General features: G+C 42.9%; 2 protein-coding genes across 2 annotated transcripts; one reads left to right on the top strand and one right to left on the bottom strand.

Annotated features, from left to right (window-relative positions):
* Nucleotides 1-22,097: 22,097 nt before the first annotated feature.
* LOC134500557 (zinc finger protein ZIC 4-like) lies at nt 22,098-28,520 on the bottom strand. Its single transcript, XM_063307897.1, has 2 exons — nt 27,329-28,520; nt 22,098-22,543 (listed from the first exon to the last, which is right to left on the bottom strand). Exons 1-2 carry the CDS (start codon nt 28,518-28,520, stop codon nt 22,098-22,100), a joined length of 1,638 nt encoding a protein of 545 aa, XP_063163967.1.
* Nucleotides 28,521-42,170: 13,650 nt separating this feature from the next.
* LOC134500556 (zinc finger protein ZIC 1) lies at nt 42,171-45,698 on the top strand. Its single transcript, XM_063307896.1, has 3 exons — nt 42,171-43,290; nt 44,354-44,517; nt 45,467-45,698. Exons 1-3 carry the CDS (start codon nt 42,300-42,302, stop codon nt 45,662-45,664), a joined length of 1,353 nt encoding a protein of 450 aa, XP_063163966.1. The 5' UTR covers nt 42,171-42,299; the 3' UTR covers nt 45,665-45,698.
* Nucleotides 45,699-71,856: the final 26,158 nt, after the last annotated feature.

Raw genomic sequence — 71,856 nt, 5'->3', positions numbered from 1 at the left:
GAACAAGCTTTCAAGCTAGCGATCAAAATTCTGACTCTTTTAACCCGAACGAACATCACCCCGTGAAGTTGTGGAACAGGAGCCAGAAGCGGGTGCCACGGGCCTGCTACTGAAACGTCATGGAAGTAATCCAAGCTTCCTTCTTTCCTTTCTTCTCTTTTTTCTTTCGTTCCCCCCCTCCTCCCCAGCAAATGTCAGTAGTTCGGGATTTTAATACTCTGCAGTTCATATTTCTTTGCCCGAGGTCTATCAGTAGCATTAATTGTCCCAATAAATTGAGATATAGTGTGCATAATGCAATGTAACAATATGGTCCTATTCCACGTGTAGACTTAATTAAGCTATTTGCAGCCTGATGCTGCAAGCCAACGGGTGTGCAAGTGGATTAAGAATGTACTGTTCTCGTATCCTCAGGATGGTGCATAATTACTTTACTGGCGGTACGTATCAATTTTTGATGATTGCAGAACACATGCTCACTTTACCAACAAGCGCTTTAATAACTCTCTATTGTGTTTTTAAAAACCGTTGTTTGGAAATATTTGGAAGTCTCTGCAAACAGTTTTATAGCTTCTGAGCGTGTCCTTTAATAGCTCCAGCTTCATTTCCGATGTATATTTTATAAAGTGCAAAGGCTAATGCGCCGACCGCCTCCCAGACTGGAGATTTGGAGCTCTCTCCCGCCACTAACCCTTCCACCTTCGTCCTTTCCTCGGCCCCGCAGAGCCCTCCTTTCGGCACAGGCGAGCCGGGTGGAGGCATCTTTCTCTCCCTGGCCAGACAAGGCACGCTCCCCCCGCCCCACCCCTGCCGCCTTTCAGGAGGAATTACAAAGGCGAGGCGAAGAAGACAAAAGGCGCTGCTTCCGCGGAGTGGGGTCACCTTCTTCTCCAAAATAAGGGAAATAACGTCAAATCAAATAACCGGTCCGGCTTTGGCAAGTGCGCCAGGGAGCGCAAGGGATGATGGGCGTAGCAGCGCTGCGGGGCTCCCGCCTCTCAGACCTTGCCTAGGAAATGCCCCAATTCAATTACCAAATGACAAAACTCGATTACAACCCCGGCGACGGAGAAGGTCCGGCGGCCCCGAAGAGAGGTGGCCGCGGCTGGCTTGCAGAGCTCGGTTGCCCCCCGGAACCGCCGTCCGGCGTCTTCCCGAGTTGCGTGGGAATCCGCCGGGGAGTCAAAGAGCTGGCAGCCAGATGGTGCGAAGTAAGCGCCCGAGACAGCCTCTGCCAGACTTCCTTTCTGAGCCTGTCCGCTACAAAGCAGGTCGCCCGAAGTAGACCCGAAGCAGCGGCGCTTCGGTTGAGGGGGATCTCCGGGCGTGTGGGCTTCAAGGGCGAGACATCTCAGCACTGGCCAAGCTACCTGGCCAGTGGGCTCTGGGAGTTGCAGTCCTCACAAATGAAGGATGCCCAGGTCGGGGAAGGCCGAATTAGGGGCACAGCCTGCAGCCCAGGGCCATCCGCGGCCAAGAGCCTCGCCGAAGTTCAGAGAAACTGTCAGATTTAAGGGGAAATGGCACATACACAGAGCACACCTGTATTAACCTTGTTCAAGTGATTAAATCACATTTATCCTGGCCACGCCCACATCTTTGTCCTGGCTACTTTGGGCAGTAGGAGTCCCCTACTCTTCCAAAGGAAAGCGCAGCCCTTGGGTGCAGCGCTCAGGAGGCCACCTAGTGAGGCTGCAAGGCCCCTCGCGGTCGGCTGCCTAAGACCGTATTCAGGCCTCTGGGTCCTGCATTTTCCGCCTCTGCTCTCGCGCAGCGCAGCAGTTCTGCGCGAGTCCCCTTAGAAATAAGTCGAAAGGCATTTTTCCAGGGAAGAGCCGCAAACGGTAGGACAAAGGCAACACTCAGGTTTGGCTTGGTTTTATAAAGGTGAGATGTCCTCCCTCCGTAGTTGGTCGCCTTTTGGATGCGTCTGAAGACTACCATTCACCCTGTACAAGCCTGGCCCGCAGAGGCTGTAGCTCAAGCCGCTTGCGCCCTTCTCTTTGCCGGAATTGGCCCATTGCATTCAATGTGCTCTTCCCTTCCCTGAGTTATCATTCAAATCCCTGCTCAAGCACGAAGCTCCCCGTTTCTCTGCCTGAACTACCTCGTGTGATGGTGGGAGGACAAACAGAGAAGGAGGAGGAGGAGGTGAACCAGTCTGTTGCCTTCAGCTTCTTCTGGAAGGAAGGCCAGGTAGGTAGAAACGTAGTCTTCTAACACATCCATGAGGGGTTAATTCAAGGTTCGTGGCAGGGTTGGCTTATTCCCCAGTGGGAAAATGGGGCGCTGGCCTTCTTTAGGCCCCACGCGGGGAGTTAAGAGCAGCAACCTCTCCACGCCCCTTCCTCGTGTTACCCTTTCCTAGGCAAAAAAGGGGGCATTTCAGTTTCCCCTCTTTTTTTCCTTGAGGACTCCCTAACCCCACGGGATATTATTATTATTATTATTATTATTATTATTATTATTATTATGCAACAAAAAGAGTTGATTTGTTCTTGCACCTGAAGCAGGTGATGTTTATGTCGGGAGACATCTGAAACGACAGCAGGAGACGAGGCCAAATCTAATCAAGCCTAATAAACCGTGCGAGTCAAAATGTCATTAAACCTGATCAAGATGAGCCTCCGAATCGCCGGAAAGGTAAATGCCTTCATTAGGGTGATCTCTGAAGACTGTCGAACATTTCATTAATTTATAATTTATGATTGTTTGACAAATATTGAAAAGTATGTAAATATGAGCGGGATAATGTCTTTTCTGCGGGAGATGAGGAAATGACCCAAACGGTGGATGTCTGCAAGATTACACACGAGGACCCATCTATCTGCTCTCAAACTGTGCCTTCGCCTTTCCCCCGACATATTGTGCGACTGACAAGTGAAATAGTGCAGATAAACCAATGGTTTAAAACGTAATAAAGACAACAGCTATTTGCATTTGTTACATTTTATTACAAAGGTAATTTACTATGACACATCTTCTGGATGTCATCTTCGGAAAGCATTGGCAAGCAATTGCAGGGAATAGACACACTTGCACAAACAACGCTGAGAAACCAGCTGAAGGATAACATTATGGATGGGTGGGGGGGGGGAGTTGTATATCATGCACCATGGCTGCATGGTGTGTCAGTAGAATGGGACTGATGGGGAGAGTGATACTTTGATAGCAATAGCAGCTACATCTAACACGGTGGCAGCATAAAGCAACCTGATGTCACAAGAAAAGGTGTCCGATAACATTCCAGATTGCTCCCCCCCCCCCATGCTCAAGCCCACCAGGAGAGGAGAATGTAGAAAGATGGGTGTGCATGTTGGAAATCCTGAAACACATCTAGACACAGCATTTATAATGCAGAAAAAGTTTACCTGGATCTTGACTTTACACATTGGGGGTGCATTATTACAGGGGTTACCTTTATGACACAGAGCAGCACCCACATGTTGAGAGTATGACTCAGCAATATAGTCAGTTGAGAATAGGTCCAGAAGAGGATGAGAGCTTTTAAATAGTAGTATTTTTTGGCCTTTTTGAAATCAATAAAATGGGATCTCAATCTCTCCAACGGAAATGTTTCCTTTCCTTTGCATCTATATTATTGTCAACTTTATATTTGGATAAATAAAAGGTTCTTCACCCAGAATGAGATGCCTGCATTCTTTTGCACTACTGTGTTTATTCCAAAATAGGGCCCATTGTATTTATTAAGGTTTCCTCCATAGCTTCATAGTGTCAGACTGCTAAAGTCTGCAGCGTGAAAAAAAAAGTGTGAAAGGGTGAAGTCCAAGAGGTTTAGTTAAAAGCTATCAATACCCACTAGCTAAGAGTTTAGTATTCTCCATTCCCACCTCCATCCACTACTTCAGTCCATATAGAGAACTCCCAGTTTATAAAAAAAAAAAGTTCTGTTATGAATCTTGCAGCTTGGAAGGGAAGATCTGGTTACCTACACAGAGGGAGAAAGTGCCAGAACCCCCTTTTCACCACACTTGTTAACTGTCTTCTCTTCCATCAAAAAGCTTGTCACAATTGAGATACAATTTATGGTAGCAAGGACAGAAAGGAAAGATACAAGCTGTGTTGTCTGTTTTCAACCACAGCTTTGGCGTCAGGATGGAGAGTATCAAGTGCCTTCCTCCCCTGAGGCCTTATAAAAAAGGAATTCTGTTGAATTTCCTCCAAGTTTATAAGGGCTTCCTTCCAGAAAGGCATGTGTGGTTGTTAATACAGTGGATTTGCCACCCAAGTTTAAGTTTGCAGGGAAAGGCTGCGGGGGGGGGGGGGGGGGAGAGAGAGAGAGAGAAACCAGTGTTGAGCCTTTTCTCCTGAAATAGTTCCTTTGAATAATCTTGTCACCAGACATTTGATTTTAAGACCATCCTTCAGTAAAGTCCAGCCCTCAATATTTTTCCTCTTCCATATTCCAGTGACTGTTGCATCTACAGGGATCATGACTTTATTTATCTGAAGTCAAGACCAGTAGAAGTGGAATCTGGTTCTCAGCAATAGAATTTGGGTGTGACAGCCTCAGCTAGCTGGGTTTTCATGCAGTGCTTCTAAGGTCTACCTCAAACTGAAATAAGACTTTGTACACACCTGTTGTCACACAGATATCCTCCACATGTCACTAAGAACAGTTGGAGTTCCTTTTCAACTGTCCCCTTAAAAAGAAATGTGGCTTTTCTTTTAATGCTAAGTGTAAGGAAACTGGATTTCTGGAAAACTGAAACAATACACCTTCATGTGAAATATTAGAACTCTGGTAGCACCTTTTCCAACTAATGATTTTTATTAAAGGACATAAGCTTTCATGAGCTGCAGCTCACTTCATCAGGAGCATAATGTGGCAGCTAAAATCATGTCGAATTTAAATTGGGATGAGTGGTGGGGGTAAGGGGGGAAAGACAGGGTGGTTATACAAATGCAGACTGCATGTTAGACAGATTACATCTACCTTATCAATTAAGCATTGTAATGTGTTAAAAACCTACTGTGCTTGTTGAGATTAAAGCCAAAGAATATATGCTGGTATTTCACTAGCAAGGAATAAAAGATGTAATGCTCTTTTCAATACTCTGTATTATGTACAAAAATATTTGCAGGGTTGTGTTTGTTTCTGAGTTTATCTGTGAGATTGGGCATCACTGTTCCGAGTGGATTTTTTTTTTTTTTTTTGGTAATCCATTCTACCACTCAGAAACAGTCACATTCAGACACTAGGTATTCTAGGGGCTCAGGGTATGTAGTGTGCAAGATGGCCATTGAGGGTTTTTTTTTTTTTTAATTTATACTCTTTTGATCAGCATTTTGTCAATGAATTCTCCTGTCCTTTGCTTCCTTCTTTCATATCCCCATTCCTTCTTGTTCCCACAGCAACCTCACCCAAGCAGGTGCCCAACAGACTTGCTGAACTACAGCTCCCATCATCCCGAGACACCATGGCTTTCCATTCTAGCTGGGATGATGGGAGCTGTAGTCCAATTCCAAATGTATGAGGAGCTGGCCTACAGCATCAGCTTGTATGCTTTTAACATCGCTCAACATCAAGAGAAGGCCGCTCCGGATCCGCGTTCAGCTACTTCGCCCGCGGCAGCCTGGCAAGGCGGAGGCATGGATTGGAATCCCGCCTGGGAAGTGGAAGAAGGCTCCAGGGTGGTTGGCAGCCCAGGGGCATTTCCTTGCCTCTTGTCCCAAGGAGCTCTGCCCCTCGCCTCAAGCGCACCCTCCAGGACACTCTTCATTCCTCTGGCGCGGGTGCAAGATCATTTCCCATTGGATCTGGTCTCCTCCGCCCGCAGCGTCCAAGTTCTCCGCTTCTAAGGGTGGGAGGGCTCTGGACGCTGCGGCGTGTCAGCTCCGCCGGGCCGGCTAATCGCTTGGTAACCAATGGCCTGGTGCAAAGGCGGCATTGTATCCCGCGCGCAACTCTCCAGAAGCGCCCTCGCTTCTTTCTGACTGGCCGGTGTGTTGATGACTTATAGTGTATGCAAAAGCAAACTTTCCCGCGGTGACCTTTAAAACACACACACACACACCAACCCCAAAAACCGTCTTGCGTTCCTTTTCTAAACAGCGCGACGATTTTGAAAAGCCAGGGAGGCGGAGTGAGGGAGCACCCCGAAATGATAAATCGCGTGGCAGAGCTAATGGCTGGAGGGCGCGTTTACCAATTCATAATCATTTATTCTTGGTGATGTATGACCCTTACTCTTAAATCTCAAAAGCTTCTATTTGAAGGTGTAAATAGCTTTTCCCCCACCCTTGCAGTAAACCTTCCTGCATTAGCAGTGATTGATCTCCTGTACAATTCGTCCCAGAGTGCTATTTTAGAGGGGGAACACTGGCTTTTGGAGATTAACTGGGGAGTCTGTTACATATTAATGAATCTCGCAGATATTCTAACGTTTTGGTAATTTAGTTATTTGTGTCTACCGCTTTCGCCGTGATTTTTTCTTAGACCCCCGCGGTTGTTATACATCGAATTAAAAAGTGGCCATTTCACATCATTGTTTTTCTTCTACTGGCAACTAAACGCCATTTAATGGGAAAAACAAATGTTGACATGCCTCTTTGAAGGAAGTGTATTTCTTGGCAAGACATCAAAGTGCTTTAAACTGTATTGGTGGGGGCGGGGAAGACGGGTGGGCGAGAGCTTCCTTTTCTGTTAGACCAAGCCTTCGGTAATGTCAGAAAATAATCGTTTAGTGTTCAGAGACGAAATGGGGAGAGGGGGAGAGCTTTCAAAAAACCTGAATATTCGAGGCACGACAGGTCACCCAATGTACTAGTTGTCTAAGACTTTGAAGTACCTGAATTTCCCAAGTGATTAGTAGTGCCTAAATCTAATGCTAAAAATTGACTTAGTGCTTGCAATGCACCCATGTGCAGAAACGGCAATGAGATAAGAGAGTCCAGGTGGCTTCCTTTGTTAACAAAACAACAAAACACCGATCCAAACTAATAGGTTTGCCTCATTGATTCCAGCCTGGGACAATGTTCTTCCATTGCAATCAGTGAGGTTAAAAATGGTTTGTAAGAGTTAGACCAGCACTGGCTAATTTGATGCCCTCCTTATGTGAAGGTTCATACAGCAGCCAACATTTTAATGCTGTCTAGCAAGTATGGTAGTTGAACAACTTATCAAGACAAGACTGAAAATAGTTGGGTTACAAATGCCTGATGGTGCCATGAGTCAGGATCTCTTGTTCATCAGGCTTCCTGCAGGTGACCTGCCCAGCATAAAATTTGGTTACATTTGGTTGGTAATTTTAAGCATGATTTAAACAAGAACCAAAAACAAGGATGATATTTTAAAGTGTGATTTGGAAAAAAAAAATGTTGTGAGTCCTTTTGTGCCTAATAATAGCCAAGTACAGATGCATTTTTGAAGAATTCTCCCTCTATGAAATAATTCAGTTGTACTTGGAGTTGCCCAGAGTCCCTCTTCTCTGGGAAGATGGAGAGTGGCAACATTTGAAAAATAGATAGATAGATAGATAGATAGATAGATAGATAGATAGATAGATAGATAAATAAATAAATAAATGGCTTTTCTTCCCATATGATGCCCCTACAGAATATAAAGCACAGTATACTGCCGTAGCTGGAAGCAGATCCAGTTGCAATGATATCCACATCTTGTAATTGTTAGTTGCAAAGTGTGAATGTAGCCATTTTGTTTCATATAAGTAACTATGTCACACAAGTACACCTGTTAAGTGGTTACCTGGTTACCTGTTAAATATTAACTGGTTGCAGCTCCAGTGGAGGAAGCACTGGTGAAACACCTACCTTGAAAGGGGTTTTACCTGGGAAGGCAGCTTGTTCATTCAGAACCTGAAACATCTTGAAAGTTGCAGCTGCCTTCATTCCAGATGAAAGCAGCTGCAGATTAAAATGTAAGATTGTATTTCCCCAAGAGTGGTAAGATTTTCAAGGCTGTTCAAGATTTCCCCTTCAGCAGGGAAATACCAACAATCTGCTTCAGTGCAAAACTTCATCTTTTAAAAGAAGTAATCTATTTGATTTGGAGCAAATTTATTTTTTTAAGTTCCAATAACTGTTTCCACTACTGCCCAGGAATAAATCTTCAGCATGCTTGTTTGCTTGTTTAAAATTAGATATTGCACATTTCATTTCCTATTAGAGACATATCAAGGACCTCTCTTCAGATAGTCCTACAGATATCAACATTTAAGATGAAACAAATGCATATTCATTTGAATGTTAATTCCCTTGGGTTTAGTGCAGGTTACCCTGGAAAAACTATATTTTTGTCTCTTACTGTATTTAATATCTGCTATTGTTTCCTCCCTATTCCATTGTCCTGTACTGTTTGATTGCGTTATTGTTCTGTGAATCCTGTTCAATGTTAATTGTGAGCTGGTTGGGGGAATCAATATAATTGAAAGGCAATCTAATAATAGCTACAAGAAGTAAACAAAATAACCCTGGCTATGTAGGGTGAGTAATGTTGCCACTGTGTTATTGCTGCCAGCACAGCTACACAAATACACAAGGCAATGAACTTATCGGTTCTCACACATTTTATTTTTTCTTAGAAAGAAAATTTGTTCAGATGGCTACCATTGCATTGAATCAGCAGTGCAGTCAAACCCTCTGCTTGATTATAGAGAAATAGTGTCATTTGTATTCAAAATGGGAAGGTTTACTTTAAAATTAGTCCCATGGAATCCAGCCAGATTTACTCAGATGTATGTGCAAATAGGAAATTAGCTCTAATAAAAGTCCTTCTTTTCCATTTTTTCTTTTTCCTCCCACCCTTTCCTTTTATTGCAAGTTTTGCAGTGCAGTCCTAGAATACTGAGTGGATCAAGGTCAGTAGGGCTTACTCTTAAAAAGAATGTCTAGATTGGCAGTTTTAATGTTGCACAGAAGAATTTGCTGTAATTGATCAGATTTGTAGAATTAAGCAAAGCACATTTGTGCCTCAAATACTTTTCTATCACACACATTTTTTTTTTAAAAAGATGTATTTGCCTGCAAGTTTGCTATAAATATCCAGCTGTCTCAGCTGGTCTCTCACTAGCTTATTTTAATACAATGAATTTGGGTTGATGCCCAGAATTTGGTTTTTCTTCTGCTTGAAAATTGTGAAAATGGGTATTACTACTTTCCTCTGAAAAACAAGTTTAGAAAGGGAAAAACAGGTGGATACTTTGTAAAGATGTGAAACTTACAAATATCCACAATGGACTGCCACCCCTAAGTGGCAAGCCTGTTTCCTACATTAAGCAAGTTATGTTTGTATATTGTTTTTGTTGTCATTCAGCTGAAGGAGGTGAGATGCTCCATTTTTGCGTAAATATGTAGTTCCGAAACTTTTCCAGTTTAAAAAGAGAGCAGGCAAAGAGAAAGAGACTTCAAAATGATGTTACAATGAAAAAAGGGACAAATTAGGAGCTATTTTCCCTGATCAAAGGAGAGCAAGAGAAAGTGGGTCTGGGCATTCAAGGAGCTTGACTTATTCAGACAACTTCTCCGGGGAGCAGGGCCAACAAGCGTGTCTTCCATTGAAAAGGCCCCTCTATTCAGAGTGCAGGTGCGAAGTGGTGCGCCACATTATGTGAAGGTTGTTTTAGATTAGTGCTCAGCCTTAATAAGGAAAGGGCTTGATTTACATGGGAAGGAAAAAGAGGGGCAGGGGGTGATGGGGGAGAAGAGAAAAAGAAAAACTAGGACTCTTCATCCGTGAAAGTAAAATCATTGAACGCGTGATCATTTTGAGTGGGCCTGATATCCTCATACTTAGCATTGTTCTCTGGAGAAGTGGGGAGTCCCCCAGCAGTCCGAATTGATTCATTTACAGCTACTGAGCAATGCTGTGAAAGGAGGTGGAGGAGGAGGGGAGAAATGAAAGATACATGCATGAGAGAGAGAGAGAGTTTTGTATTTGAATAAAGAAAGTCAACTACAAAAGACCCCTCTTCCTTCAGCGACTCCTATATTTGCATACAGTGCTCCGAAGTCCAGCCCATCCTCAGCCAACCCTCCTGATCTCCCATTTGCAATCAAAAACAACAAACACCCCTTTCCTTCTTTATGCACAAATGCAATCAGTGTGTATACAAATGGGGAGAGATTATCTTGACCTGAAGAACTTAGACATGCACAGACATACGCATATGCGCAGGCACACCTAGCTGAAAGAAAATTGAATACAAATGATGAGATTACAAACTCACCTGTGAAACCCAATGATCATAAAAGTCAGGTTCAAAAGATATGGATGGATGGAGACATAAGCCAATTTGATCTCTGTACTTGGACCAGTTTGATGATTAAATAGGAAAGAGAGAAAAAAAATACTCTGTTACAGACAGCCCAGTTTGCAAACTGAAATGTGGAGGGTTCATTTAAACTGTTGACAACTCAGTCCTATAATAACTAGCCCTTGACGTCTGCAGAGCAAGGGATATGTCTGCTATTCTTATGAGGGGAGAGATCCTGCAATCCTATGGGCATTTATCTGGGAGAACATCCCACTGGATTTGATGGGACTTATTTCTGAATAGACCAGTACAAGACTGGGCTTTTAGCTAACCATCTTTGGAATAGCTATGAAGCAGCTTGAGCTGTGAATATGTTTAGGTTTTGCTGGAGTTGGGTGTTGTTGTTGTTGTTGTTGTTGTTGTTATTATGTTTGCCTAGAAATTAATAGTAAACCCCACAGAGTTCAAATGAACTTATTCCCAGGATTTTACAAAAATGCAAAGGGTTGTCAACTTGGTCACCTAATCTTAGAAGGGTTAGAAATCAGGCCTAGACATCACCTGAGACAGGAAGAACCAGCAAAAGGTCAGATCTACAGTTTATAATGCATAGATTAAATGATGCTCTCCAAGCTCAAAACTGGAATTAAGGGTGGGCCTTTGTAGTTAGAGGGCTGGGAAAGCACCTGACTCAGTGTCCTTCCTGGGTTTACTACATTTTCTTTCCTGTATTTGCTGCAAAAGACTGGAAGGGCTACTCATCTAGGAATTGCATCTGATTGAAGAGTGGTTGGGAAGCTTCTTTTTCCAAGCACTTATCAATCCAGAGGCTGAATAAGACAAAATGAGGCTTGTAGGAGGAGAAAAAAACTTCACTTGGCTGGCTAGTCCCTTCTTGTATAAATAGATCTAATCAAGTACTGCATTTTGCTGCAGCAGGCACAGCAAAAACATTTTTTGAAACCTGATTTTGGGCATAGTGACAATTTTCTCTGCACTCAGCCCTTATTAATGTCTCTTCAGGCAAGCGGGCAGTCCAGCTAGGAAACCACAAACCAATGCACTTCCAAGATCTTGGACAAGGGCTCCAAACTTACCATTTGAATAAACAGGCATAAGATTGAATTGGTTCAAAAATCAGATTCAGTCACTGCAAAAGCATTTACTTATGAGTAATGGTACTTGAGACAGCAGCCTAATAGACTTTAGTTCAAAATGTGCACAGATAGGCCTGTCTTAGAGTACAGTTCAGAGGTGATTACAAGCTGCAAAGCTTCTGCAGACTTACCTGAATTCAATCTCATTGCAAACAATGGACGTTACTTCCGTTCCATAATTTACAGTTATGGGATTTGCAAATCTGCTAAAAGCCTGCCTTGAACACTTTGTGGTATCCCGCCACAAATGCTAATGCCAGGGCACTCACCCACCCTTTCTCTCTCCCCCTCCCCACATGCCTTCTGACAGGGTTACCTAGAAAAACTCTAAAAAGACAAATAATGAACTATGTGGCCATCAACTTATACACACGCTGGCCACCCATTTGAGAACATCCAGAGAGGAAGTAATTTCTTATAAACTACTATCCTTTATCATGGAAATATCTACTGCTGCTATCCCCCACCCTCTAATTTCAGTAAGAATCTTACTGGCATTTCCATAAGTTCTCCAAGAATATAAAAGCCATATAATGGGAACAAGGTGAGAAAGCTGTTCAGCCTTGTTTCACCAAGAAAAGGTCGTAAGTCAGGCAATTGGTGTCTGACCTGTCAGGAGAAGGTATAAAAGCTTCATTCATGCAGTCGCTCACAATTTTCTCAGCTCTCACAAAAGTGTTTTTATTATTCTGTTTTCTTACCTCGTCCCTTAATTAAAAGCTGAATGATTAGAATAGCACCTGCATAATGTCTGGACTTCGGCTGCATACTAATTCAAGAGGCTTTACCTCTCGTAATTATAACATAAAATCAGAGATTGAATAAAACAGAAGGCCTAAAGCCTTGCTAATCCCCTTTAAAAGAGTCTGCTGAAATAATTCAGAATGCTTTCTGGAAGTTGGATTACCAACCCTCTTTTTAACTTTATACAATGAAATGATATTTCACACTAAAAGGGTGTCTGAAATTTTTAAACTGTTTTCCCCCCTTTTAGGTTGATCCATTTCCTGGACAAGAAAAAAAACAACTCTCTCTCTCTCTCTCTCTCTCTCTCTCTCTTTCTTATCAGTGTGACTGGTTTACCACCACCTTTCCCCAGAGCAGACTCAGGCATAGGAAAAAATATATTTATTTGCAGTTGAGATCAAATTTATCAGTGTGCTCCTACTAGGAAATGTAACAAGCTGTTCCTGTTTACAATAAAGAGTCTTCAAAGGAAGAAAATGCAATTGTTAAATGCTAAGCAGAAATACATTTTTACATTTCTAAAAAGGAATGGTATATAGAATTCTAAAATATCTTTTCAGTTGTCTTTACCTGGATTCATTCTAAGCCAACACAAGAACACAATTACTCCAGAGTAACCGATTTTATGTGATTTATTCAGAGGAAATGAAATAATTTGGGTTTCTCCATTTCAGTAAGGAACACTTTCAGTGAAGAACGGGTCTTAGCTTTGAATTTAATTTTCTAAGGAAGTTGGCCTGGAGGTAACCCGACTGATCTTTCCTGGAAATGAAGGCTTAAGTCCAGTGATATCCTTTGCTTAACTTGCTTATGGATGGAGTTCTTGGAGGGAGTTACAGAGAGAAATGCTACAGCTGTTATCATCCAATAGATGTCTTCAACTGCATAAATCTCCTGCAGGCTCACTCCAAAATAAATGCCACTATGGCCAACAGGGATTTCTCCCTAGTAAGTGTATTTAGGACTGCAGCTTTATATATTTATAAGAAAGGTCAACTTCTTTCCCAGTTTGAGTCTGGGGTGAAAATGTTGTATTCAGATGATGTGTCTTGACCCGCATCCCTTTTCAAACAAAACATCACTTAATGTAACTTGAGACACATTTTTTAAGATCTTTCCTGAGAAATTCCCACAAAGATCTTGAAGGGGTTACTTCTTGTTTCACTAAATAAAAGTTTGTCTGATGAAAATATCAATAGCAGTTTCCAAAAAAGCAATTTGATCTTACTAAAGCTGCATTGAAAAGCTCGCTGCGTAAGACTTGCTGCAGGTTTAGCCAAGGTTCAAAGGTTAATTCACAATGGAAGGAACGGAACTTTGAATAGATCTTTCGGTGCCTGTCAGTGAAAACAAAACATCACTAATGCAGGTGATTTTTTTTCTTAACTGACCTTCGGAATATAACAACAACATACATGGAACTTGTACACTACTAAATTATATTTGGTCTACATGTAGCTGTTATGTGTGTATGGAAAATTGCAATAATTTAGTTGTCCTTTTGATAAAACAACTAAATCAACCTGAGTTTAAAAATGTTATCAGAGTTTTAAAAAACCAATGGGGTCTGTCAGTGCTTTTGGAAGTGTACACATTTTACTCTTCCATTTTAAGTAGAAATCCACCCTTATCTCCAAAATATTTACTATTTGTTAAACCTTTGTTAGGCTGAATGGAAGAATGTGTATTAAATGCATTTATGTGCTTAACCTGGTATCATCTAAATTTAGAAAATAAATTCATAGAAGATAGTCTACGTCGATGTGAGTACAAAGAAACTGAAAATGACCCAGATAAGGTGAACTGATTTTAAAGAAACTGAGGAGCTTTGTGTTGCGTCTGAGACAGAGACAAACTATATCAGAAAATTAGGGTAATGATTTTTAAGTTTTTTCTTAGATTTCTTGATTCCGGTTCTATTAGTTTCTGGTACAGCTTCCTATCTTTATGATTTTGGCTATGATTTTGAAATAGATAGATAGATAGATAGATAGATAGATAGATAGATAGATAGATAGATAGATAGATAGATAGATCCTGTGTAGGGTTTCCATAGCCTATATTTCACATATCAGATTATTACTATATTGGAGGCTCATTCCATTTTTCCTTTGGAGTGCATTGAAACGCAAGTCGTGTTGGATGGTAGGCAACAACGAAAGGCGGGTCTGAAGGACGGGAAAAAAAAAAGAACTAGCTCATTTAACCATCCTACCCATTTACTCCAAAGCAGACCTTTTAACACCTGTTTCTGGCAAGGCATTATTTAACTGACTCTGCCTTTTATCCAACTGTATCTTTATCTGACAGTCTGCTTATCTTTCCTCGTTTCTTCCAACGGCTTGCCAATTTTTTAAGGTCACCTCGGAATAAGCATGACGCCGGCAACGTGTAAGATCCTTTCGTCGGTTTAGGTGGTGTCAGAGGTTAATTCCGGACGGCACCGGGGGTCCCGTGGGTAGAAAGCCAACGGGCCTGCGGCTGGAAGCGCTACGCGCAGCTGATGACCTACGCTCGAATCTAACCTTCCCGTGCAGGAGGCCAGAAGGGTGGGTGGGCAGAATCACCCCTCTGTGCGAGTGGGTGAACGAGGGACAGCCAACTCAAGAGTTGCTAAGAGCCCGCCAGCTCTTTCTTCTGCTGGGCCCGCCGGCCCCAACTATAGTGTGCCTGGGTTGAAACGGGCTCAGTCGCCCCGATTTAGATTTCTGCTCTTCATTTCCTAAAGATACAAATGGACTTTTGTGAATGAATGGTCTTTAATTAATGCGTTCGCACAATGCAGGGGCTTGCGCGGGGATCGATGCTGGAAAGCAACAGGAGAGGAAGCCCTCCGAAATGAGTTGACCCCATTGAAAGAAGGAAGAGGTCGCCGTGTCTATAGAAAGAGCAGGGAAGAATGCCCACACGTCTCTCCCCATGAGACCGAGGGGACCCTCTCTGTCTAGCTGACCACAGCCGAGGTCCAGGCGACAGCTCTCCAGCATTAGAAGTTGGAAAACCCTTTGTCACTCCGCTTCGTACCCGTCGAACTGGCTTGAGACGAAACAGCCCACCTTTCCCCCTTTATCACTATCCTACCCGTGATCTCCTTCCCCAAGTCCGCGTGACCTGGATCTCCTAGGATCCGGACGATCGCCGGCTGTGTTTCTCTCGAGATGCCAAGGCAAGGAGGGGAAGAAAATATAGAGCGAGAGCCACCGCTGAAGTACGCAGCCCACCCCGATTTACCAAGGAAGCACCTGTCGATTGTAACAAGCCTGCTCGCTCGCCTTCCGTCCCATCCACCCAACCCGCATCCATCATGATTTTAGTGGAACTTCCTTTTATGTAAGCCCGGTAAAGCGAAACAGTCTGATCCCAGATATGCCTCCTGTGGAGTAAATCCTGCTGATTTCGAGGGGACTTGCTCTAACCTTACACAAGTAGTATTTCTGAGAGGGAAAGAGCCAAGGGGCGATCCGCTGAAAAGCAACGCCTTTGAAGTTCTTGGCAGCCAGTGCGCATGCGCAGCGGAAAGGGTCGGAGCAGCCGCAAGAAGGTGTTTCACAGATCCGCTAAGCCTGTCTCGTGTGTGAGAACGCGGGAGTGATGTAATAAGAGCCGTGATTAATTCTTTACATTAATATATGTGGCTTCGTTTTTACTCAGCTCAGTGATTTCAGTTATAGCAGTGTGCTTTGGGGACAGGATTTTTTAAGAGTTTTAAGCGAAACCTTTCTGCGAAAAGCGGAGCTCCTTGGTCACCGCTCCTAATTTTGAAGGAAACGTTTCTCCTGTATTTCATTTTTAAAAAATCCATTGGAAAGGAAAAGAAAGACGTACACACAAATTAAGTGACAAGGAAGCAAGTTGCCTTTTTTTCATGCGGGCGTTTATTTCACTGTATTTTAAAGTTATAAATGCCTTATAGACACGACTGACTGTAAATTACGTTTTCGTCCAGCATTTGCTTTTGTTTTATTTTTAACACTCATAATACATCCATTCTATGCCAAGACACCCTTGTCATTACCTATATGTCATACAAAACCTACTTCCTTACAGCGTAGACATTTAAGGTGGTGGCTGTTAAGGCATAATTCTCTAGATGTCTATTGAGAAAGGCGCTCCATTGAATCCAGTGGACCTTACATCCAGATAAGGGTGTATCAGGTCGCGGCCTTCATCTCTAAAGGTGATGGAGTAGAGTAACAAAGAAATAAACCAACAAAAAACATACTTCTAGAAGTGGTCCAGTCAAGCAAAAAGGGGAGGAAAGGAAGATGAGATGAAAGTTTTTAAAAATGTAGTACTGAAATGATTAAAGAGGAAATATAAAGATTAAAAAATGGCATCATGCAGAATTTGAATAAATATCCTTTCTTTTGAATCAAGAAAACTTAAGCTTTTGAAACAATCTGGATTTATAGACATATTAGAAGCAACACATGGATTGTGATCTCCCAGATGTTTTTCCATATTTTCCTATTTTTGATTAGAAGTTTTTAGTATGTCTTATGTATATTTCTGTTTCTATGGTTGGGAAATACAGTTTACCCTAGACTTAACATTCTGATTCAGGTAAACATCTTTTGTTTAACTAGAAGCATTTTCAGTTGTTATTGTTGTTATTGTTAGGAGTGCAAACTATTGTCCCACAGAAATGCCTAACTATTGAAAATGGACATATCCATCAATTTTAGCCAGCCTTATTCCATCCATTTATGATCTGGGATTGCAGAACAATTGGCTGACATGCGAAAGCCATCAGCTTGACTAAGTTACATATTGGGTTGCTTGTGAATTACAGTTCCCAAGTGCATCCATAATGCAAAGCCGAACATCTTTTAATTCATATGCACCAGTTAATTCTTTCCTTATAGTTCAGCCCTTAGTCTGGCACAAATCCAGGTAAGGCTACTATGCCCATCGTTTGGCTCACTGTACCAAGAAGGAACCAAAGTCTTAAGATGCAAAGTCTTAAAACCAAAGTCTTAAGATTGCATTTGGTAAATGCGAATTACCAAATGGAACAATGTGTGAATGTTTGTTGAATTTGGGCTTATAGATGAGTATCAATTCTTAATAGCATAATCTAACTGTCAGTTACTGCTTTTCTCAGCTGTGGAGTGGATGCCAAGTGGAGTCCAGGTGAAACTTTTTTCTCCCCTGCTTGACGATAAAATATTGCAAGTTAAGAAAGCCATTGCTTTGAAGGCATAGTCATTTTAGGGAGGCGCTGTTAAGAAACGTTCTTCTGGTTGGAATTTCCAGCATTAGCCCAGGGTCAGCCTGCGTATGAAGAGGTGTGTGAGCTGTTGGGTTAATTACACTGGAATGGTAGAAAGTCACAGACCTGGTGGTAAAAACTGGAGTTGTTCACCATAATTTAAATCCTGTGCAGAGAACAGTGGCCTGGACAGCATTCAAACAAATGAGTTCTGAAATGGAAATTTCAACGAACATGTTCTTCAGTGTGTGTGAGAGAGTGGAGAATATTTGTCCCCCTCCTTCTTTATCCCCTCCTTCCATCTTCCACACCCTACAGCCGTATGGTCCCTCCACCTACAGAGCGGCAGACAGAACTAGCTGGACATGGGTATCTGATTGTGTGCTAGGACGTCTTCTGTCTCCATCCCAATGTTATCTTTAAAAGAAGGTTGGATTCATCTCTTTAGAAACGGTCCCAGCTAACGGGGCAGAGGGACTTTGACAGAGGGGAGAACAAATCGCTGACAAAGGACCTTTTTACATTTCATAAGCGTTGTTAGGACGACGAAAAGGAATTTCTCAGATAATAACTTCCCACTTCAAAGATTTCTCAGTTCAATAGCAATTGGATCATCCTTTTTTATTCAGCCACAAGGGCTAGCACTAAAGACGACTCAACTGTTTGTGTCCCCCCCCCCCCGTGTGTGTTTATTTTTCCCCTATTCATTGGAGTACTTGGATAAAATAAACACAGACAATTACCGGAACATGGACTTCTAACTTTCTTGGGATCATATGCCCATTGCCCATGGCCTCAGACTTGGCAATGTCAAGTTCTGGAGCCTGGTAAAATAGGACACCCTTTTGGAACCCACCTCTGTAATTTAGGACTTGTTTCGTTGCTTCTTTCAAGAAAACAATATGCTAGGAATTCTAAAGATCACACAATCTTTATTTGTAAAGCTGGACAGAGAGGCGTCTTTTTCTGTTTTAACTTTTACTTCAACACAGTGGAGTTATATACTGATACACAATGATATATGGAATATGTAGACATATCAGTATATGCATTTAGGGATGAATCTTTTTTTTTTAAAAAAAAAATCCCACTGCTAAATTGCTAATCCAATCACTAAATTGGATCCTCAAGCAATTTAAGGGATAGAGTATCTATATATGGGAAAATGACAATATTCAAAAATCATTGCCCAAACAGAACAATCAAATCTCCTGCTTCCATGGACAAAAACAATAAACACAGGGCTGGTGGAAGGTTACTTGGAAGAGATGTTCAAAAAGAGGGTGTGAGCTCACTAAAGAAGAAACTTCCTGCTCCATATGGAAAGTGCCCCTGACTTGCTTGCAACAATCTTCTTCAAGCCTAGGGGGTTGCTTTAAAGCTGTTTTCAGAGAGCCATGTCCCTGATCTTAAAAGGGCTTGGCTTGGAGATAATGCCATATGCCATGATGTTCTATGGAGATAATGCCACCAAGTTCTATGGCTGCGAAGGTTTGCCTAATATTGGTAACTTTTCAATAGCTGCCTCATCCCCATTTCTCTTAATCACAGCGGCCCAAGATTCTGTCTCAAAGGCTTCCCTTCCAGGGCAAGCCGGTCCGGCAAGCCAAAGGGGACGAGATGGAGGAAGAGCCGAATGAATGCATTAAGCTAGCATGAAAACCAGAGGTCAGCACAAATGTGTCTTAATAGACTGTCTCGAATGGAGTGTGCCTTCCTTTCAAGGGTGCCTGCTTTTGCACTGCTCATTACCATAGCGATCCTAACGTGGCATGTTGATGCACCATAAAGCTCACACTTTCAACCCCCGCAGCCCCCATCATCACTCCACCCCCGCCCCAAATCAGAGCCTTTGAACAAGGCTGGGCTTGATTAGACCTTTCTCCTTTTCTTCCCTCTCCTTCAAACCCATTTCCTCGCCTTTAGAAAAGTTGCCGTCAAATCCCAAAGGCCGCCTCTGATCAGGGCCCAGAAGAAGGGAAACAAAAGTGAACTGACGGGCTGCGATTCAAGCAGGCCCATTTTTCTTTCTGACATTCTTATCCATTCTGAATATAGGGCTGGAACAAGGCCTCCCATTCGCGTGGGGTTTTCCTTGCCCCGGAAGCTCGGACAGGAAGGGGAATTCTATGTCCATCACAGACACACAAAGGATGGAGAGAAACGTAGAGGTAGAGATAGAGATGGATGTATACACTCACACTCTCTTAGACATATATACACACATATACACTGGGCTGGAAGCTGAAAAATCAATAAAGATCAGGTTGGGCCAGCTGGGAAGGGGGTTTAGGAAATCAGAGGTTGGGGGTGGGTGATGGCAGGAAGAATCTCTTAGACCTAAATATTATGTCCTTCGTGAAAAGGCTAGATGGGCTCCAGACTTCTCTTTTCAATCTTTTAAAGTATGACTTGCCTACTGCTATAGAAATCTTAACTCACCATGAAGATTCACCGTTGCGAAGAAATACTTTCATTGTGAGAGCCTGCTTTGATGTCTAAGGCATAAGATGCAGGGCTTTTCAGCTGCCTCTGTCTAGATTACCTTGAGAGCAACGAGATAGACATCTGTAACAAGCAAATGAAAAATTAAAGGTGATTAGCCTACGCATCCAAAACCACGGCTTCTGTAAAGAAAGAAATCAGGAAGAAAAGATGTGGGCTGGAGGTGGCGATGGGAAGCCGAGAGGCTCAGCAGAAAATTCCAGGCAAGGTAGAGCACATCTTCTCCGCTTGCCAAAGGCCTCCATAGCTTCACTTTCCCAGGTTGCCTCCACCATCAGCTCTGAGGAATTAACAACAACAGGAAGAAAAAAAAAACTGTGGAAAATACTGAATATATCCTTCTAGTTTTAAATTCTGATAATCAGTGATGGACATGTAGTTATTGGGTTGCTCCTCCCATTGCTTTTAATCAGGCAATATTGGATGATATTGTGGATGTAGGGTACAGGACTGAAGAATCATACATTCGACTCCCAGGCTACAACTGAAAACAGAGAGAATAACAGAGAAGCTGTAGGAACATGAAGACATGAATTACCCTAATTGTAATTGGATTTTGGATATAAGTACTACATGTTCACACTCACATAGTATGTCCCACTGAATTCCAGGGGACTTACTGGGCTGCACCCCAAAAATGGAAAGGTCAGAAAAAATATTTTTACTGACACCAAGCAGAAGTAACCAGATGCTTATAATAGGAATCACTCAGAGTAGGGATGCAGATTTTATATCCTTCTCTACATAATGGAGGGAAGAGTCCATACAGAAACTATTGCAGCAAAATGCTAGCGTTCAGAAAAATGAGCCCTCTTTCACAGCATTGATCAGAATCAACTGGACAGCCCAGAAACCCCACCTGGAAGTAGGATACATCAAATGATATGGGGCTCTTAGGGTGACCTGATGGCTTTAGGGCCTGACATAAGTAACTGAACATAAGGATTTTTTCCCCCATGCTCAAACTGGAATGCATTTTGCTTTTCATCCTCACCCCTCCCAGGTGAAGAATAGGCAAAAGGGGCAAAAATTGGGGAGGATTCATAAGAGGCCTCTCGATATGCTAGAGATTTGAAAAAAAACATTTATTTTTACCATTACAAAATAATAATAATAATAATAATAATAATAATAATAATAATTTTACATAACCCTTGTGCATTTCAAAACAAGAGTGCCACTGTGTTTACTCCCATTGTTTGTGGGTAAATCTACATATTGAACTTCTGGACAATCCAAGAGTCAACACAATGACGTCACTCAGAACAGCCCCCCCCCCCCCATCTTTAATACGGATCTCACTTTCCATCCACCAAGAAATCCAAGAACTCACAGAAATAACACTGGGAGCAGGAGTGGGAGAGCAAAGGAGAATATGTTTGTGCATTTAAAATCCATTACTTGTGTAAATTAAAATGTACCACAAATCATTAAGCCACCCTTGGGTCTGTTTTATTAGTGACAAGTGGGAGAGTATACTGGTGAAGTCGGGGCAGTAAAGAGGTGTTTTTTTTTCCCAAAAATGTCAACTGAGCTGGTAAATTAATCAAGGTATTTAATTGAGTGGTGTACAGTTGGCTACCCAGTAACATATTTATAGATACCCCTTTTTCAAAAAAAGCAAACGCACGCCACACACACACACAAACGTAGTCAAAATTAATTTTTTTTTTTTAAAAAAACCCACTGGGGAACAAAAGAGTCCAAGAAAAACACGGTCACGAGGTACCAGCACCGAGGATCGCGACTGTTCAGCTAGAAATCGGTAGGAAAACGCTTTGGTTCATTGATACAAAAAGCTGTGTCAACTCAGTTTGACACTTTTGTAAACGTTGGGCAGAAGGTGATCCAAGCAGGTACAGAATGGGGTGAAAAATAAAATAATACCAATAGTTAAACACAAACAAACAAACAAACAAACGAAAACCAGGAGTTCCTGGGAAAAGATGTAAGGGGGAGGGGGCTGCCGTCTTGTGTGCTTGGCACCATAATAAATACAAAAGGAGGGAGGAGGCCTTTTTCATTATTTTTTCCCCCCGCAGTGCGTCTTCTCTCCGGTGGCCAGTGCAGCGATTCTGATCAAAGGTGCCTGGGAGAAGGGGAAAGAGGCCGGGGAACGGGGGTGCTCCCCAGCCTTGGCTCGATTTCCGTCCCTTCTCCGAGACCCTGGTCAAAGTCCCGAAATTTCTGGGAAAGAAGAAGGCGGTCGGGTTGGCGGCGGGCAGTCCTACTGCAGCGGCGTTAATAATTGGGCCCGGGCTCGCAGTTTGTGAACGTGGCCTCCCCTGCGTGGGGCGAAGGAGAGTTACTGGGTGGCGTCGGGATGCCGCTGGCCCCGGAGCTCTGACACACGTACCATTCGCTCAGGTTCGCTGCCGCCTGCGTGGAGGAGGCCGCTGGCGGCGGCGGCGGCGGCGGCGGCTGAGGGGGGTCCCGGCCGCAGTCGGACGAGGGGGAGACCAGCGAGGGGGTGGAAGACTCGTAGCCCGAGCTGGGAGGCGGGGACTTGCAGTGGACCTTCATGTGCTTCCGCAAGGAGCTGGGATGCGTGTAGGACTTGTCGCAGCCCCGCACTTTACAGTTGTAGGGTTTGTCGCTGGTGTGCACGTGGGAATGCTTCTTCCTGTCGCTGCTGTTGGCGAAGCGTCTCTCGCAGCCTTCGAACTCGCATTTGAAGGGCTTCTCTCCTGCAAAGAAAAAGGCATTCCGGGGAGACTTGGCAGAACGGCCTGGGAGAGAAGAGATCGCCCAGGGAAGTGGGAGGCATAATCTTTTGGGGAGGGGCCGAGAGAAAGAGGCTACGGGTTATAAGCTATTTACTGGAGTAAACCCCACTTCCTTTTCTTCAAGCCCTTTGCAGCCATTGATCTTCGGGGGACAATTTTCCCTTCTGGCAACGGCGCCGAGTTCTCCGGTGCAATTCAGGCCTGCTGGGATTCAGGGGAGGTCTCTAAAACTACTGGGACCCTCTTTTGCGGGAATCTCGGGGTTATCAATGCCTCCCTTCCAGAAGAAGTAAGCATGTTCTCCTTTCACAGAGAACAGGCTGATACGAAGCAAGAGAATCCCCACTAGGAGACAGCTATGTTTCATGCTGGCAGGGTATAGTCAAAAAAGTCAAGATGGCAGCACCATGGCGTGATCAAGGCTACCACCTTGACTATTTTGACCATGTTTTGCAGACCCTCCTGTGTGACTATCTCCTCTTCCAGAATCCCTTATACCTTTTCTGCCCTCTAGTCTTCCTTCCTAAATGCACCATCCTTTGCCTTTACAAAAGCCCTTTGCTATCTGTTGTTTTAGAAATAGCTACACAACTTGTCTTACACAAAATTCAAAAACAAACAATTGTGGTCTTTGGGTGGTATGCCTCTCTTTCACCTTGCACGCTTCCACCAAATTACCCTACACACTTCCAGTCATCCTCTTATATATCCAGGCTAAAATACAATCAGACAGGAAGCACAATATTTGGCTTTCCTTGGAAACTATAATTTACATATGGTTTGGGATGAAATACTGACAAAAGGCCAGAAGGAAATCCAGCCTTTTGGAAGAGTGTGTGCACGGTCTTCTCCAAGCTCACGTGTGTATGCACAAGTGTATCCCAGCCTTCTTCAAAACGGTGTGTGTGCAAGTATGTATGCTTGTTGGTATACTATTCCTGGAGAATCAAGGATGTCCATCTTCAAAATCAAGGTCTGTAATTTCTTTAGGATTGGCTTCTCTTAATTTCTCTGAAAGTTGTGAAATATCTTCTAGAATCTGGCAAATAATATTTGGTGGCATCCTTCCCGGATGCCTGCCACTTTATTACGTACAATACCTAAATATCTAGAGGGGTCACCATAGCATTATTTTCATGAAAGCCGGTATGAACTTCATGGTATGGGTGCCGGGCCAAGATTTCAATTTTCCTTCAAGACATGCTGTAAACAATAGCATGGGGAATATACCTAAATAAGGAAGTGGGTGGTAGAAGGCTTTGAGGACAATGACAAAGCTTTCATGAAATCCAACAGATCAGTACTGGGACAGTAGTATGAAATACCAAACGCTGGATGGATAGAGGAAAAGTGCTGTTGGAGGGAGATAAGGTAAGAAAGCCTACTGCTTTCTTATGAAAAAGGACTGGATTTGGTTTATGCACCAAAAACTGAGTGAGTGATCGAAAGCTCAAGGAAGAGGTTGCAGTCACGTGCTCTGAAGTTTCCATTGGGCTCGGATGTATTATTTGAGGTTGGGCAGTCAGGGATGGGCAGTTATGATAACAAAGATATAACTGAGATGAGATATGAAAAGCCAGATCTTGTTTTATAAAGGTGTGTGTGTGTGTCTACAGCATTTCTTAAAAATAACTTCTTAAAGAGTCCAGATAATATATTTTGACTTCAGTGCAAAGCATCATTTAAAACTGGGGAAGTCCTTTTTAAATATCCAATATGCAAAGCTAGCTGGTTTTTAAAATAGCTATTCATTTAAAAACAACTGAGGACACACTTGCCTTTTGATACATAATGGCTCTAATTATTGCAAGTGTTTAAGAAAACAACAACTACAAAATTCCCAGCATCAACCTGGTGGGGCTGCTGATTTTCAAGAATATTGGTGAAAATGCCAATATTATTCTCAATCCATAAGAGAAAATAATGGGTTTTTTTTCAAATAAGAACCAAACAAGATGTTTTCCCCCTTTCATGAATTTTGTATTGGTGCACTGATGGTGGGGGGGGGGGAGAAGGGAGAGAAATAAAAAAAGACATCTTCTTATATTTTGATGGCCCTTTAAGCATTTTAATTATAGTTCCTTGTACAGAAACAGTTTGACCTTCCGCTGCTCAGCTGAAATAACAAATCAAGGGGATCCATGTAGTGCAAGCAAGCTGGAAGTTAAGAGGCCCTGGGGAAAGGTTTTGCCATAAACCCTCCTGCCAACGAAGGGAATGGGTTGCCTTCAGGTAAGGCTCGCCTTCCTCAATCTTCCTTCACTCATCTAGCATGTGAATTGAGACCAAAACTAAAAGCTGACCTTGAACACAAGAACTGACTTGAGAAAAAGTGGATCCTCACCGCTGACTGAAACTGGTTCCACAAACATGTCTGCCACCAGCTCCAGACTAAAATTCTTTTCTGTACAGAAGTATGTATTATTCAAACAAGAGAAAGAAATCCATTTCTGGCCTTTCTTTGAAAGCTTCCTTTTCCTAAACTGGTGGTGGCTGGGTCAGTGGGGAGGAAAGCATTGAAACTGGGGGTGCAGGGGCATGCGTGCAAGCCCCATGGAATTTGTACCGCCATTTTCTAACCCCCACTTGTAGCTCTAGCAGGCCTGGCTGCTGAGCGCAAGATGTACAGCACTGAGATTTTAGCATAATCCTCCCAACACTGGGACTGGATTAAAGTCTTTGCAAAATTCTCGAGGGGGAAGGGAAGGAGGAGGAAGATCTATTTTGCCAGGCTTACTGCTATAAATTACAAGTTAAAACAGACCTTCCTTACTGCGGCCTAAAATTCTCTTTGGTTGCAATTGTCCCTGGCCAGCTCTAATGGTAAGGAAGAGATTTTTGCTTTCTGTTTTTTGCATGTGCCACTCTATTAGGAATTAATTTCTCTCTCTCTCTCTCTCATCCTCTCTTCCCCTCTGCTCCAAAAATCTGCTGCTTTCTGCCATATCAGGAAATGCAACATTATTTATATTGGAGAAAGCCATTTTCTCTTGCAAATCTAGAATTGTCTCAATGAATAATTTCTATGAAGGTCTATTACAATTTTAGACATATTTGGGTTTGAGAATTTCAGGTAGAGACAGTCAAATTAAAGTATTATTCTGCAATCAGGCCTACAAATTTCCAGTTGTATTCCCTGGCCTTGATATGCCACCATTCCCTTTAAAAGAAAATTACATGGGAAGCTAGGTGAAATAGTATGTATGATAGGATACTTCATATAATAAACCCATGAGTTGGCATCTTTTTCATGTGCTCAACTGCACTGCTGTAGGTCAAATTTACAAGAATTTGAGCATTTTCTGCTTCAGAGACTTCAAAAGAGAAGGCAGTGAAAGGGCACTAAAAGTTTGTTTATTTAAGAAAGACATCATGACTGAAGAATGAAGTATCTTCTTTAATGGCTTCCTACTTACCAAACATGAAGATGCTTTGGGTATTGTTTGTTGTTAAGGATTATATATTCCAAATAATATAAATTCTCTAACAAAAATATCACTAGAAGATTAAAGATAAGATGGAAATAAAGAAGAGTGGAGCAAAATCATTTAATCGCTAAGGCAAAGATGCCTTACAGTGGTAGAGAAGGGAGGAACCTAGCAATGTTGAGTTGTAAGAAGATCTTACAGTAGGATTAGTCATTTCTTAGTCATTTCCGTAGGGTTGCCCTGTAGGAAGGGGGTGCATGTGGGAGAGTGTGTGTATAAAACTATACTCTGGAACAGATTAAATTTTCCAAAAAGGCTTATCTTGTGCTGAATCAGTGAGAAAAAAATTGAGAAGAGGAGTTGGGGGAAGTCAAGTAAAATTACAGATACTGGCTGTCAATCTCATTTACAGTGTAAGGCTTCACAGGGTGGTTCCAGAAGTGTGAAAACTTTCTAAGTTTCAATTTATTTTCTCTAGATGCTTTTGTGGAAGACTGGGGTCAAAGATAAACACTGCAAGATTTTCTCATTTGAATAGCTTGTCTTTTCATCTTAACTAGAGGAAGAAAAACTCCAATGTTTCCAACCTAAACTCCCTATAGGATGCTGGCCGGTGACCTTTTCAAATGGGCAACCCAGGAACATTGAATCACACACACACACAACCACCAAATCCATGCACATCCCCGCCATCACTTTCCAGGTTCCAAAAATGAACCACCCCATATTTCTAAACATACAAACGTTAAAGAAGTAAAGGGCATTTGGGGACTATCCTCAGGGCTCCTTGTCCAAAACAAAAAGAGGGGACCGTGCAGCTGTGTTTTTCTCACAAGGAAGGCGCAGCGGCATCACTCACAACTGCCTAGACAACTTGCAGCTTCCTTTGTCTGCTCTTAATTTGCAAGTTCTTGCACCAAGATTGGATGTGTTTTCCTCCTTGGAAGGACTTTGGAATCTCTCTCCCTCCCCCACAACCGCCAAAAAAGGCCAACCTAAATTGTGGGTCTTTCTTTCTTTCTTTCTTTCTCTTTCTTTCTTTCTTTCTTTCTTTCTTTCTTTCTTCACTGACACATACAAAGACACACATGCAAACGCTGCAAATGCAAGGCAAAGATCTAAACCAACTCTTCTATGGGGATTACTGAACTACTGTAGCTTTAATTAATTCTAAGTATAATTAGAGGGAATCTAAGGAGGAAAGGAGGAGGGGGGAGGAAGAGGCTGAGGAGGAAGAGGAAGAGGAAGAAGAAGAAGAGCACGTGCATCAGCAGATCTCCGACTCAACAGTAATGGAGCAAGACCATCCTATACTGACCTGTGTGCGTCCTTTTGTGGATTTTGAGATTTTCCGACCGAGCGAAGACCTTGCCGCATCCCGGGAACGGGCAAGGGAAAGGTTTCTCCCCCGTGTGGACGCGGATGTGGTTGACCAGTTTATATTTGGCCTTGAAAGGCTTCCCTTCCCTGGGACACTCTTCCCAGAAGCAGATGTGGTTGGACTGCTCGGGCCCGCCAACGTGCTCCACGGTGACGTGAGTCACCAGCTCGTGCATGGTGCTGAAAGTTTTCGAGCATAATTTCTTGGGAGTCTGATCCAGTTCAATCCACTTGCAGATGAGCTCCTGCTTGATGGGCTGCCTCATGTAGCGAAAGAAAGCCCCGGGGCCGTGGTGTGAAGTTAAATTCACGTTCAGGTTCATGCTACTGTAGCCCCGGAAAGAGGAAGCCGCGAAAGGATCTGCCCGGGAGATTGGTCCTGGAGTGAAAGGCTCCGACCTGGCGTACATTTCTCCAGGTAGTCCCAGCCTGATCTGTCCGTTTAGATGGCCACCTGGAGGTCCATGGGGAGGTTGTTCATGGTGGTGGAGTCCAGTGAGGAGCGAATGAGTCCCGACTTCTGAGTGGTGGTGGTGGAGGTGGTGGTGGTAGTGGTGGTGGGGAGCATGGTGTCCGGGGTAGCTACCTGTTGTTGAGACAAATATTCCGTGATGAGAACTTGGAGCAGCAGGGTGTGGATAAGGGAGCCCTGGCATAACAGGGGCAGTCAGATCCCCGTGCAGGAATAAATCTCGACCTGCCGAAAGAGCCTGGCTTGGGTGAGGGACCGCATAAGGGACTGTTGTTGACTGCCCCCGGCCCAACTCTCCAGCTGGCCGGGGGACCACTTCAGCTTGGCCTGTCACGGGATGGTGGGGATGAGTCTGCGGGTCAGGACCGAGCTTAAGGGCCGCTGGGTGATGATGATGAGGAGGAGAGTGATGATGGTGGTGGTGGTGATGGTGATGGTGGTGTCCCATGTGTTCTGACCGGAATGGACTCAGACCAAGGCGGGATCCTCCAGGGTGCTCCCCGGGGCGCGTGGGAACGATGGAGTGGGAATGCCCGGCGAAGCCTGTCATGCTCTGAGGGGAGTGGTGGCGGCGGTGAGGAGGATGAGGATGCGGATCCCCTGCCAAGCCTACTAATTTCAGCGCGGAGTTCCGCTTGGAAAGTGCCGCCGACCCCATTACTGGCTTCCCCAAAGCTCACTTGGTTCTACAGTTCTAAAAAGTCACCTGACAGCGGGGGGGGGGGGAGCGAGAGCGCGAGCGAGCGCGCGTGAAAGGCAGGGAGAGAGGGAGAAAGCCAGCGGTGGAAAAAACTTTTCGGAAAGTTTTCCTCCCCCCGGAAAGGTTTCCTCTCTCCCTCTCTCTCGGTCTGCACTATTTGGCTTTGTTTTGGTTTTGCTTCTTCTTCATGCTCCCCCTTTCTTTCTCTCTCCCCTCCCTTTATTTTCCTCCTCTCCCTTCCCCTTTCTTTGGGGGGGGGATTTTTTCTTTTTTTTTAATGCCTACGTGGAATCCCATATGCTTTGAGAGGCAGCAGCAGGACGTTGGGAGGCTACTGAATAGAGCTTCATAGACTCGGCTCCAACCCAGAGAGCTAAACAATCAGGACGGTCGCTGATTGGCCGAAGCTGCCTGACCGACGTCAGCGATGACAGGTCTCCGCTGAAGTCTGAAAAGATTTAGGAAGGAGCGGGGAGGAAAAAGGCGGGGAGGGATGAAGAGGACACAAGGAGATCTGCGCGTGCGCGATGCTGGTGGGTAATTTCCAAAAGACCCTTTGCATTTCCCCTCCCTCCTCCTCCTTTGCTCCTCAGCTCTGCGCCGGCCCCGCCGAGCCTGTGTGCTGTTATATTTTCTTTCCCGCAAATAGTTTTCATCGGCGTTTTCATTAACAGAGTAAAGGTGGCGGAACATCTTTCCGACCCAAGTCAAACGGTTCTCGGTGCCGTTCAGCGCTCTTGAGCAGTTTTTGAGGAGCAATGCCACGGCGGCGGCTGCTCCTGGAAGTGCGCAAAGGCGAGGCTGGCGGGGGACTCTGGTGTTCCCCATCCTTTCCTGTGCCCCGCTGGTGGCCCCCATTGCTTGGAGTCGCCCCGTTTTCCTGCCCCCCGAATTGCCTGGAGCGAGACTCGAGCCTTTGCGGGTCTTCACGGTTCCCCCGCCCTCCACCTTTGCCAGGTCTCAGTCTCGGCCAGCCTCTTAATCAGCAGACGATCTAATGGAGAGCCGAGAGCGGAGTCTCCTTCCCGGGCGAAGGGCCTGATTGGCTCCAGGGCACCTCAAGGCGAGCTTGCGGCTCCTTCCCGCCACAAAGATGAAGGGAGACAGGGAAGAGAGCGCGGCGCCGAGAGGCTTCTCTCTGAACTTCCGCGCTGGGTTTGGGTCTGTTGGGGCTGGAGTGGGAGAGAAATCCTGGCCAGGCCAAACCGCGGCGGGAATCCTCAGGGCAGAAGTACGGAGGAGAAAGGCTGCCCCGGGAAGGCTCCGCCAGACGTTGCAAGCTCGCCTCCGCCCGCCTTCTCTGCTCTAGAGACTCCCCGCTTAGGAATGGCTTCGGACAACAGGCTCCGCTTCGGCATTCTGCAATATACCGGGCATGATACATAGATAAGTGACAGATTTTCTCGAAGGAGATGGTAGAACTTGAAGATGTAGAAGATGATGTTATGGATCCTTTCCAAACTTGCGCCCCCCATCCGCCCCCAGTTTGACTACTGATTATTTATGGCACACACATATATGGAGGGCCCCAGTTCCCAACAGAAATGGGTACAATGAGGAAAAGACAGGCTTTGCATTCAGAAGTTATTCCGAGAAGCAGAGCTGGGCAAAGAGGTATTTAGATTTCTAACACTTGTTGGCAGCCTAGAGGACCGAGCCTTTTAAGAAAAACGGTTAACAACAATACTCGCACCTTATTCCCCGCATAAAACATATTTTGCGATGATTTTCCATCATCGCATAATATGCTTTATTTTTAAACTGAGCCAGTACTTGCAAGTGACTGCAGCAATATTCAAGTGCAATCTTGTGGATCATTCCAGGAAGTTTACTGGAACTTAAGAAGTTTCAGTATCCAGCCTCTGAAGTACTGGTGTGGGTTGGGAATGGGGCCGTGGGGTGGGGGGGGAGAGAAAAAGAGAAACGGTGTTGATCTATTCCCTCCCTCTCATAGGCGATCACTCCCATTGAGTTAGAGGAATAACAATAATCACATCTGTGGAGCTGGGAGCTGTGAAATTAAGCAACCTGTAGATTGCAGATAGAAGCTGTTCTTACTCCACTCTTCTTGTAAAAGGAAGGGGGAAAATGGCTAAAATGTTACCGATCCGTGATGAGAATAATAACATGCCAGAATGCCTTCGCCTTTTTAAAGCCTTGGGACCTTTCCGAGAAGTGCTGATCCTGATTTGACTGAATTCAGGATATTCCTTCCTGTCTTTAACATGAGGCCACCAGAATCCTGTCTAACTTCATAGCCCCAAATCGAGGAGCTAAGCATTATGTCAGAGTAAGCATAGTCGGGTGGAAGGGCTACATCCCCCTTCATATTTTTTTTTTAATTTAGCTCAACTAACTACATTTCTCAACACGTTTGATCCCCCTGCGCGTTAATTTCCGACTAAAATCTTATAATGAGCCCCATCTGTCCATCTCGCATTTCAAAACAAAAGGCAAAATCTATCTGCCCTTTTAAAATGTGATCTTCCTCGCTTTCTATCCCGGGTAAATAACATTTAAAAAGGACTCTCTGATAATCCACGATTCTCTCAGCGCCTTTGTGCTAATGTCCTGAGTGTCAGTGAGAATGACTCTTAAAATGCCATCCTGATATTCACTCGAGTTACTTCCATTGAATTTAGCGGGTTTTATTTCCGATGAAACAACAACAAGGAGTGGATTTCGAGTGAACTCCAGTGCAAGTACTTCCGGTCAACTACATTCTCAATGAAGTTACCAAGGGTTTCAGCACCCAAGGCAGTATCCATTCATGAAATAATGAAGAGCATATTAAATTTAAGGAACAGAAAAATGGTGGTAGAGATGAGGAAAATCCTTCAAGAAGCAGAATTTTGGACTCAAGCATATATATTTCCTTCTCTCACCATCATAGAATTTTACTTATCATCGAACCATTAACATGTTATCCTAAGCCATAAATTTTTTAAAATCTTTCAAACAAATCATATAATGCCTGGCTATAATTCCAGCCATTCAGTGGAAAGCATTTTATATTTAAAACACACACTCACATTTCCAGTATATCTTATGCAATTACTGAAGCTATTCTATAGTTCATAGATGATCATTGTTCCTTGTTTCCAAGGATTCTTAGCCATTCCTTGATAAAGCCAATATCAAGCAACTTCAGGTAAGCAGTCAAACAAATTAGGAAATATGTCTACATATTTTACCGGCAAAATTTTTCTAATAGGCTTCTGAGAATCCTTGGAATTCTGAGTCTAAATGCTAAAAACCCTCACAAATAATAATCTAAGGGAGAATTTTATTATATTTCATCCACAGCAGAGCCATATTCCTGTTCTGACCGGTTTTGTTCAGGTTGTAACTCTACGTATTTTTAAAGGCAGCGAAACCGATATTTTACACAAATGCAAACACACACACTTTTATGCCCCAAGGACCTGAAAAGTTACTCGCCTTGGACTTAGCTAACTGTCCTTACATAACATGTTTGCGTAGGCAACCTAACCCCCCAGCCGCTCAAGACAACCTTCCTTTGATAGTCGCTTTTGCCTTAAGGCAAAAACATTTCGCGTTTTTCCTTCCCCGTCCTTGACCACCTCCGAATGAGATTACGGCAAAAAAACAAACGTTACAGGAACCAAGACTCTGGTAGGCTGGTTACTTACAAAGAGACTGAGTGGGATTTCCAAATAAAGCTGTTTTCCTCACCCCTCCTTACAATCACTTCATCTCTACATACTTGACATCCTTCAATCCTGACAGTCCTCAGTCAAGAGAGAAAACATCTGGAACACTTTATCAATTAAAAAAAAAAGCCCCTGTGTTACCATCGGTTGGCTTAGGCCATTCTAAAATATTGGCATGGCTTCTTGTCAACGCTAATGGCTTTATCCGCTCTTACTTAAAACCCCGAGGTTTCTCACAGGGGTTTCCCCTCCACTCCCCCCTCGCCTCCGTGAATCCAATGGAAAAGAAATGGCCCATGGTGTATCTCTCATTAGATTAGGTGAAGTTAGTGCTCTCGCTCCTAGCGTTTGTTGTGTACCTTGGGAGACATATCTGTGTGCGTGTGTGTGTGTGTGTGTGTCAATGTGTAGGAGAGGAGAACAGAGAGGGAGGGTGGTGGTACACAAGACCAGAAGGCGGAGAAAATAAAAAGAGGAGGTCCTGAACAAAGTTGCACTGCTATCCCGGAGAATGCAGAAGACAAAGCGTGCACATTCCATGTACGTGCGTGCGTCTGATGTCTGCAATTGTGTGGCCAATCTTTCTCTGAACCGGGGAAATTAGGGTGACCTTAAGAGCTGCAGAAGAGCTCTAGGTTCCACACACTTACAGAAATCCGGTTGGCAGGTATTCTTCCCCCCTCCTGTATTTTAAGACTGTCATAGCCCTGAGAGGAGAGATTCCGCTTCTAATATAAATACTGGAACGGAGGAACTTGATGACAAGGAGAGCGGTCCTTTCCAAGAATAACGCCTAGTTGCGTTATCGCGGCCATTAGCCAGAAGCAGGATTTCAATCCCGCCACCCCCCCAGGCAATCTGGCTGTTTTTCTGCCAGCTCCAGTGAGTTCGGATTCATTTCCTTCCCACCGAAGGGGCGCAGCTGCAAGGCCTGGAAGAGACCATGGGAAGAAATCCTCGCCGTTCCAGCTTTTCGCAGGCGTCCTCTCTTTCGTCGCGGCCCGCTTGCTTACAATTTGGCAGGGGCCTCCAAGAAAGGAGCGAGGAGAGCGAGAAGCTTGTGGGTCCGTTTGCTGACTGCTTCGGGTCCTGTTTGGCTGTCCCTCCGACCCCGCTAAAACTGCAACCGAAGGGGGGTTCGGCGAGCTCAATTGCTCCGGCTGAAGTGCAGCCTGGCGATCTGTGCGAACAACTGAAGGCGCACTGCGGGGCTCAGTGGCTGGGGGTGCGGAGGGGGGAGGCGGAGCGCGGACACTACCTTGCCCTGCCAGGTGGTGGGTAGCAGAGAGCCAAAGTATCGGGGAAGCAAAGGCTATCTAATCCGAAGTCCAAGCTCAGTTAAAGACTTTGAAGTGGGCGGTACACCAATTGGCGTACGAATAAAGCGAAGGAAACGGCCACGAACACCATTTACAAAAGTTAGCTGATGTATTCGGCCGCCGTCTTCAAGATTCGCTTAGATCCTAAGAAAACAGACCCATTAAGGATCTTCCCTTCCATTGCCACAGCCTGTAGCGCGGCCTGTAGGTTTGCCAGGGAAGGATGGATTCTCTTTCTTTCCCCGATCTCTGCCGTCAACTGATTAAGATGTATTCTCCCTTTGAATTCAGGGTTCAGTTTAAGTTTGCTGGGGGGGGAGGGAGGGAGTGGGGGAGGGAAGCCTACTCCTTATATCCCAAATGTCTCCCATTTCTCTACTGTGTTCAAGGACCCAAAGTCTCCTTCGGAGGAGCCGGAGGGGGCAGAAGCTTTCAATTTCTACCGCAAACAGGATGGCAGAGTGCAGGGGGGGAAAAGGCTGATCCCCTTGGCAATTTTCTGTAATGGAGTTTTCTGAATGAATTGAAGGGTTCTCACCTGCCCAGGCCTCCTCCTTAACCAACACCAGAACCCTGAAACAAACAGGGGACATTTTATTCAGTGCACTTGACTCGCTTTCCCAGGATTGAAAGAAAGAAAGCTTTGGAAATGCAGAGTCTCTTCGGGCCTTGCCCGCCTGGCAGTGCATGCTTTATTTTACCCCATCTCTTAAACAGAGCTGGTTTGGCTGTAGCTGCTTAGCAGAATCTGACCTTTTAACTTTTGGTTAAAACAGCCGGATTCTCTGGGCAATTGAGACCCTCAGAAACTTTTCCCGCAGTTCTATGTCTGTCTCGCTGACGGGTCATTGAATCCGTGTAGGGAAGGGTTGACCTTTTCAGAGGAGGTCTTCATCGCTTATGAAGAAGGAAAGTTTTGTGAGGAAAGAATTTCCATGCAGCGTTGCCATCCCTACTCCCAGCTCGCTTCTTTAAAATCACAGCATCCCCCCCCGAAATTTTAGTTTTATTATCCAGTAGTTGTGTGAGAACTGATAATAAAAGAAGGATGAACTGAATCCAAAACTTGGTTCATTGAAAATACCTAGTTTCCAAACCCCATGTCGTGCCTAGTGCCTATGATTTCAAGGGAAGCAACCCATTTAAAGCTCGTGTTCTGTGAGGATTAACTGAGTTGTTGATGGGCTCTAAGGACATAATACAGGTGGAAATCCATGCTCCCTGGGCCACCAGAAGACTGTAAGGAAGACCAGGAACCTTCCTTGTCACTCTCACCATAAGATATTATGTGGAAGGATTTTTCAAGACATTGGAAAGGCCTTAGAAGGGCAGCAAAATAATATGGGATGAAATGCTGGCCCACACTTTTATTGAGGAGGGAAGATCGTTGGAAAGAAGAGAGAGAATCAAAGCTCTGTATCCTTTCTTCCTCTCCTCTCCTCTCCTCTCCTCTCCCAGTTATTACTGACAGGTATTTTTACATCTAAGTCGGCTAACAAGGAAGGATGGGGAGCTCAGGTAGAGATGGCTATTCCTTTGGAAAATTCAGATGCCTTCCCCTTCCTTCCTCCAGTTTAAAAGCTGAAATAGCCAAGACCAGCCCAATTAGATGCTAATTTCAAATAGAATGCTTAATTCACTCCCTCTAGATTAAGGTATTCCTGTCAGATAAGATGTCAGTCAATACTCCGCTTAAGTCCTCTCATGGTGGACACTGGAAAGCTACCACATTGTGGAAGGCTGATGTGGCAGCTAACAATGATATAGATCATGTAAAGCCAATCTCCAAGATCAAAGTCTTCTTTTTTAATAAGATCCAAATACATGTCAAACCTCATTCCAATCAAATCATCCATTAATGAATGCAAGATGAATATGTCATAGCATAATGTGACAGTACAATCACAGAGGATCAGGTTTAACTGGGACCATACCAAATGTACATTCTAGAACATCTGAACGAACAGAAAGGGAACTGGTGGGACACTGTCCGACTGAGCTGTGTTTATGCAAGTATAAGAAATTATGTATTAACTTACTTGAATGTTCCAGAAAGTTTCTGTAAAGTCGTTTTCTTTTCCTCATTTCAAGGTGAATGTTGTGCTTTATTTTCTGATTTGATCCCTGTTTAGGAAAGAGGAGTGGTATGTTAAAAAAAAAAAAAAGTGGCTGTCTTATGTGCAAGTGATAAATAATTTGAGAATGGCGTGAAATCTCCTTTTTTCCCCCACCCAGTATAAAAGACTCAGATTGTTTTGGAACTCAGTCTTTGTGTCTACAAAATACGGCAGAAATAAAGGAAGGGAGAGAGGGAGGGCGGGAAGAGGGAGAACGAGCTTACAATTAAACATTTCAAAAGTTTGAGCATATTTTACAGAGCAGGTCTAGGAATGATTTAGAGAGAGAAATAGGAAAGGAGATTTTTCCAGTTTTGCTTTGATGTGACCCACTCCTCCTGGAAGAAAATTAAGAAGCACTACCACCAACTTGGTTGCATTGTTTATGGACTTTTCAGGGCCAATATTAAACTGGGTCTCATTTGCAAAACGCTCCAAAGATACTCTCTCAGGTTTAAATCAAATACCATCAAGATGGCTGGGGTACTTTAAAGCTGCCGCTTTTACATGCCTTGTCTCTACATTTCAAAGGGAGAACCAATGGCTTGTCTGTGCCAGACACAGGGCTTCTACTGCCCAGACCCAGATTTAAGAGGTGCCTTCAGAAAATTCAAAGACACATCATCCTGACTTTTGTCACCAGTGGCAAATGTGAAGAAGTAATTGCATGCAATAGTGACACACAAAACAGCAAGAAGACATGGTTTCATGACCGCATCACTACAGTAAGACCTCTTATATTTGGAATATAGATGCAAAATGGAGAGAAGTTAAGGAATGCAGTTTCATCAGAACCACATGTACAAAGAAGAAGCCGCATCAAGTTTCTGTGTGGGTTACAGGATAAAAAGACCAGTGCTATATTGGAAATATTATATAACAATACTACTACTAATAATACTGTATTTAGAAGGTTTTGCTCAAACTTCTTAGCATGAACTCAGTTGTAATCAGTTATTCAAGTACTGGGATAATGTTAAAAAAAAACCCTCAAGCTATAACAATTAGTTGAATTTGTTCAAATATCAAAGGAAAATCTAAGATTATAATTACCTTGGAATAGTGTGAACAAAGCTAAAATAAGGCTGAAAAAAACAGTAGGAAAGAAGGTGCTTTAAAGTACTTAAAAACACTAAATTATCCCTCAACTAATCCATTAACACTTCAGTTTCTAATTTTTAAACACACTTTTCTCCCAAAATAAAAGATTTTGAAGAGGGCTTAATCGGAGGGCCAGTGTAACAGGATTCCCCCCCCCCAACGGTTTCTAACACATTACTTTCATTATTAATGAAGGAGGTTTGTTGTTACTGTTGAGTTTTCATTTTCTTTTTTACAGTGACCAAATTCTGAAAATATGATGGAGTAAGTCTTGAGGTGTGTGTGTGTTGGGCCTCTGGCACAGATGAGACATGTATTTACATATTGAGTAAGTTTGTTTTCTACTATGGGCTGGATAGTCCTCACCTCTATTTCCATACTAAAAATAGTTTAGCAGTAAGCAAATCTATTACAGGCTCCACTGAATCTCCAGAATATTAGGAGAGACTGTTCTTCTTCCTCCTTCCTTTCTTCTTCTCCTTCTCAGCCAATTCACTCTTAAACAGCAGCACTTGGGAAAGCTGCAGTACAGTATCAGCTCCTATAAATGTCCTATGTTCTTTTGAAATGATAATTTCCTTTAAAAAAAAAAGCAAAGCAAAGCAAAACCAAAAACAGTTTACAGAGAATGTACATACAGGAATCAAACTAATTCCCAATCTTTATTAGTCATGTAGAGGAAGGAAGGCCAGATCCATATTTCAAGAGCTTTGCAAACTAGTAGGGTGCCTCCAGCAGCTGCTTCTACCAGTGCTGGTTAGGAAATCAGGTAGGACTAGTCCTTTGAAAGCAAAACAAGCCAATGTTCACCCCCGCCTTCCCTAGGTTGCACACTCAAGTCATTGTTCCGGATACTGTGGGCCTGGCACATGTTCCCAGTCGCAGGTCAGAGGTCAACCTCCAGGGTGTTTCCAAAGCCGGCCACTTCAAGAGCTCAAGCCTTCAACACTTATCCAAACTGATTAACTACATGATCAACAGTAGCCAAGGAAATGAAGCAAGCTTCACCTTTCTTGCCACTGGGAAGGAAGGGCCAGACCCTGAAGGAGGACGGGTTGAAAGAGTGTATGTGTTTGCAGGGGAGGGTTGTTTTAGAGGAATCCTACTTAGTTCTCTTAAAGGCTCGGAGTGCTCCCTTAAGGAAAACTCCTTAAGTGGACGGTTCGATTATGAAAGGCCGCTGGACCTTTACTCCCAGAGTCTCGGGCGCCACACCTCTACCCGCAGATCGGGTTAACTCCCTCTTCTCTGCGCCGGACGCGGGAGAAGCTGGTGCTGAGTTCCCCAGAGCAAGACCTAGACTGGCCAAACCAATGTCGGCCTCTCGCTTTCTAGGCATTTCCAGCCTGAGGCAAAACGAGGACAGATGGTGGCCGACCCACATTTCTGTAAGGCGCCCAAGGAGGCATTTCCGAGCGTTAGGATCCGGCTTTCCTGCTTTCCCTTTCTCTCAGTGCCACCGCCGCTCTACCGCAACCGGCTGGTTTATTGTCTGCCGTCCTGTAAGAGGCGTCTTTGGAGATCAGCACTAGACGCGCCTGCTCCAGCGGCAGCGTGAGAAAAGCCATGCTCAGAAAGGTCCTCATCATCTGGCCCCGGGGAAGAGAATATCATTCCAACGCCCCCCCGCCACCGCCCGCCTTCAGCTGTAGGGCCATGGACAGCTTACCTGAAAACCGTCTGCGGTGAAGGAAATGGTGCCAAACCCATAACTCACGTGCCAGAGAAAGTAAAAAACTCGTGGATGCGTGTGTGTGCATGTGCGTGTGCGTGTGACACACAGAGAGAAGCTTCTTAAATTCAGGTTTGCACACATCGACCTTCCTAGAAGTGAAAAATTGCTCCACCAGCTTGGTCTACCTGAACCTGGTTGGAATCCGTGTTTCCCAGTTTCCTCCACCTCCCATCCTTTCCCCAGATCTTAGTCACTTACCCCACTCCACCTGTTGAAGGCGAGATCCCTTCATTTCTGTCTACCAAGCCCGAACGGACAACAAATAAGAGAATGTAATAATAAAAGAGCGAAAAACAGAAGGAGATGAGAGAAGAGGCTGGTGGTGGCGGGGGGGGGGGCGGGGGGGAGAGAATTGGGGCGGTGGGCAGCGGCTGGATCAAACCAGAACTCCTCTTGGGCGCCTCGTCGGAACGTCCATCCTTCATTTCTTCTTCTCTTGCTTTCTGGAAGTAGTTGGCAAACGCAGAATGAAATAGAAATAAAACGTCGGGACGGTATTTTAATGGCTTATGTGTCACGTTGGTGCATGTGGCTTTGAACTGGAGCAGCTCTCGTTTCCTGCAGAGAACATGCCACAAATCCCACTTTTGATCACTTCTACAACCCACAACGCTTGCACACACACAGCGCGCACACGCACACAGGCACAAATGGACTTTCTACCTCAGCCGCCTTTTCCCCCACCCGGAGAAACAAGCAGGCGAAGAAACAAAGCAACCAGGCAGCCGTTTTGGGGCGGCACTGTTCCGTGAAGGTAAAGGCTTGGGGTGGGTTTCAGTCGCTGCCCTGCATTCCGAAGACTCCGTGCTCTTCCTCCCTCCAAGGGCGCGCGGGTTTCTCCTGGGGACAGAATGTTCCCGAGATTTTCCTCTTGCTGGTCGCCCTGGAAGTCACCGTGCTAAGGCTAAGTAACCTTTCACCTCTCACGCCAGGTCTAATACTCACAGGCTGAGACGCGTTTCTTATCGAGATGTGGTGCTTCAGACCTGTTGCTTAAGGCGCTGGAGGCGGGCTACGTTGGTTTGTTTTGCAAGGCTACTTTCCCCCAAACATCAGCACTAATAGGGGAGAGAAAGCCCAGGAACCCTACAGACGAGACTGCTCTGAAAATCTTCCGTTCTGTTGCTTTGAACCTGCACGAATATCTGGTGTGCAGCATTCATTTGCATCGCGTATCTGAGCGAAATGTTTCTTTTTTTTTAAAAAAAGTAAAATATGTTGCCATGTGGTCCCCTCCCCCCTTCTTAAAACATATAACTTAGAAATATTGAATATTATATCGCGCACCTAGAACTGCCAGGGGAATTGCTTCATCGCGCCTAATAGGCAATTGGAAGAACGCGTTTTGTGGGAAAGCTCCCATTGGTTCAACAAACCTGAGAGATTCAGAGTTTTAGTTAGTTTTAACCCCCACCCCCCACCCCGTCTAAATTTCTGGATATTGGGAAACAATTGGTCCGAACTAAAAACAAAACAGGTTCACAACAAATGCTGCCCTTTAAAAAACAAATACATTCCGGTGCATTGCAAGGAAGGAGATCTCGAAGTTGCTTTGCTTAAGTGATTGAGCCACAAAGATTGTTTTTAAGTAGCATACTTCTCCATCTCGACAATCATTTTAATATACAGTCAATGGCTCTTTGTAGCAGGAACAAAGGCGAACTATTCGCAGTTCTTCAATAGACTTTAGTTGGGGGAAAGGCAGGTTAATCGAGGGGTTGCATCTAGAAAACAAGCAAGTGTTGTATGTTTGCACTGAATCCAAATGTCTGCATTTTCCTAACTAAATCAAAGGGAGTGTTATTTCTTTTTCTGCTCACTCATCTGAAGGTAAGTAAATTTTCTCTGGCGATCACAAGCTTGGTCAGCAACAAAGGCGCCGCCTGCTTTTTCCACCGTCCTGGTGTGGCAAGTTGAGGAATTTCAATAAATGTGACAAGGGTGACTGATTTGTGAACTAGAAACGGTTGAGCGTCAGAAAATTTATACTGCTCCTATCTAGAGAGGATTTCAAATACATTATAAAACCCCAGGATCCAAGAACTTCATGCAGCATAGAAGAGACAAAAGCAACTTTGGGAAAATTTACAGTTTTTTTAAAATCCTGAATTAAAGAGTTCGGGTTTAAAAAGTGGAAAGGGGAGGGGGAAAAAACAAAGTAAGTTTGAAAAAGGAGACAACAACACCACTACACAAAAAAGCAAAAGCAAAAACAAAAACACACTGAAGCGCTCTCACCCAACTGCCTTTTGATGGGTGCTACATATTATTTTCTGGGGGGAAAAATGATGGAACGCATTACTGTCGTTTTTCCACTGATATCACGCTTGTTGTTTTAAAACAAGATCTAAAGAAGTCAGCACAAACTTTAGGGAGAGCATTAGAGGTCAAAGAATAAAGAAAACGCAAGTGGAAAAGGAGCAAATCACAAAAGGATTTCCACGGTCTGCCCCTTAAAAAGTTGTCGAGTGTTGTTCAAAGGTCTTGAGCGCCAACCAATGAGCACCTTCGAAAGAAAAAAGTAACACATAGCACAGGAGGGACATCTACATCTTTATCTCCAGAGCAAAGCTGGAGAAAAGAGACCATTGGAAATATTTTCCAGCACAAAAAATATATACTTTATATGTTTATGGTATGAAAAGTTGCTACTCCTGGACGAGCTGTTTGTCAAACGCGAAGTCACTCGGCTTCACAATACCTGGGATTGATGAGAGGAGAGAACCAATCAGGAGAGAACGGAGGTTTTGTGCACCCTTAATTGGAAAGGAAGGAGGGAGTTGCAAGCGAAAGTAGGAACGACGAGGCACCAATGATCTGCGACGTCGGCCTTCACGTAGCTCCTCCCCTTCTCCCATTCATGGGGGAGGGGGGGACGGTGTCGTCTTTTCAATTCATTTATCTGCAGGAATGATTGCCGCTATCAGTCTCGCGTTCACCGCCCGGCTGAGGAGGTGAAAGTTTCTCCCCAGGAAGATAAACCGCAAAAGACAATATTGTGCATGATTTGCGCCGTTTTTTTTTAAACAAAGCAGGGGGAAAAAGGAAAGTGAAGGGGGGAAAAAGCCAAAGGAGGGGAAAAAAGAGACGGGGGGGGGGGAGTGGAAGAGCTGGAAGAGAAAAGAAAATTGTTCGCTACTTCTCTACATTCCTCTAGCTTCTGTTTTTAAAAATCCAGAAAGAAAAGAACTAAGGAAGTTTAATTTTTGTTTTGATTTTTTTCCCAGCCAGAGCCTGTTTCCTCATCTCTCTGGGCTATTGTTATTTGAGAACGGGGTCTTCTGAATTCTCTCCCTCCTCCCCGCGAAGACCCCGAAAAGTGCAGTCCGAGAGGCAGGAGGGGGGGAGGCGCAATCGGTTTTGCCTGTGCGCGCGCCGAGGTCTTTTTTTACTCTTCTTCTTTTATTTTCGCAGCTTCTCGACTGCTTCCTCGGCGCTCCCCCCAGCCTTCTCCCCCCCGCACCCGACCCCTTCGCCCACCCTCTCCTTTTTGTGTGTGTGTGTTTTTGGTGCGCGGATGCCGAAGGGGGAGTTCCTGATGTGGTCGCTTTAGTGGCTGATCGGCGCGCGGACTTTGGCAAGAGAAAGGCACGGCGAAGCTGCTTGGATTGGCGGCGGCGGCGGCAGCGGCGGCGGCGGCGGCGGCGGCGGCGCAGCAGCGGCTCTTCCTTCCCGTTTCTCCTGCCGTTTGTTGGCGGCTGCTTCCTTCTTTTCTCCCCCGCCCTCCCTGCCCCCGATAAATCACTTTTGTTCGGCAGTTGCTGCCGCAGCTGCCCGCAAAGCGGGAGAAAATGCTCTTGGATGCTGGACCGCAGTACCCGGCCATCGGTGTGACGACCTTCGGCTCCTCTCGCCACCACTCCACGGGCGATGTGACGGAGCGTGAGGTGGGACTGGGCATCAACCCCTTCGCCGACGCCGGCATGGGTGCCTTCAAGCTCAACCCCAGCAGCCACGAGCTGGCCTCGGCCGGCCAGACCGCCTTCACCTCGCAGGCCCCGGGCTACGCGGCGGCGGCGGCGCTGGGACACCACCACCACCACCCGGGCCACGTCGGCTCCTACTCCAGCGCGGCCGCCTTCAACTCCACGCGGGACTTTCTTTTCCGCAACCGGGGCTTTGGGGAGGCGGCCGCGGCGGCCAGCGCGCAGCACAGCCTCTTCGCCTCGGCAGCCGGCAGCTTCGGCGGGCCCCACGGGCATGGCGAGGCGGCGGGCCATCTCCTCTTCCCGGGCCTCCACGAGCAAGCCACAAGCCACGCGTCGCCCAACGTGGTCAACGGGCAGATGCGCCTCGGCTTCTCTGGAGACATGTACGGCCGGCCGGAGCAGTATGGCCAGGTGACCAGCCCGCGCTCCGAGCACTACGCGTCCCCCCAGCTGCACGGCTACGGCCACATGAATATGAACATGGCAGCCCATCACGGAGCGGGGGCCTTCTTCCGTTACATGAGGCAGCCCATCAAGCAGGAGCTCATCTGCAAGTGGATCGAGCCCGAGCAGTTGGCTAACCCGAAAAAGTCCTGCAACAAAACTTTCAGCACCATGCACGAGCTGGTGACTCACGTCACCGTGGAGCACGTTGGCGGGCCCGAGCAGTCCAACCACATCTGCTTCTGGGAAGAGTGTCCCAGGGAAGGGAAGCCTTTCAAGGCCAAATATAAACTGGTCAACCACATCCGCGTCCACACGGGGGAGAAACCTTTCCCTTGCCCGTTCCCGGGATGCGGCAAGGTCTTCGCTCGGTCGGAAAATCTCAAAATCCACAAAAGGACGCACACAGGTAGGTCTCCCAAGAAACAAAAAAGAGAGTTCGAACTTCACTTGCCTTGACGGGTCTAGAGAGGGCCGTTCGAAAGAATGTCTCTGCGGGAAGGGGAGAAGTCTCGGCAGTCAGGCGGCGGTTGCCTGAACAGCCCTAGCCGAAGAAGGCGATTCAATTGCGGGTTGAAGTTAAGCTGAGTGAAAAAGAGAAGCGCAGGATTCATTTTCTCTAGAGGTTTTTTTATTTTTATTTTTTAATTTATTTTTCAGGAAAGGGATTTAGAAATATACGGCGGGTTCTAACAGCCGAGGAAGGAAGGGAGGTGGGAGCGGGGAGTCGAGGGAAAAAGATGGCAGCGGTCTGAATTTATTGGTTTTAATTAATTGGTATGACAGTGTTGCTTTGAGAAATCTGGCTAAATATATAGCTTGTTCATCCCAGTTTTCCTTGCTATCATTTTTATTTCTCTTTAAATATTTAATTACGTAGGGCAATTGTAAGTAATATGAGCTTCATGGTTTTATGTGGTCTTAAATGCTAACCTTGGAAAAGGTTTATTGTAATATACCGTAAATCACTGATATCTTTAAAAAAATCCTTCCTTCCTTCCTTCCTTTCTTCCTTCCTCCCCCCCTTCCTTTTTCCCTTTCCCTTTCTATCATATAAGTTTATACAAGAATTGGAAGCAGGCACTATTATCACTTGGAAGTTTAATCAAAGCGTATAAAGCAGAGGAAGAGAGATAACTGTAAAGTTCTTTGAGATTATTGAACACTAGGGTTGAATATGGAAAAAGGAAAGTAAACTAAGACCAGATATAGCTTTAACAGTGGCAGCGAATTTTCCTGTGCCAGAGACTGCCAAGATTTGCTGCCGCAGGTTCATGTCAGATTAAATCCGGGAGTAGTTCTTGAAGCGGAAGAAACGAAATTCAGGAAATATTTTATTTAGTTCTCATCGCCCTCTCCCAATATTTCTTGGAGTTGGAATGATCTGGGGTGTGTGTGTGTGTGCTAATTTTTATATAATATAATATAAGGTGCTAGATTTGTAATTAGAGGGTCCTTTATTTTTGCAATAGGTGAAAAACCCTTTAAGTGTGAATTCGAGGGCTGTGACAGGCGCTTCGCCAACAGTAGTGATCGCAAAAAGCATATGCATGTCCACACGTCAGATAAACCTTATCTCTGCAAAATGTGTGATAAGTCCTACACGCATCCCAGCTCCCTACGAAAACACATGAAGGTAAAATGATCGCTTCAGCTTTTTCCTTGTTTCTGAGCTATTCCTTTCTTGGGACCTTCTCACCTCCCCTGTCTCACCACCGACTTGGATAATAATAACCACTGCTATGTTTTGCGGGGAGGGGGCTAGAGGAAAAGAGTGGCGAGCCCCCGGTTTATTAGCCAAGAAGGGATTCGATCTACAGGGAGTTTGGCCCCAACGATGTGGCCGCTCTAGACAGGACAGTTAAAGGCAGAACTCTTTATACAGCATCCAGGCTCAAAAAAGCCAACGATCCCAGTTCTTTACGCTGGGAATGGCTCACCATGGGTCCCGCTTCGGATTAGTCTGGGGTTAGGCGCTGCTTCGGGAAAAGAATTTAAAGCAAATTTTAGATGGTGGTGCTGTAAAGAAAGGGACCCAGGCAGGCATGGAAAACTCTCGTTTTCTTGTTTAAGCTTGCGCTAACTGCTCGCTCATCTTTTCTGTAACCCAGGCCCCTATTTCTTTGCACGGCAGTCCCCTGAAATTATCAGAGGGCAGGCTAGCTGGCGGGTACTTCAGAGCTCCACGTTTCTCTGTGATCAACCAGCTTCCTGATTAGCAAAGCAGGATTTCAAACTTCAGGCGTTTTCTCTCCTCCCCCTCCCTCTTCTCTGGCATACAGAGTTCAGTTGGTGAATGGAGCTCAGGGGCTTAGCATTTGGGGCAACTAGCCGGGACAGCGCGCATGCACATTGGTGTGTCAGTTAGGCATCCACAACTATTTAGCCCTGCAGTGTGGAATGTGTGTACGTGTGTGCACGTGCATGTGTCTACGTATGTGTGTATGTGTGTGTGTGTGTGTGTATGTATGTGTGTGTGTGTGTGTGTGTATACACACACACACACACACATACACACGTACATATATTCACACCCATCCACGCACCAAGCTCTTCTCTTTGTTATCCCTTGCTCTGTTTCCTAGGTCCACGAATCCTCCTCCCAGGGGTCCCAGCCTTCCCCCGCTGCCAGCTCGGGCTATGAATCTTCAACTCCCCCAACCATCGTTTCTCCATCCACAGAAAACCAGACCACAAGTTCCTTATCCCCTTCGTCTTCAGCAGTCCATCACACGTCCAGCCACAGTACGCTCACGTCAAATTTTAACGAATGGTACGTTTAAACAAACAAACAAACATAGGCAAAAGCGACCTATTTAAAAGACTGCGAAAATAATGAACTCTTTGAAATCGATTTTTTTTTTTTTTGGTGTGTGTTTTGTTTGGCTCTTTTTTTTATAAATAAATAAATAAATAAATCTATCTATCTATCTATCAATCTATCTATCTAAGTGCTGCCATAGACCCAAGAGTGAACCAAATCAAGAATTCTCTTTCTCTATCTTTCTCTCTCTTTCTCCCCCCTCCTTGTTTCCCTCCCTCTCTGGTCCCTCTTCTGCTGTTTTGCTTTGGTTCCGGGGCCAAAGGCCAGGAAAGCCAAGCCCAAAGGGTCCTCTTGTGTACGAGAGAACGGCCAGGGGGGGGGGGGCGTTGTGGTGCCATCTTGTCCATGTGCAGGGCTTTTAAATGGAACCACTGACTGGAGCTCTCACAACTGCATGTTTCTCTGGGCAGCTGCCTCACTGTTTTCTGTAAATACAGAAATACTAGCTTACAATGTACTGTTTGATTCTGTAAATAGTTCTGCCACAGGTTGAAATAAGGGGATCTGTGAAACGGTGGTCTTTGCATATACTGGGGGAGGGGGAGAGGGAGGAGGCTGAAAGAGGGGAAGGAGGGGTGGTAGGAGATCTACTATTTGTACTGAATGGCAAGGATGTTCTAGTAAATGTGTACCAAAATGTGAATTACTTTGTATTATTACAGTCTAAACGTCAACCTAACAGAATATTATTGATGTGCTTTTTCTTTTGTATAAAGTGCAAGCATTTTGTCCCAAAGTCCAGTCTAAGTAGTGCAGTAAAATGTTGTTTCATGTCCTGTCAAAATAATTCGTATAGTGCAAGCCTGAATCTGCGTGTCAAACTGTTACATTTGTGTATGTAAAGTGATATTAAAAAAGAAAGAAAGAAAGAAAGAAAGAAAGAAAGAAAGAAAGAAAGAAAGAAAGAAAGAAAAAGCTATAAGCTATAACCTGTCCATTGCTTTGACAAATACAACCACATATTGTATATATTTCCTGAACTCCATATTTATCCGCATGTAAAGGTCCGGTTATACATGTTACACATATTCAATATTTATGGCTAGAAGAATTGGTATGTACAATTTAGTTTACAGAACTGTTTGGTAACATTTCGTACATTATTAAAGATTCTGAAATCCCGTAATTTGTGGTAGGAATCCTTATTGCTTCAGTTGGGGTGCTGCAACTCAGTTTTTTAGGCAGTTAACTTCAGAGTCATCCTTTCCCTCTCCTGCCTGTCCTCACTCTTCTCCCATGATGTCATCAGGAAAGCAGCGACGTTTGATATAAATGTGATAAATGCATGTATCCCCGCTGGCATGAGAGTAGTGTGTAATTAGTATGATATTAAAACCTATGGAGCAAAAGTTTTCGCTTGCAATATAATTTAACTGGCCATCATAAGTAGTGAATAATAGCATTATTGATTGCATCTGGCCTGTGGATATTAACAGAAGCAAATTTCATCTGGAGAAAGGAAGGAAGAAAGGAAGAACATGCCAAGGATGCATGCTTGGCCAGGGAATTATAGAACCAAATTACTGCAGTCAGTAAGGCTCAAAATAATTTATATGAGGATTAAAACAAAAACAACACCCCCCCCCCAAAACAAACAAACAAACAAAAAACCACCGGAGAGGCTTTGACTACAATTTATTTAAAATAATTAAAAATGGCCACAAGTGACATCTTATCCTTCCCTTGCAATGACTTCTCTACCCCTCCCCCATTTCTCAGCCCTCAAACCACACCATCATTTTAGAATCCTCCAGATATGAAGCTTTTTCCCTTACCTTTATAATTTTGAAAACCTTAAAAGCTTCTAACAGAAATGATAACAAAAATAAACTGACTTAAGGAAGGCTGGTTAGAGTTTGTGTACTTTATCTTTTTTTGTTTTTTCCCCCATTTATTTAAGAAATCTGTTCTACTGGCTGGCAGGGATACTGTAAAAAATTGTTTCTGTGTGTATTAATATAAGTCGTGCATAATGACTGTGGCACAATTCTTCTTCTTTTTTTAAAATCAGATTGTTTCTCTTTGCAGTTTAGTTTGATATATTTGCAAGCTGTGGTGCTTCCCTTAACTTAGTGATGCTTGTAGAAACCGCTAGGCTTTGTTCCTGATGTAGCTTGCATGATCGCCCCATTAAACAGACAACATTTCAACAAGACAACACAGATCATAAGCTTGGCTAAAACTCTCTGTGTGTCAGCTATCATGTCACAGAGTGAATTGCATCTGCCGACCTCTTCATAGTTCAAGGAGGGTGTGTGTGTGTGTGTTTGAGAGAGAGAGAGAGAGAGAGTGATAGGTGTTTCAAAGTTCAGTCCTAACATCCAGAGGGAGGAAGATTTGGGGTGGGCAAACATCTTGGTGTGGTTTCATTCATTGTTTCCAATGGTTAAAGCATTTATCAGTTAACTATTTGCAATACAGTACTGTAATGGGGTGTCATTGTGCTTGTTTGAAAATGAATGTTATTAGGGGAAGGAGATGCTGTGTTTACTCTTGCTTGAATGTTTAAAGCTGCAATCCTATATACAGTATCCTGGATGTAGTCTTTCTAAATGCTGTGAGGTTTGCTGCTGAGCAGAAATGGGATTGCATTCTTCATTCAGTCAAGATAGGCCTGCACAGAAGAAATAAAGTGCAGACTGGGGAAATGTGTATGTATACACTCATGGACACAAAAACACCCATGCCATTTTTCAATACCAAAGAGCTGATAGCAAACTGGCAGAGTTGGTTCTCTTGTCTGTCTCTCTGTCTGTTTTTAAGTTTGCTTTCTAGAAAATGCTATTCTGGCCCTAAACTCATTTAGTCTTTTTAGTCTTTCAACGTGAAGAGCGCCACCTTGTAGGGTCTACATTAACTGAACAAAGTTCCTTCGAGAGCGAGCCGTAGAGGCAAAAACACAAACCCAGAACAGCAGCCGAAAGACACCTTGGGGATCAACTGGACTCTAAAGAAACGCAATCCACTGACAAAATTTAGCCTTGAGCCTTTGATTTAAATGTAGTACTGTTGTTTTGTACTGGAGATTTCTTTTTAAAAAGGGGAACAATTATGGTAAAAAATTAGGAGCCAGTGTGTGTATCGGTCTACTCCCCACCCCCACTCTGAACACTCACCTAGATTTTTTTAAAGCATTGATTCAATTTAAAATGTTTAGATAAAATGGAAAAGAGGAGTGTAACCTTTTTTTTTGGCTGTGCATTTCTCAGCCTTTTTCTTCAGTATTGTGTAGGTCCAGAAACAGTGTTTTTATCTCAATTTTATGAGTATTCTATGAATATTTTAGCCAGCTGATTAGAACATAGTTCCCACTACATTCTATTTAAGGTGTGTGTTGTTTTTTTTTTAAATAAAGCTTATTAATTGGATAAACAAGCTTCTCAAAATTAGCAGTTAGCCATTCATCTCCAGCTATACAATCCAGTATGTGTAAAATTCTATAGTGTTTTTGTGTTATTTTGTAGAATTTGATTCGAAAATAGATTTGAGCAGGTTTTTATATTTGTGCGTACAGGCCTGTGTGTATATGTGCATGCATCTGTGTTTATACACACACACACATTTACATATTCTATTGTATAAAATAAGATACTGTTGTTCCTCATATGAATGCTCAATTAACTTTGCCATGATGAAAGGAATCAGTACCTGGCTAAAATCATCAGCTTTAGCAATACCACCATCATCGTCGTCATCGTTTTTCTTCTTCTTTTTCTTCTTCACCATCATTATTATTTTAAAGGCTTGATATAAGGATGCTATCGAGAGTTTGCATTAAACGGCTATTTAAACTTCTGCACCGTCTGTCATCGTGCGGTACTTTTAATGGCTTTGTGAGACGTATTTTTCATACTTTTCTTCATGGGCTATTAGGTCTAGAAAGACGTGAACGCTGGTTGAGAAATATGAATTGCTAGCGTCTATTTAGTGGGGTACTCAGACAATGCACGAGCGAGCTGCTGGAGCGCGCGGAGTCGCGCTTTGGATTACGAAGGCCGTCGCCCGCAGCTCAGACGCTGCTGCTGCTGCCGCCGCCTTCCTGTAGCCTCTCCACCCTCTCGCGAAGGACAGGACGGGTTTTCAAGCAAGACGACCACCCGGATTCCTTGCAAAGGGTATGGATGCAGCCGTACATGCGTGGGTTTTCCGGGTGATCCCAAACAGCGCACAGAGTTCCTTAAAAAAAAAAAAAAGCAAAACCGGCGTGGGATCAGCATTCACTGAGTTTAGAAACCTTGTTTAGCAGCAAGGAAGCATCGAACTGTATTGCTTTCGTAAACACCTGAACACAACAGCAGTGGATCCTAAGGTTTCAGACACGAATTGTGTACGAAGTGCACTTCCTACAATACTATTACCTCCCCTTTTTTAAATGAACGTTTTTGTATAGAAAACCAATTATGTATTTTTAAAAATATCTAAATCAGCTAAAAACGAGTGAAATAGATAGAAAGTATTCCATAGTAAATGTGATTTAAGAGTAGATCTCAAGCCACCCTTTTAAGATTTAGCTATATAAAAAACAAAGGAGCATCTGATGGCTAAAACATGCTGGAATATTGAAAATTGTAGGTGTTGTCATAGTGGGAGTAGTTAACTTTCTGGAGATTTAACAACAACAACAACAACAACAGTAGGTTTATAAAATTTTGTTTTGCCTGCATGATCATTAACACCTGGATCGTAAATAATGTGAACAAGTGACTTTGCATTAGTATTTCACTTTTCCACAGAAAATGAAATTGTATTTTGAATTTTCATAGAAATCTCACTGAATTTTTGCTTCTTTTTCCCATTACACTTTAGCAATTTATTCTTGAGTAACTGCTTAGAGTTGGGACATAAAGGAATTACAGTCAGAGGCTTTTCTGATTTCTGATGTGAAAAGAAAAAGAAAAGGGACATAGGAATGGAAATGAAACACGAACCATCATTTTCAAACAAATGACTAAACAATGCAAATTGAGAGTGATTTCTAATACTGGTACAACAGTTGGTGCCTTTTAGAAGAAAAGAAAACTTCCATCTCTAAAGGGGCACAATAACAGCAAGTGACCAGAACCTTTTTATCCCATCTTCTTCACCTATATTGATGTGTCTATGGATGTATCCACAGCAGATAGGAATATTACTGTACTGTTTTGCAGATTTGTTTACACTTGGTCATGTGTATGGTATGTGTATATGTGCATGCGCCTCCCCACCCCCCACCCCCAGTATTTTCACAAGACACTTGAATAGACATAACCTGCATTGGGGATGTAAAAATATAAGCTCTTGGGTCATTCATGAATGGCAGCAGAGGAGGAGGCAAAGTGAAGAGAAAGCTCCAGCATCTTTAGGATGGGCTCAACAGAAGACAATGAAGCCACCAAACAATGTAGGATCAGGCCTGGGTAGCAAAAACAATCCTGGTGAGTTGTAGAGAAAGGGTCTCTGTGGGAACAGGGATCATTGGTTTAAAGAAGGCAGCCATCATAAGAAGTCATGATTCATTCAGATGGATTTCCTATATTGCCTCATGTTCTTATTGTGTGTGTTTGTGTGTGTGTGTTTTCACACACATGAAAAAAAATACAATACATCGGGTACATATTTTTAAAAATTTAACATGCGGTTAATGCATACATTTAATGAGTCAGCAGTACATTCTCAATTACATACTTATGTTAATGCTCAATTCTGTGATTACCTTTCTTTTTCTAGTAAGCTTTTGCATTTTTTGTGTGTGTTTCACAGCGCATGTTATTTCCCATTCCCTTTCCACACTACAAATCTAGCTGTCCCTCCCAGACATTTGTCACACATTCCACTTAGTTTGCACCCATTTAAACTTAACTCAGGGTATGCTTGAAGATATCAACATAAAATAAATTATTAAAACTGACCTTTATTAGTTGTTGAATGTGTGTACGCATGTGGGTGCATGTGCATGCATATGTATAACTGCAATCCTTTGACATGATAAAATCAGTGTTAAATCTGTCCCTTCCTCCTAGGTTCTGTAATTCAGGTCTGCTGCATCTTTGCTTAATAAGAAACACGATCATGTGAAACCAGAGGGCTATTTTTACCATGCAGCTGGAAGCTGTCATCAACTGGTAACATTTATTTCAGCTTTAGAATGCTAGAATAAAATAGCATGAAGTTTCCAGATGACGCCCCTATTGGAAAGGGGTTTTTGAATAATAATAAATCAAGTTAATTGCAATATATATGTATAAAAACACATTTTATACACAGATCCTGGGAGACTCAGCACAAACACAGATCTTTGTGCCTATATGCAGTCATGCGTATATGACAATTCACACTTGTGAAACACAGCACCCAAGTCTGTCTGTAATACGCAGGAATGGCAAGTTTGCTAGGAACGGATCAGCAAATTAAGCACTTGGAAGTCACACTTTTATCAGTGCGAATCTTAAGCATATGTTTACCACGGATCTTTTCTAGGGCTTACATATATTCAGTGTTGCGGCCTGTAGTAAACAATTGTTTCAGTACATAGTAGGCAGGACAGTAATGCACACCCACCTTGAATGTTTGCGTTTAAACAACCTCTTTCTTCCATCCAATTTCTAGAAAACCTTTTTATTTTTAGTGCAACTCACTCCATTCCGTTGTTTCCTGGGGACTGGTGTGTGCGAGAAAGAGAGGGCGTTGCTTTTCGCGTGTGTTTACTGAGCCGAAGGGGATGGCTAGAGAAAAAGAAATAAATTGTATGAAACGAAAAGGCAAGAAAAACCCAACTTCCTTTTTCGCAAGACCATCTGCTGTTTTTCCAGACTGGCTCTTTCGCAAATAAAGCAACCGAAAGGAAAACAAAGAAATCTGGGAAGGACAAGTGACTTTGCTATTTCGCGAAGGAGCATTCCTGGAAAACAAGACAAGACCGCATGCTCAGAATTCTGCCTCCGCTTTCTGGCCGCACCAGGGATGTGCTCGAGTTTTCCAGTGGCACGCAGGAACCAGGTTTCTCGCTTTAAGTACGCACACAGTCCTCGGCGCTAGAATTCGGGTGGGCCGCGCATGCGCCTCCCCCACCCTTGGGCAGAGCTTCCACGTGCTGTTGAATATTTATAACTCTCAGCACTTCCTAAACTGTCTGGAGTAGGTAACCACACAGAGCCTAAATCAGAGCCAAACCGCTGGCCTGGCTCCCGAAATAGTTGGGTTGGGGGAGGATGCACGTGCTTGTTTTCCGATATCGGCGGTGTTTTAAGTGAGGTCGTACGGCAAACAAGGCGCAGAAGGTTCAGCAAACTTTGCGGGCACATAGCGAATAACGCCGGGGGGGGCGGCGTGGGGGGAGCAGCGGCGGCGAGGGAGGCTCTATAGGATGGCAGCAGAAGCAGCAGCGCCGTTCCCAAGCAGAGCGTTAGGACGACGCTGGTGCGGCTTAACGCGTCCCCTCCCTTCGGTTAGCCGGTGATTTCTCTTTCATTAGGAAGATCCATTCAGGCCCGGAAGGGATCTCTTTGGCGGCTTCGCTCTGGTTTGTCTGCCAGACTGCCTCCGGTTGATTCCACGCCTCCTTTCCCCAACCTGCTGGTTTAAGGGGTCCTTCAGGCGGGCCCTTCAGTATTGCAAAGGTTTTAGATCCGAGGTCTGCTCCGTCGAATGGCTTTCGAATGCCTTAGATGGCAAACACGCAGGAGGTATTGAGACATCCCTGAACCTTAATTGCCGTGCCCCGGCTGCTCCCATGCGGGCGACCAGCTCCAGGCCACCGGTCTCTCCCCACCAGGTCGTCTGGTCGCTTGAATGAATGACAAGAGAAGCTCGGCAAAATAGGCCAGGCACCCCGAATCTGGAATTAGGGAGGAGCCAAGAGGTCTGATCAGAGGGATTTTGGAAATGATCAGAATAGTAACACTGACAACCAACACAGTATGACGACAGAAAATGGGTGACGTACTTCTGACGGGTTAACGTGTGGTGTATGTACGCGTGTATGCAGTAACTGTTTTCTAGCCTTTGTTAGGAGCAGGAAATCGCCCAGCAGGTTAACCGCCGTGGACGGCTATGTTTAGCAGCCTCGCAACTCAGTCAAAGCTCTTGGATTTCAGCCCACACTGACCCACTAAAGTCAGTGCCCTCTTAGTGACTTTAGCTATTTCTTAGCGGCGCTTCAGCTTCTCGCAGTTCTCGATGGGATGTAATGCGAGGGACGCGGGCGATGTCCCACCAGCCAGGGCAGTACAGCTGACTTCTCCGCCCTTTGAACGCCGTCCATTCTCCTCCAAACGTTCTCCAGTAGCGCAGGCAGAGCTCACCCGGTTCCGAGCAGTCCTTCGCGTTCAGCTTTAGTGAATGGGGCCCTGGAGTGAGACCCAAGTCTCCTTTCCAGGGGTTCGCCACATCTGGTGGATGCCCAGTCTTTCTCCCCTCACCCCTTTTTTCTCTTACTTTATGGCAAATAATCTGACACTAGATATTTTTTTTCCTTAAATAAACAAAACAAACACTCCTTTCTGATCATTCGCTTTCCTGTCGGCACCTTCGAGAACCTATCTCCCTGCCGCAATTACTAGATGTAATGAAACGCCAAAGCGAGGTCTGTACGTAAAAGGTTGATTATTTGATCTTAACCTAAAGCCCATTTCCTCTTCTTTAAATACCATGTTGAAATTTAAAATGGCGTGGGTTTTTTTTTTTTTTCTTTCTAAAGTGCATCTCATAACAGATTGATTACAGCCTGGCGAGCATATAATATATTATTTAGCTGAGAAGGCGAAGGAAGGCTGGTGACTTAAAAAGCGGAGTGAAACGCAGAGGCGCGCGCGCGCGCTTTTACACACCCCCTGATCACATGACCGGTCAGCCTCCGACAGCTTTATTTCGTTCAAAAGGTGGGCGAGAAAAACATCCGGCTCCACCACTGTTGATCCTCTTCCTTTTCGACCTTGTTTACAATCACTGCGTGCTCTAAATACTACTGTAAACCTGCATCCTTTATTTGCACTTCCTAAGCTGCTGTTTACCTCCGCTCCACTTTCCCGGGTCCCTTTTTCAAAAGCAAGTGGTTTAGAGATGCTTTCTTTGAGGAGGAAACATGTTTAAAAGCTCGGGCAACAGGTAGAGAGATACACGCACGTACAAATGCGGAAAAGCGACCCCACAGGTCCCACTGAGGGCTTGTATCCCCTTCTCCAATTACTTGTCCAGCCTATTTGAATAGGCGTGTCTCTCGTTTTCTTGGAAAATAATTAAAAGTAAAAACACAAGAAAACAAAACCCACCCACTCCGAGAGAAAAAACACACACATGTATCCAAGAGCTTGGAAATATTTTGTCTACAAAATGCTATTTATTGTGGGGGTAGTTCCCTCTTTCGCTTGCTCGCGCTCCCCCCCCCCCCCGCGTTAACCCTTTTGGTTTGCTGGAGGGAATGTGAAGCTGAGATTTGGCCCTGAGTTGAATCTCCCCCGTCTCGCTCCCGCTCCCGCTCCCTCTCTCCGTCTATAGATCTGGCACGGTCTTGCTCTCCTAACTCTCAGATCATTGTTCCGGTGGCGGCGGCCAGAAAGAGCAAGACAGCGCTGTGCTCTCACTTCCTCCTAGCTTCTTAAAAAAAAAAGGCATTCCTCGTCCAACTTTTCCTTCAGTTATTCACTCCTCAACCCCACTGGCAGTCTTTTGCCGAAAACCTACACTCCAGCTTTGGTAAGTGGGACATTGGTCCATTGCAAAGATGGTGCTGCTGAGCTGGCTGCTGGTGTGTATGTGCGTGTGTGTGCCTTGTAGAAGTTTGTGTGTGTGTGTGTGTGTGTGTGTGTTTTCTTACCGAACAGAGCTGCCCAACCCGAATCGTTTCATGTCAAGCAGCACCGAATTAAACTCTGGTGGCATCTGAAATCTCAACAGAAACCAGCACGAACGCTATTTGCTGGCTCCGACGGACTTCAGGGCACGGACGCTGAAGCCGGTTGGCCACTCGCTGATGCGATTGTGGCGTCTGCTTCGAGGAGAGCCAGGCGGTGTTTTGTCTTACCTTGATATTTGCTGCTTGCAACGGTCCGTAATTATATAAAACAGGCAGCTGCCAGCCGCGGGAGGCTCTGAGATCACCGAGTTAGCATCGCGGGGTGATTTGAAATTCTAATGTCAAAAGTTCCCTCGAAGACAACTCATAAGTTTGGTAATTATTGTGTCGGAAACATACTCAAACTTTTTACAACAGTAACAAGACCAGCCACACAGTCTGCACATAGCAATTCGCAGCCTGAGGTGTCGTTTTACATGATTGTCATAAATGGTGTCCTAGCGCATAGTGATATTAAAATATAAGGTTGATTAAAATTTATAGGCATTTAAGGTTAAGCCTGATTTGAATTTCACCTTGCCCCCCCCCCCCGCCCTTACTAGGATATATGGGGGAAGTGAACCCAACCGCTGCGTAGAGTTGACCTTTGGCTGACACGCCTGGGTGGACGACACTTCGCAAATGAGGGGTGGAGGAATTAAAATTAGCTGAATTTCGGTGGTGCTCGGCGAGGTCCAATGACATGCGCCCGAGGGTGAGCTCTCGAGGTCTGGAAGTCCAGCAAAGTTCAAGGGAATCGGAACGGCTTCTCGGGACCGCCCTGACAGTCACAAGGGGGAGTAGGTGATTCCTCCGGGCTCCGGAGCCTGAACAGCAGCAGCGGCACCTTCAAGTTCACGGCACTTCCCGCTCCTCCAAAGCTTTAGCTCTGTTCCCACTTTGGGGGAAAAAAAGAAGTTATGATAACAATCGCTTACGGCGCGGTGGTTTTCGTGCTTCGAAAACCCAGCACCGAGCAAGCGCGTGAAAGCGGGTGCTAACAGTTGTGCGAACAAACGGTGCGACTTTAGGGGAAAAATGCTAACACACGCATTCCTCGAAAACTCTTCCGATCGTGGATCTCAATCCAGAGCGCCCAGGACTATACAAAGAGCTTGACTAGGAGGGAACTCTAGGATCGGAGAAAAGATTACGTTTTGCTTTCAAAACTCCAAACCAATCCCGGCTCCTTTCTCCTTCTCATTGGTTTGGAGTTTCTGTAACTTTACCGGCGTTTGTGAGAGTGTCCTTGTAAGTTTACCTAAGTCCTGGTACGCATGTCTGTTTCGCAGGAGGGGTATTATATAAAAAATGAAGCTCTTGGATGTGATGCGGTGATACCCGATTTTCCATGGCCTGAAGGGTGAAGGCTGGGCACAAGGCTAGAATAAAGCGGTGGGACTGCAGAGGACGCCTCCCCCTTGTCTTCGCACACCTGTCCCCTGTCCTGTTCACCCCTCGGAGGTCACTTAATGAAATCGGGGCGGCACTGACAAGTTCTGCAATCCGTCAGTCCCTGCGCGTTGCTTTCGATAGGACCCCGACCCCCAAGCATTTTGGAGTAGGAAAGGTATTCACTTCATAGGTTCCTTGTCTCCCTAGTAAAGTCTCTCCTTGGAGCCAGAACGTGAGTTTCCACGAAGTCTACGCTTTCCTCACGTTTAACTAGCGCGGCTCTTCTTCCCAGACTCACGTCGGTGAAACTCACTCCTTAAGCGATGTTGCACAGTGTTCAGGTCTCTTGGACTTAGGAATAAAAGCCTCTCCGTGGGTAAGAAAGGAAGGAGGAGAGATGCTGTGCTCCTCAGACAGGGGAACCATCTAGGAGGGCAAGACGATTTGTGAGGTGCCAAAAGTCGATCCCCTTGACCACACTCAGACTTCTGCTTCAATTAAGACACCTTCCTATTTGGAAAGAGACCTCACCCGTATAAAACATATATTATCCAACCGCCCTTTCCTGAGGATATAGGAATGATATCGATCCGTTTCACTCAAGCCCTTTCACGAACTACTTGCCCCCACCCAAGACCGCGTCTGGATGGTCTAATGATCCAGGAGGATTAACCAAAGGGTGACGGGTGACTGAAAAGCAGCCCTACGCGCCCAGCAACCTTTCCTGAGAGCTTCCTCTCTGAACTTCCAAAAATTACTTTGGGTTTTCCCTGCTCTATAGAATGAGATAGGTGCCTCCTGTGAAAGTTTTGGAAAGTCTGCTTTTATTGATCCCTCCCCTTCCTTCCCTCCCCCCGTTACACTATTTAAGACAAAAATAAACTGGACGTGGCTATCTTTTTGGAAGACGGGCATCCCGGCGACAAGCGCCTTTACACCAAAGTAAACTCGAATGAAAATGACCCGCGTCCAAGAAAACATATTTAAAAGACAAGCGGGAAGGGCAGAGTCTTAACAGCAGCGGGTTTGCTGTACGAGACCTTTGCTTTGCTTTGCTTTGTTTTAAGGAGATCTGGCCCCGGAGACTGCATTCCGATGACTGGTGCATTATTTAGTCTTCGACACGAGTCTGAAGGACTTGCTTCCAAAAAAAAAAAAAAAACGCTTAGCCTGCAGGTGTTGGAAAAAGCAGATCAAGGCTGGCCGACCTATCATGAAATGGTGCTTAAGCTATTAGCTCGATGCTCCCCAGCCCTTCTTCAATGGGACCACGTAGGTAGTTTTAAATAGGCTTGGAATCGATAGGAACGACTGTCTGAATCGAACCTGCGCCTGGTCCCCCGAAAGAGTTCGAATCCCACTGACATCAATGAGGCTAAACATTTTTTCGAAGCCGGTGAGGAGCGGGGCTCCTAGAAACCTCCCCGTAGACTGTACTCAGCCTGCGTAGTATTCGGGTAGAGATGCAGATCTTCCGAATATTTGTATTGTGAACAAATCCCAAATATCTGCTTACACTGTTGATATTATCAGCCCTCCTCACATCCCTTTCTTGTCTGGACTTGGCCAGATTCAAAGATACCTTTAAAATAAATGGGAAGTTGATCAGAGGCGAATTTAGCAGATAAACGTTTCCCCTGCCTTAATAAATAAGTGTATCACTTTTAGAAGAGAAGGGTAAAACACAACAACGTTTCAGAATGGAAGAAGTCACGGCAGGTTTAAAAAGTCGCCGTAACAGGGCAATTTCTGTTGCAGAAAGGGGTCTCCAGCTGATAATATCCTGCAAACAGGCATAGGCTGAAAATAAATTAAACTGTTCAAATAAGTTAAACTGTTTCAATCCAGGTTTTAATTGCCAAATTCCACATAAAAGCTGCTTATAAATCCTGCCTGTCCTATCTGCATTCTGCAGTCTGTCATTTTTTTAGGCTGCTTTGTTATCTCTAGAACATTTAGTTAATTAGTCATGCTTGCGTTTTTCTTTTCTTGTCTGGAACACACAGTTTATGGAAAGCAAAATTGCTCAGCATAACATGCCCTTTAAAAGTCTGTGTACTTCTTTCTCGATCCCCCCCTCCCATCTCTATTTTAGCACGCTTGATGTAAGGCAGAACTATCATATACCGGTATGGCATGTCCAGACTTAGAGAAAAAGGGTCATCAAAGAGGACGGGAGCTGGAAAGATGTGTGTCTCTGTGTGTGAATGTATAGGCAATCTCATCTAACCTCATATTCATTGACAGATTTAATATCGACTGTATCAGCCCCTGAAAGAAATCCGTATTGATTACAACAGTATTTATTCTGCCTACTAAAATCACGATCTGGCAAAAAGGCTTAGTTTATTTATTGGAAGATCAACTTCCTTCCTTCTTCTCTCTTCTTTTATTGGAGACAACCATTATAATGAACACTGGTCATCCTATAATTCAGAACTAATCCTATTAGTTAATTCTATTGTTTATATCTGGAAACTGGAAGAAAGTATTGTGTGAAGTTATGGAGCTGATGCATCGTTGATGTTACTGTCCCCATAAAATATAGAAGAGTCAGCCTAGCCTGTCTGAATCTGCAACCTTCCTATTTAATCCGTTCTCCTGGCCTTTCCTTGCTCTCATGAATTGCTGAGGATTCCTGACTGGAAGGCATAGAATGGTTAGATACATTTGAAGGTGTGTTTCCATAGACTTAGGGAAATCCCTTGCATCTCCTTTGAATTAACTGGTTTGTGGATTGGGATAGCTGATGGGAGTAAGAGACAGACTCCTCTCCCATAGAAGGCATTAATGTATTACTAGTAATGGGGTTCCATACATGGGGTTCTTCCATCCATCTTTCCTATCCTCAATTGGGACATTCCTGTTGCATTATGGACTCCAGATCAGGTGATAAATCACAGGTGCTGGTAAAATGTTTTCAGGAATGCAGAAATGCTTCTGATTATTCTTTACTTCCCTTATATTGAGCATTTAGGCTGCAATCCTGCAGTCATTGGTAATGTATCCTCAAATTTAATGTTTATATATATAGAGAGAGAGAGAGAGAGAGAAAGGGAGAGAGAGAGAGAGAGAGAGAGAGAGAGAGAGAGAGAGAGAGAGAGAGAGTGAGTGAGTTGTCCCGGGATAAATAGAAGTACTTTATAATAATGATGATGCTGATGATGATTTTCAGTTCCAAACATTTCCTTTAAGAAATACAGTTGTCTCCTCTACAGAATGGGAAGTGACTGTAAAGAATATGAAATACATCTCCAATAGCAAATGTACTTAATTCATTATTTCTGAAGAACTATTGAATTGCTGTTTACTCAGAAGTAAGTCCCACTGTTTTCATACTCTTTTAGTCATCATGTTTATGATTCTATCCTTAAGTTTTACAGGCCAAAGTAAACTTTTAATAATTATTGGGAAAATAATTCTAAAACCAATACTTGTATAAACTTTAATATTTTTGTTGATTTTTTAAAAAAAGGACTAAACAATTCTAAAAGGATTAAGGCATGAACAAGCATAAAGCCTTTGTGTTTTATGTCAGATATTTAAAACAAATGAAATCTTTTCATTTACTTATCCTCTTTTAAATAAGAATTGACTAGAATGAATGAAGAGTTACCAAAATCAAATAATTAACACCATGCATTTGGTGTACTTATGGTTAAACCATCTTCAAACAAAAATACTGATTTTCTTTTAAGAAAACAGCTTTTATGTCATAAAATCAAATTTTGGAATTAATTTCAAAATATTTTCTAAAACATTTTATGGTGTTTTCATTTCTTACAGTCTTGAATTATCCCTTGTCTCACTGACTTCAACAATATTTTCGCAGAATGACATTGAAAGTGTATTAAGGGCTATAATAGTTTTTATTTCAAAAAAGCATATCCATAGACCATCACACAATTGCTTTTGACAAAAGGGGTAGGTACAGGAATAATATATGGGGAAGGAATGCCCTTAGATTTCATCTGTATCCTTTTTGGTGCCCCCCCCCAAATCCCCCCTGATCCTGGTAATATTTCATTCTTTTCTACATACATTTTGGATTATGTCATCAAGATAGGCACAGGTTTGTTTCTTGTTCTAATAACAATAGTGAATTTAAAATATACTTCTAAGCCGCTAAAATATGCATTTAGAAATATCTATCTAGCTAGATACATACACACATTCTGGATCATGTATTTTGATAGCTCTGCAGTGTCATACATGGGTCATTGTCCAACATATAATCTAGTGTGCTTAACTCCACTGTCAGGAGTAAGTTTAAATATGGTCAGTTGATATTGTATTATAGCCAAAATTAAATAAATATTACCATGAAATATTATGTTGGGGAATAAAACTGCTTATTATGTAGGAGAACAGATGCAATGTCAGGAAGGAAGGAAAAATAAACCCTATTTATTACTCCAACACATATTTTGGTTGGAAGTAAGCTGCATCAGTATTGGTTGCACTTATTTTTATGTAAACATAATCAGGATTAAGACTTTTTGGAGGACACTTTATTATTTATAATCAATAGCTATTAATAGCTATTATTGATACATTAATGGTATATCAGTATAAATAAACTTAACATCCTTAAAGAATTTCTCTGCACAATTACATGCCAATCACTTATATAAAAGACTTTAAGGATTTAAGGCCTTAACTATATGCACCAGAATGATTGCTATATAATTTATAATATAAAGAATACTCTATCTATCTATCTATCTATCTATCTATCTATCTATCTATCTATCTATCTATCATCTCCCCTTCCTCCAAGGCATGTGCTTGAATGTGTGTATACCTTTTCACACCTTTTATTCCAGACTCAGTATTTGAGGTCATTTTTTCCAGATATGCAGAATCTGGACCCCATCCTCTTCTTCTTCCTTTGCAAAAACTTGTATGGGTAAAAACATGTTTATTAAGGGTCAGTATAATATATGTGTAGAGAAAAGAATGAAAGCAAGGTATAGCTGAACTATAAGGATTCAATTTTTTTTAAAAAAAGAAAAGTGAAAACAGAGTTTAAGGAAGTCAAAGTCTATATTAGAAAGCAGGTTCTATATAGAATTTATGAGAATAAATTGAAAGAATGCAACAAATCTAGTGTATAGAGCATCTTTGAGTATATTTCGATTTTTTTTCCTTTTTATCTATTTGCTTTTTGCAATGATAACTTTTAAACTATGCAGTGCAATTTCTCCAAATAGGTGTACACAAATGATACAGTATTTTCAATAAATACTGTGCAGCTGTTCGATAGCTTGCAATTATGGCAACACTGTATCTATGCTTGGTGTACAACTATAAATCCTAAAAGCAACTTCTGCTATTTCTAACATACCATACTGGATTTTAGATAAGCCCGACAATTTTGTTCGAAAGAAAACAAAATAAGGAAATAATATAAATATTAGATACGATTGCTTCAGCATACGATGTGGTAAATGTATGAAGATTTACAAGGGGTCCTGACAACATGTTGTGCAGCTGGGTGCAGCCCCATTTAATGGTCTGATTTGATGAAGTAGTTTGTCAGTACCTCACTGACAATCACGGATTGCACACCAAGTTTTGGAATGTCCCTTTTCTAAAACCCCCATTATTACTTCACCCTCAAATCAGTTCAAAAGCCCATTCTTCTCTTGCTTTTAACTCTGAAAATAATATTTCATGGCCCTTCAAAGGGAAATCTAGAAGAAGACTGAAATGCTTTCTGTAACACTTTTGTGCAGGGTTCCTGTCCATATTTCCCATTGATAGTTTAAGAGAGAGAGATTATTGGATTATATGATGTAACACACATGCTTCTTTTAGGGCTATCAGTAAAAGGAGGCTTTTTCTTTTTTCAAGAGGCAACAGATAGTTCTTTAGAGTTTGTCTTGGGCAGGAAGTGGTTATTTGGAGAATATGCAATATGCCTGTGATAAGCAATATATTCTGCAGTGAAAGTATCACATACTTAGTGCTAATGTTATACTATTATCTTGGAAACCGTACAGGCTTAGAGGATAATTCAGATTGCCAGGTTGTCTAACTCTGCATTACACACTTTCTTTCCTTATTGCTTGTGCCTTTTTTCTTCTGCTTTGTCATCTTCTGGGTCAAAGAGTGATCTTGTTTTGTCCCATGATAAAGGAGAAGAAGCTAGTAATATAAGAGAAGAGAAGCTACAGTCTCCATCATGCTTCAGTGCTGTCAAAGAGCTAGACGATTTCCCTGTGTTGTATCTTCCTAATCAGAACTGGAACAAATATCTTTGCTTTGGATAAAGGTATTACAAAGCCCATCTGTAGACAAAACTCCCAATATTTGAGGTTATGTCTCATCCCTCCCACTTTTATGCAGTTGCCCAGGTTCCTTAGGTGCGTCCTAATTTGTTTCTCTGGCAAAAAGCACTGCTGAAAATGTTAATAAAAATAAAATTTCCATTTATTAATAGGTGCTACTGTGGTGCATAAATATATATTTGTGTGATTCTCACAATCATAATAACAGGCAGAGATGATAGAAACCAAACTAATCATGTAAGCATTGAGTGACAACCCAGTCACTCAATCACTTGACATAGGCAGATGCAGGATATGCTTTAAATACAGGAGAAATGTGCTATAAAGCTATGAGCCAGCATGGAGTCAGGCAGAGGTGAAATAGCAGCACTATAGACAAGGCCCAGAGGGGAACATTGCAGTGTAATAAGTAAACAACAAGTAAACAAAGCAGACTGGTTTTCCAGCACTGAATTTAAAATCCTTATTTCCAAGTTCTACATAAAGCAGTTAAGTTCTTCACTGACAGCTCAAGACATACCTTACTTTATTTCAGTGCAGTTCACTGAACTGAAATAAAAGTAATTCATCTTAAATTATTATGGGGAGGGTTGGTTCATTTAGCTCTTTAATTTATCCTATTTTGATAGACTTTGGGGTGGTGCTGGAATTCTGAAGATGGACAGAAGATGCAGTGATGTTTTGAAGGGGATATGAAGATTTGCTCTCTGTATATTAGTGGAAATTTTACGTGAGCATATTTTTTTCTCATTTTTGCCTCTGGCATCTTCCCCATCTCCGGTTAGTGATTATGTGATGAAAGAAAATCACAGAAGAATGATCGAAGCCTCACTAATCTTTAAAAATACAGTTCCAAGAAAATTAAACACCCTCAAAATGAATTTCACAATAATGTAGGCATAATACGGTTAATTTTCTCTTGATTTCACTATTTTTTAAAACAAATGTATGTATATTATACACCTCTGGCTAGATTACATTCAGTAGGATTAATTGTTAAACCCTGGTTAAGCAGATATTGGTTGCTGTGTAACTCCATGGGACAGATACTTATTTCTCAAGACGAATACCCCCTAATTCCAATTTATACAACAATGGCTCCATTAAATACATGGACAAGCCATTGTACTGTATGATTTCCTGCATGGAAACATTTTGTATATACGCAACAAACTGGAAGATTGGCAAAGGTATTTTCTAATTTATGACTACACTTGTTTTCTACTAAGATGTTAACCCCAACGTATAAAAGAAGACCTAGCAACCAGAATGCTTAACCAATGTTCATGCTATGTTGAGGCATTAAAAAACCCCTTCATAATACAAAGATTTGATCTCTTTAAAACATTTATCTATCAGATAGCTAGAGGTTTTGACAGCCACATACAAGAAATTATAATGAGAGAAAATCTTGCACGCAATGTAAATGTTGGATGAGGTTTTAGTTTAGTGGATTGCATTCCACAACGTTGCATGTATTGTGTCTGTATTGTTAAATAAGGGATCACGTTACAAATACACACACACACACAACCACACACAGAGAACTGCATACAGCAGTTCTTTTAAAAAGACCATCCATTTCTGAGACTATGATTATGAGTCCTTTTTTAAAAAAAAAATGGAAACCAAACATTTAATTAAAGAAAACAACTTGAAAGTATGGCTATATTTTTAAAGGAATTGTTCATTTGGAATAGCCATAGACCACATTTCTTAAATCCAAATTGATCCTTGTCTCTAAAGAACGACTTTGAGCAAGCATGTTAGAGAGACAGGTAAATAAGGAGATAGACAGAAGTTATTTGTTTTGAGTAGATCATATGTCCTTTTTGTAAACTCATGCAATTATGTGAATGAATGAGGACAACCTTTAAAGCATCTCAGAAGCTTTTCAACTGCCTAATTATTACGTACAAGGATGCTGGGTGTACAAATATATTAAACAGGTGTAAAGATAACTCTTACCTCACCAGTGAAAATACTGACCCTAATGAATCTATTATTTTGGATCACAAAGTTTGGCCATGATTTCCTTACATACTGAAATATACTCCAATTTTAAAACCTTTCTAAATCTACAGAATATGACAAGAATCTTGAAGAAGCAATTAGGAACAAGAGACAACATTTGTGTAATCTATTTGTGTTTGACATTAAATGACCCTTATCTCAATAATTATCCATTTAAAAAAAAAAAAAAATATGATAAACCCTAATCTTAAGGTTTCAGACAGTTGATTTTTCCTATTGATTTCAAAATAAGTGTCATGTACAAAACTGGGCTCTCAGTTGTTTTATGTATACAAAATTATATCTCTGCCTTACAAGACTGCATGGGGATTGTGGGGTTTCTGGTGGAAAAATTAAAAGAAGATTTTTTTAATGTTATTTTGTATGTATGAATATGGTATCTTCACATCTTTCCTGACTCTGTCCTGCATAAATGTTTGGAGGCTGTGAGCTGAAGGATAAAGTAGAAGCAATTAAAACTGGATCCAGAAAGGTGGAGATGATAAAATGAGCTTTTATTTTTGACTGGTAGTCTATTGATGACCATGCTCGATCAGAGAAAACATTTTGAAGAGTCTCCTGAAATTGGTGTTGCTTGTTGAGAAGGTTAGTTAGTGCTGAGGATGTTTCATTCATCTTTGGTTAATACAAGACCTTCTTCTTCTTCTAGATGTCTCAGATCTTGCTGCACTGATCCATTTTTCCAGTAGTGTTCAGTTTGCTATACAGGGCTGCAACTGCGGGGCGGGGGGGGGGCAAGCTGGGCATGTGCCCCTGGTGCCATGCTGGAGGGGTGCCAAAATGAGCGCTGGGGGGCACCAAAATGGGTGCAGAATCCATGTTTGCCCTGGGTAACACAGACCCTAGTTGCAGGCCTGTTGCTATATATGGGGCAAGCCAGGCTGGACTAGTGGTTAAGGTGCTGGGCTAGAAACCAGGAGACTGAGAGTTCTAGTCCTGCCTTAGGCATGAAAGCCTGCTGGGTGACCTTGGGCCAGTCACTCTCTCTCAGCCCAACCCACCTCACAGGGTTGCTGTTGTGGGGAAAATAGGAGGAGGGAGTATTAGGTATGTTCACCACCCTGAGTTATTTATAAAAATAATAAAGGCAGGATAAAAATTAAATAAATAAAAAATAATAAAAAATAAGTTGCAACTAAGACATTTTGAGTGCTTCATGATGCAGCTCTAGTAAGTCCTGAAGGCAATTCACCTATCTTGCTATACTCCATAATGCAGGTAAAGTTGGACCCTAAGCGAAAAGTTAGCAAGTGACAAACAGGTCTAATATGACTGGATCGCCATACCTGTGAGTATGGGTGTATTGTCATTATAAAAAATATACATTTATTTTTTGTCATATAATTGTGGTAAATGTTCAAGAATTTGTATTTAATTCTATATGATGCAGTCAGAATGGTTCTAGTAAATAAATAAATAAATAAATAAATAAATACACATACAGAAAAAGGACAAGATACTTTTAATTTCATCATGTATTTTCCCTTAATTCTGATTCGTATCTCTAGGTCAGTGAAAGTTGTGAAGATCTCAAGAAGGTTCAATATTCATCTCTTATTTTTCTTTTTTTCCCCAATTGACCCTTAATACTTTATGGCTTCTGCAGGATGCTGATGAGCTGTGTAGTTTAAAATTACTTAATAGCACAAATATATTTCTGTTTATATAGGAAGTCCACAAATTTTGAAAAAAAATCACTTCTCTGTATGGTATAATTTTGCTAAGAGATACAGATTTATAGGCACCAAATTATTAGAAATAATTAATATAATTATAAAAAATAATTAATGTATGAATTCCATACAACCTTTTACTAGTATATTACAATAGCTCCTTAAATTCCTGTTATTAAAAAAATAATAATGGGAGTTCTGTGATGAAGAAAGAAGCTTTTTCCAGGCTTTGATGACTCTTCAAAACAGCAGTTCCCAACCTAGCATTTTCCATATGGTTTGGGAATACAACTCGCAGCATTTCCAGCCAACACAACCAAAGTCCAGGGTTCAACTGAGAAAATTCTAAAATGGTACAGCATTCATGCAGAACGTCTTTTCTCATTCTCTTGCTATTTAAAGATACAGTGATACGGTCACTGAAAGAAAAGGATTGATTGATTGAAATGGTTGTGATAGGATGTCAGAAGATGTGCTGTGCCATACGAGAAGCTAAGCAATGTAAAATTATGTAGCAAAACCACCACACCAAATCATCCTCAACAGGAAGTCACAGCACATCATGGATTATTGACGTGTGATACACCAGCATTTCTCAACCTCAGCAACTTTAAGCTGTGTGGACTTCAACTCCCAGAATTCTCCAACCAGCATGGCTCGGGAATACTGGGAGTTGAAGTCCACACAGCTTAAAGTTGCTGAGGTTGAGAAACAGTTATACACTATGAGAATTAATTATAATTCATACTCTCTGTAACCTTTACGTCGGTTTTAGGACCCATTTTACATATAGTACATGATTGCAATCCTCAGTTCTCAATCCTACATAGATAAGGATGGGGCATGTTAAATCTGTTTGTTTGTTTTTTTAAATCTCTTTGGGCCACCACTGCCACCATTTTTTAAAGCTGTTGTTGTTGTTGTTAGTTGCCGTCGAGTCATTTATGACTCATGGTGACCCTATGTATTACAGAACGAAATGCTGTTTGGTTATTTAAGGCTACACAGTATTTATTATAATCCCTTCTTCCTATGAAGCCATTATTATAGTGCATGCTCTGTAAAGGCTTTGGATAATGAGTGATGAATTGTCATACATATCAGACAAAACCTGGAAGAACAAAATGTTTTAAACCCATGATTGCTCAGGATTGATAGTCACTACATAGTAAGAGTTCAGACACTCTGCTTTATAACCCAATACGCTTATTTTTACAAGTTGCTGCCAAAACATTCAGCCCGATTAATTGCTGGAAAACTCATACACCAAAGGTTTCTATAAGGAAAGAAAGCTAACACACTTCAGGATTACTGACTTGTTTTCCAAAGGCTGGGCTAAGGAATTACTCATCTTCCCCACTGCTATTTAGTTACAGCAGCACATAGTCATATTGCCACCTTGAAATTCCAGAGAGAACATAAAAGTTTTCACTGTATATTTTTATCTTCATTAAAAACAGACACAACACTAGGTTTAAAAAATGCCCACAAAAGAAGATGGAGACATTTCAGGTGCCACAAGTGAGACATTTTTATATAAACCTCAACTGAATTAAATCATTTGGCGGGCCATACTTCTTGCATGATAGAGCATGTGTTGAGTTAAGAGTCGTTTTTACAAGGTCGTATGGAAACGGGGCTAATATGATAACAATTTTTCAGGGCCTGACCTCATCGCAGTTGTGCACTGAGGCTACAAATTGGACACTTGCAACCCTATTACATGAAAATAAATTGGAAATGACATATTATTCATACAGATGTATACATGCCTCCTGATATTTGGAGGGAATGGCATTTAACTTTTATTTATTGCTCTAGTAAAATATAATTAAGTAGTTGCTACATTGACATGGCAGGATGGCAGGATACAATAGCACTGCTTACATGTCTGGATTGGCTTATTACTTTGCAGCTGAGTCAATTCTTCATAAAGTCAGAGAAGATCCATTCTGAAAAGCAGTTCAAGACAGACTGACAAACTATTTTTATTATGTTTATAAGAAAACAGTTGATACCTGATGCATCAATATTTGCTTGAAAGCAAATCCTATTATTTTTGATGGAATGCATTTTAAAACAGGCTGAATTCTTCCATAAATTTAGTTAGGAGTAGGTCTCATTGGATTCAGATGAACTGGATTTCCCCCTTTACATTCTGTGAGTTTTCATGATTTGAACAGTTGGAATCAGATCCCTTTTTGTTATGAGATATAAAATTATCTGATAACAATATTATCTGCAGCTCATCCCCAGTGAACCAAATAAAATGTACCTTGATATGTTGTAATCCCATGTACATTTATCTGTGAGGAAACCCTACTGAAATTTACAGGATTTATTTCAAAGAAAGAGTATTTGCTCGCACAATATTTATTGTTTATTTTATTGTACCTGCAAATCCTAGGGTTGTGCTTATAATGATTCTGAAAAAATGTTTTGCACCTTGTACCAATGCATGCTTCTCAGCTATTAATTACAGTAACCTGACCTTTCTGGCTTCCATATGAGTCTCAATAAAGATGTCACTGCTTTATGGAATAATCCATAAAATTAATGTGACTCTTAACCCCTGTCTCCTCAAACCCCAACCCCACATAATTTAAATCAGAGCTGTGCATGCTGTCTCTGCATCCCACTTCTTTTTTTTTTTTTTTAATTTTGCAATCCTGGAGTCTTGTCCGACCATGTTACTGAAATGTAGCAGTGCAAAATGTAGTATTTGAGGAGCAAGAACATCTCAAATAATCCAAACCCTGCCAGAAAGTCCTAGCCCTGTCCAAGTGTGAGACAAAATTCTATATACTTTGCATCAGGACCCCAAATACTGTGGCCTTCAGGAACTTCCCCCAAATATATTATGTCCCAAAAGACTGCCCATCCCTGATGTGACTATAAAGGCAAATAAATCCATAGATGCTGGCATGCTGCAGCACATAGCTGCCAACTGCCTGTGGTCAGTACTCAAGGTGTAGAGCAGACTTTCTCAACCTTTTTACCCTGGAGGAACCCTTGAAATAATTTTTAGGTCCCTTTCATAAAAATCACTATATATACACCTAGCATTGCACAGCAAGCAAAGTTAAAAAAAAAATGTGTGTGTTTTAAGATCTCTGGTTTAGGGACTATAGGGTCTATAAAATTAGCCCTGCTTACTTTTGTTCTAGCCATGGCTTAGCACGATTCCTTCTCACTGAGTGAAAGGGGAAATGGCTTGCTGCCATTTGTCATTCTCAGTTTGGAAGAAAGTTCATTCTTCCCACCACTTCATTGCCCAAATAATAGAATTAAATGTCCATGGTTACTTAATTATGGTTTATTCAATGAATTCAATTTCTAGGGCTGGCAGAAGATACTTAATTATAAATTGACCACATAGACTGGGTTCATGCAACTCACCAGATTAAATATAATTGTCTTTGTTAACAGTTCATGTGTCACATTAATACAAGCAACCTTTTCCTTTTTCATCTTGTTACTGACTTGCAAAAGTTTATATTTGAACTATTGATATGGACGATAAGTCATATAATTCTTTAGTGCCCTCAGTGTCTTTCATGATTTTTTTTTTTTTTTGGATGTCAGGGGCCCCAAACCCTTGGATGTTGTATTTCTGAAAGTAGAACTGCAGATACAGTTTTTCCCGTTTATGCAGCTCTATAGCATCAGGGCTGGATCTGGGCTTCTCTCTGTCATGCAGTTCTTGTTCATACAAAGTGGTCTCATTTCAGATCTGGAAGATCAGAGCAGATGCATCATGGTCTTGTTATGTAAAAAAGGAGACAAGAGTGTCCCATCCAAATGCTTCCTAATATGCTTGTTGAGCACAGTAAGTAAACTATATGCCAGGCATCTTCCTAGCAAATCATTTTGGCAAAGGAGCAAGCCAGATTTGGAGAAGAACTGTCAACACTTGATCAATGTCTGGTTCTTCATCATATAACAGAAAAGGACATTTCTTTCTCTTGGGGCAAATGTTATGTTTGCTTTACTAGTTTAAAGGCAGCTTTCAGTTAGATTCCCAGAAACAGGCTGTAGGGGAAATTGCCTGCCATCTTCATCAATTGGGGTTGCCTCACCCTGATCATAACATTTCATGAAAATCATTCTATGTAGCTCTCTTGTGGCCCTCAAGAGCATCCTACTCTCCCCAATTCCTAAGTGAAAAAGGGTGAAACAAGAATGCAACTTGCCACCTATCCTTTTCAACTCCAATAGATTCCCTGGTGCAAGTCTTGTCTGAACTGGAATTTCAGTCCCTATGCTGCCCAATGAACTTGTTTCAATCCTTTTGTATGCATAAGAGATAGCATTTTTCTCTCAATCTCAAGTGGGCTTGGGATATTGTCTACAGGTGTTAGCTCTCTCCTACAGAGAGAAACGTCTAGTCATCAAAACATGACAAAAACAAAAACTGTTATATTCTCCAAAAGACCTGCTCCTTGCCATCACTCCTGGAAAACTGATGGTATCTGCAACAATCAGTCCAAGATATTCAAATAGCTGGCTGTCTTTTCAAGCATTGCCATTAAGAATGAACAATTAAGGGCTGTTTCCACTTGGACATATAATGTTGCAAATACTATTCTGCGTTATGCAAATCATAATGGTAATAATCATGTCCCCAGCTGCAATAAAAATCTATAGAGCAAAGGTCAGGAGCCTTTTGGCTTATGGCACACAGATATATAATTACCATAATTTGGCTGTTCTCTAAGCCATCAAATTTAAATGTTTAAGGGCCTTGCTGTGAGTTCCCCAGTGTGTTCCCAACTCTTTTCTAAGACAGAAATTCAGTTTTACTTCCAAAGAGGCTCATATGTAGCTTTACTGCTTGAAATTTGGGTTGAAACTCATTTTCTTTGAGAGTTTTGTGACCTCCTTGACCTTACAAGAAAAATTCACATCATGGATGGCAAAAATCAGTTAGGATTTCAGATGTTGTGGT

The sequence above is a fragment of the Candoia aspera genome, chromosome 6, assembly GCF_035149785.1.
Source record: "Candoia aspera isolate rCanAsp1 chromosome 6, rCanAsp1.hap2, whole genome shotgun sequence".
Classification (NCBI taxonomy): Eukaryota; Metazoa; Chordata; class Lepidosauria; order Squamata; family Boidae; genus Candoia; species Candoia aspera.
This window is presented reverse-complemented; position numbering and strand designations above follow the sequence as displayed.

What these genes read in the sequence shown, in the direction of transcription:
- LOC134500557 (XM_063307897.1), bottom strand. Translation starts at nt 28,520, where the DNA reads ATGGGGTCGGCGGCACTTTCCAAGCGGAACTCCGCGCTGAAATTAGTA. An exon ending in CCACAAAAGGACGCACACAG is followed by an intron (nt 22,544 to 27,328) that starts GTCAGTATAGGA and finishes TTTTCTTTGCAG; the next exon opens with GAGAGAAGCCCTTCAAATGC.
- LOC134500556 (XM_063307896.1), top strand. Translation starts at nt 42,300, where the DNA reads ATGCTCTTGGATGCTGGACCGCAGTACCCGGCCATCGGTGTGACGACC. An exon ending in CCACAAAAGGACGCACACAG is followed by an intron (nt 43,291 to 44,353) that starts GTAGGTCTCCCA and finishes TTTTTGCAATAG; the next exon opens with GTGAAAAACCCTTTAAGTGT. An exon ending in CCCTACGAAAACACATGAAG is followed by an intron (nt 44,518 to 45,466) that starts GTAAAATGATCG and finishes TCTGTTTCCTAG; the next exon opens with GTCCACGAATCCTCCTCCCA.